We start from the raw sequence: 55,190 nt of genomic DNA on the forward strand, positions 1-55,190 counted from the left end.
ATATTTTGAATGAATGGGAAAGGGAGAACTGGCCAGGGAAACAAAAACTAGAGGGCACTCGGAAAAGTTGAAGGGAGACAGATTCAGAACAAATGCCAGGAAGTTCTTCTTCACTCAGAGGGTGGTGGACTCCTGGAATGCCCTTCCAGAGGAAGAGGTAGAACAAAGGGGGATTGTGGGATTCAAAATGGGACTGGACAGGTTCCTGAAGGAAAAGGGGATTGAGGGGTACAAATAGAGGGGTACTATGCAATACGGAATGCTTTAGAGTAATAGATGACTTACAGGTCATTTGACCTGGGGGGCCGCCGCGGGAGCGGACTGCTGGGCATGATGGACCTGTGGTCTGACTCAGTAGAGGCGATGCTTATGTTCTTATGTGTTTATGGAAGCAACACCATGATGCTATATAATTTTGAATATGTGTGAGTGAGAAGGGAGGGGATGAGAGAATGTAGCAAAGTGTGAGAGTAAAACGTGTCTGTTTGCAGAGGCATCCAAAAGGGATGAGCTACTCATGTCTTGGCCCAACCAACCTAACTTTTCTACCTCTCCTCTGTGCTGGGACAGAAAGCTGACAAGCAGCAGTGAAATCACACTGATACCTCTACACTGCTGCTGATCTGATGAAACATACTGCTGTTTCTGACTAAATTAGGCTCCTCCTTTTTTACATCACAGCTGGTGATAACAAGCCAATCTCCCTCCTTGTTTCTACCTTCTGCTGCCATGACCTCTAGAAACAGTTTTATTCTCGGTTTCTTTTAGTATATGGTTCACAATGAGTCCAAATTTTCCATGGTGCACATTTATCCCCATCCTTGTTCTTACCTTTAACAGCTCTAATAGATCAGTAAGTCATGAACTGCCTTTGCTAAATTCATGCAGTCTCTTCTTCCCCATTAAGCTTTGTTTAGTCTCATATGAGCGGGGTGGGCAACTCCGATCCTCAAGGGCCAGAATCCAGTCAGGTTTTCAGGATTTCCTCAATGAATATGCATTGAAAGCAGTGCATGCAAATAGATCTCATGCATATTCATTGGGGGAAATCCTGAAAACCCGACTGGATTCCGGCCCTCGAGGACCGGAGTTGCTCACCACTGCACTAAAGCCATTTTTAAAAGTACTGTTACACTGGTTACCCTTCAGTCCTTAGTTACAGAGGCAGATTCAAAAGATAGGTTATAGCAGGGGCAGGGAACTCCGGTCCTCGAGAGGCATATTCCAGTCGGGTTTTCAGGATTTCCCCAATGAATATGCATTGAAAGCAGTGCATGCAAATAGATCTCATGCATATTCATTGGGGAAATCCTGAAAACCCGACTGGAATTCGGCTCTCGAGGACCGGGGTTCCCTACCCCTGTGTTAGAGGCATGGTGTGGGCAGGACTAGAGTGGGCTTATGACTTGGCTGTTTTTCTAATGAAATAACTATAATATTAGGGGCCAGCTTCAATGAAATAGTTCACATACAAAACAAAATACAGCTGGCTTACGAACACTAAAATATATATTACAGATTGGGTGGGGTGGGGGGAAATCATTTATCACAATTATAAACATAGCCTCAAAGACTCAACGAGAACAAATCCAACTCAAAGTTGCCACAGCGGTGCTCTTACAGAATGGGCAGACATTAAGGCCAGAATGGGCAGAAGCGACTTGGATCACTCTTGCCTATGACAGCTCAAATCTCAAAATGGCTGCCACAGTAGTCTTACAAGGCGTGGGAGTGTGTGGCACAGAGATTAGAGCTACAGCGTCAGCACCCTGAGGTTGTAGGTTCAAATCCCATGCTTGTGACCCTGGGAAAGTCACTTAATCACCCCATTGCCCCAAGTACATTAGGTAAGAGTGTGAGCTTGCCAGGACAGATAGGGAAATATGCTTGAGTACCTGAATGTAAACCACTTGGGCTATAAGTGGTATATAAATACTAAAATAAGTAAAAAAATTAATGCAAAAGTCATGGCAGCCATTTTGACTGCAGAACCATTATGGGCAGAAGCAACTAAGAATCACTCCTGCCCTGATAAAACTACTAGCCCACATTTGTAAGGTAGGCCTGGGCGGGTGTCAGATTTTGTTGGGGTGTAGGGCTTGCCAGTATTGTTTTCAGCAAAAACCCCACAGCAAATTTCAGCTAAAACAGAAAAAAAAAAAACAGTTTTAGTTACCCTCTACATTCCGAGGTGCTTTAAAATGTGCTAGCTCCTGGTACAGTTTAAATGTAAAAATTAAGAACATAAGAATAGCCATACTCAGACAGACCAATGATACATCCAGCCCACTATCTGCTGCCAACAGTGGCCAATCCAGGTCAAAAGTATCTGGCAGAAACCCAAACATATTGATCCTAGAACAAGCAGAGCCTTCCCCCATATCTATCTCAATAGCAGACTATGGACTTTTTTTTCCAGGAACTTGTCCAAACCTTTTTTAAACCCAGATAAATTACTGTATTTTTTGCGCCATAAGACACACCTGACCATAAGACGCACCTTAGATTCAGAGGAGGAAACAAGAAAAAAAAAACATTCTGAACTAAATTCTCCCTGCCAGGCTCTGTACCCTGCCCCCTCTCTGGTGGTCTAGTGGTAGGTCGGGGCAGGGCACAGAGCAGGCAGGCCTAGTGACAAGCAGGCAGGCCTAGTGACAGGCAGGCAGGTAAGCAGGCAGGCCCCACACACCCCATCTCCCTTAAATCATGCCCCATACCCCCACCTGCTCCCAGTACCTTAAATCATCCCCCCATACAACCACATGCTCCCAGTATCTTAAATCATCCCCCATACCCCCAGGTGCCCCAGTACCTTTAAATTCCATCCCAGCCCACCCCCCCAATCAATCATCACTTTTATATACCCCCCAACACATTTAAATTCCATCCCAGCCCCCCAGCACCTTTAAATTCCGACTCAGCACCCCTAAATCAATTATCATTTTTATATACCCCCCAGCACCGTTAAATTCAATCCCAGCCCCTTCAAATTCCAACACAGCACCCCTCCAATCAATAATCAATTTTACATACCCCCAGCCCATAAATTCCATCCCAGCCCCCCCCCCCCCCCAGTGGTACCTTTAAATGTTGGAGATCGGTGGACTGCTGCCTGCTGCTTGTCAGGGCCCACGGCGCACAAGCACGCTAATGCCTGGTCCCAGACACTTCCCTAATTGGGCTGGTCGCTGGTGCTGCGCAGGGCTGCTGCCTGATTACCGGCACATTGGAACCAGCGGCGCACATGTGCGCCGCTGCGTGGGCGTGTGCCACTTCTGAATAGCTGCCTCAGTAGAACTGAGCAGTCATTCAGAAGTGGTGCCTGCACACGAAGCAATGCGCTGGCCCCGATGTGCCGGTAATCAGCAGGCAGCAGCCCTGCGAAGCACCAGCGACCAGCCTAATTAGGGAAGTGTCCGGGTCCAGGCATTAGCAATAACAATGTGCCGTGGGCCACGACAAGCAGCAGGCAGCCGTCCACCAACCTCCAACATTTAAAGGTACCGCCGGGTTGGGTTTTTAAAAAATATTCGTTTCATAAGACGCACCCTTATTTCTGCCCACTTTTTGGGGGGAAGAAAGTGTATCTTATGGAGCGAAAAATACAGCAACTGCTTTTATCATATCCCATAGCTTAACTATTAATTGAGTGAAAAATATTTCCTCCTAGGCATGCTTTCTAAAGTAATACATTAGCATAGTAGTTTTATTCTCCCTTTTGTGACCATGTCAAATTTAATGTTGCAATTGTTATTGCTAAGCAGCTCCACCACTGTTATGCCTTACACCAGGTCCTACATGCCAGTAAGAGCTAGAACTAAAGTAGTTATACCCTTTGCTGATTCTAGGACAAGTTGCTCCATGAAGCAATCATTTGTTGCATCTAGAAACATTCCCTGATATGCCATGATTAGAGTCAAGCAATCAGTAACAGGATAATTAAATCTATTATTGTGTTTTGTAACCTTTCTAATATCTGTTTAGCATTTTACAGTCTATTTCATCAACAGATGGACATTTATAAACCCCAATTAATATGCTCAGCTTTTTAGAAGATATGGACTAGAATATTAAGTCATTTACATATATTCCACTTTGCTTGGATCAACCTCTTCCACTGTTAAGTCTCCCTCTACACTAATACTTTTTAAATCTGGAGGAAACAACAGTCTTTTTATTTTTTATTTAGAAACACCACCAAAATAATCTAGTTACCATATATATAAAAAAGTTTGGTAGAATTAAAAAAAAGAGCTAGATTGAGAGGGAAGATGGGGATTGGTAAAAATGCCAGTGCTCTCAGAGGGCTAGAAGTCAAGCTAGCACTCTCAATGCAGTAGAACGAGCGTGTCCAAGGTACTTATGGCCAGTATGTATTTGACCTCTGATCCAACACTGAAGGTCAGGAGGAACAAGCCAGACTGGATGAAGGCCCTGCTCCTTTGATTCTTCCTCCCAAGTTCATTCTTTGTTCTTGCTATGATCCATAAGTTTCAGTGCCACCACTTTTCATGGCACCTCTTATAGCCCTACTTCCACTGGCTAGCAGTCCGGCTGTCTCCTTCCCCATCCTGCTGTCACTTCTTCTGTGGAGTGCTCAGTTTCTGCATCCCACGTATTTTGTCTAAAAGGTCTTTCACAAAGGCCTGGAACAAGGAAAAGGATAAGCAAAGTTAATGCTCCTCGGTCCTGTCCAGCTGTGCTCACGGCTATTCCCATAGTGAGACTGCTACAAAACAACCAAAAACAAAACTGGTCCTGCCCCCAAACACTAGCAGCCTCCACTCTCTTATCCTCCCCTCCTCTGAACAGAGGTAGCTGCTGGGCCTACCATGGAGTCCCTGATGGTTTAGTGATGTAGTCCAGTGTTTCTCAACTTCTTCAAGCCAAGTACCCCCTAAGCCTAACAAATACCAACAGAGTACCCCTGCCCAAGCTCCACCCCACCCCTACCCAAGCTTCACCCCTGACCCCATCCCCATAATAATAGTACTAATTGTAACACAATTTCTCCCATCCATTTTTCATATATACACAATATCTTATTAATACATAAAAGTAACGCAAAATTAAAAATTAAAAACAGACTGTATGCAGAGAAATTTTAATTATTTATATTTGGGGAGGTTTTCAAAGCGGTCAAGGCAGATGACTTAAAAATGTGCAATCAGTAACAAGTATAGAAAAATAGACAAATATAAAGCAAAATATAGACAGCACATATAAATTCACAAAACTGACACATTTTGATCACTAAATTGAAAATAAAATCATTTTTCCTACCTTTGTTGGCTGGTGATTTTATGAGTCTCTGGTTGCACTTCCTTCTGACTGTGCATCCAATATTTCTTTCTTTCTGCCTCCTGCACGCTTACTCCCCTCCTCACCTCATTTCCTTCCCCAATCAACATATCTCTCTCTGTCCCTCCATGAGTTCAACATTTCTCCCTCTCTTATCCCTCAGATTATGTGCAGCATTTTTCACCACTGTCCAACAGCTCCTTGCCCATTTCTCCTTCTATCACCCCTCTTCAGCACAATGCCACATTTCTCCCTCCATCACTATGTCCAACATTCCTCCCCCTTGCAATCCCCTTCAATCTATCCATCTGTTCCCTCTCCACCAACATATCCAAGATTTCTCCCTCTCATTATTCTATTCCCCATGCATCTCTACCTCACTCCTCTCTCTGTGCCCAATTTTCCTTTCTTCCTTTCCCCATGTGCACCATCTCTCACTCACACTTATTCCCATCAATTCTCCCTTTCTATTCCCTCCCTTCGATGTTCAATGTTCACGCCCCTTCCCTTTCTTCTGTGTAGAGTTCATGCCCCCCCCTGCCTTCCAGCTTTGTCCCAAAATTAAGTCGCACACTGGGGATCCCTGCCTACCCCATCCACCCTCCCCCCTTGAAGCCAACCCATCCACAGAAGCCACAAGCGATGCGGTTGAAGCTGCTGCCGGGGATCCATCCCTGCCTGTCTGTCTGCTGGCCCGCTGTACTAACACCCACCCCTGAAGCCAACCGTTACTTCGTTGGAGCCGGACTTGCTCCATCCATCCCAGCAGTAACTCCGTGCAGGGATAGTGCATACAGCGATTCACACGCTGCACATGGCTGGCCCACAAGCCTTCCCTCTGACGTCGGAGAGAAGGTTTGGGTCAGCTACGCAGCATGTGAGTTGCTGCCTGTGTTTCTGTACGGAGTGCTGCTGGGGGAGGAGGGAGCCAGTCCAACAAAGTAACAGGGTCAGCTTCGGGAGGGGGGGAGTGCAGCAGGCTGGCAGACAGGCAGGCAAGGAGGGATCCCCGGCAGCAGCTTCAGTAGCGGGTGGGTGGGTAAGGGATGGATCCCTGGCGGTGGCCAGGCCACGTAACCCCACATACCCTTACACATGTTGAGAAATACTGGTGTAGTCCATGCAGGAGCAATCTCCCCTTGGTTACAATTTCAAAATGGCTGCTGTGAGAATGCTACTAGAGGGCGCAGCAACTATTTTGACAACAGAGACAGTAAGCCCATGGGGCATTTGAGAAAGAAACTTGAGTCAAGCCAATTTTGTGTGGGAGGAGTAGGTGGAGCCTGCTCCTGTTCAGGGGGAGGGGCAGTTGTTTGCTCCTTTTCAGGGGGGGGGGGGAGGGGAGCCCTACAGGGACACAAGAACCAGCATTTTCAATTGAAAACTGATTTTGGGCTGGTTTCGGTGCCAAAATTCACTCAGGGCTAGATTCACTAAAATCAGCGATCGTCACTAAACCTGTTTTCACAGGTTTAGAGACAATCATTGCTAACCGACCTGATTTTCTAAAAGGTCTACCGTGTGTTTTTTTCCCCTCGACGCACATTTTCCGATCTGGCCATGCAAATTAGTAAAACCCCATGGAAAATAGCCAAGCGATTGATTCACTTACATTATTTGGCTAGTTACCATCGGGTTTCACTGATCCTGAAACCCGATTGCTGTAGACCAGGTCTACCTGTTTTTTCTTTTTTTTTCAATGGCACAGATATTTTGCATGTATTACACATGCAAAATAACTGCCCCATAAAAAAAATAGGAAGTCCATGATTGGCTCAAACGCCTCAGACCCTTCCCAAGGGAAGAGCCAATCAGGGCCTTAGGCCCCTCCCTATGCATCACATGATGCACGGGTGAGGGGGCCTAAGACCCAGTGCCGTCGCAAAGAGAGGAGCAGGAGGTGTTTTCAGTACCTCCTGCTCACAACTTTAAGGCACGGGACAAGGGGGCCTGGAGGGGGAGGGAGGCCTCCGGTGGCAGGAGGGAGTGGGAATCCCTCCTGCCATCTTTTTGGGGTTCAGGGGTGCTAGCAGGGGGGGACTTTTTTAATGGGACAGACGGTGTGTGTTTAAGTCACGCAGAACATCTGTTCCATAAAAAAGCAGAAACCCTGACAGCAGTGAAAGGAGGCTGCTTCCCCTGTCACTACTGTTAGGGCTTTGTGCATGTGTCAATCGCTCACTGAGTGATTGAGTCGGTGGGTTTGCAAGCAAATGATTTGCACCTCCGTGCAAATCATTTGCATGCAAACTTGACAGTATCAATCACTGTTGGAAAATCGGCCAACATTGACTGAGTCGCTATCTTTAGTGAATCTAGCCCTCAGTTTCTAGAGACTACCCCTCTCTCCTTTACTACACAACTTAATGCACTTCAAGCCTGCTTCACAGACTTCCCTTGCTGTTTCAGTGGAAGGAGCAGCCTAATTAAGGCCCAGATTCACTAACGATAACAATTCAATCGCTGTTGGCTGATTCTCTGGTTGATTTTGAAACGGCGATTGATTCACTATATTTTTTGCATGCAAATTATTTGCACGGAGTTGCAAATCATTTGCATGCAAACTCACTGACTCAATCGCTCAGTGAGCAATTGAGTCAGGGCAGAGCCGTGACAGGAAAAGCAGCCTCCTGTCACTACCATCAGGGCTTCTGCCGGCTTTTTTTCTTTTTAATGGGCCAGATATTTTGCGTGTGTAATACATGCAAAATGTCTGTGCCATTGCAAAAAAATTAAAAAAAAAACAACAAAAAACTCACACCAAAAAAACAGGCAGTTGGGTTTTAGGATAGTATATATTCAAATATATATATGTGCTTGAAAAAGACCAAAACCTGCTTCATAGTACTTACAATTACTCTGTCCCAAAAGCTTGGAAAAATAAAGTAGCCATCATTATTAAATCATTAAGCAAATGATTCCATTCTTCTGGCTCAGCTAAGGAAAAGGCAGAAGCCCTAAGAAGGCATCACTATGTTTAAGGAGCTCATAAAGTTGCCTTGCTCAAGGGGGTTCTTCCCTTGCATAGCTCTAGCACAATGGTCTCAAACTCAAAAAATTTGCAGGGCCACATTTTGGATTTGTAGGTACTTGGAGGGCCTCAGAAAAAAATAGTTAATGTCTTATTAAAGAAATGACAATTTTGCATGAGGTAAAATTCTTTATAGTTTATAAATCTTTCCTTTTGGCTAAGTCTTGACAGACACAGGCTGATGAGGACCAGTCAGCACGGTTTCAGCAAAGGCAGATCGTGTTTGACAAATTTGCTGCACTTCTTTGAGGGAGTAAACAGGCAGATAGATAAGGGCGACCTGGTCGACATTGTATATCTGGATTTTCAGAAGGTGCTTGACAAGGTTCCACATGAACAACTACTTCAGAAAATTGCAAGCCATGAAATCGAAGGTGAAATACTCATGTGGATTAAAAACTGGCTGGAGCATAGGAAACAGAGAGTGGGAGTAAATGGACAATATTTGGACTGGAAGAGCATCACCAGTGGAGTGCCGCAGGGCTCTGTGCTTGAACCCGTGCTCTTCAACATCTTCATAAACGCCCTGGACATTGGTACGACAAGTGAGGTGATTAAATTTGCAGACGATACGAAGTTATTCAGACTAGTGAGGATGCGAGGGGATTGCGAAGATCTGCAATGTGACATAACCAAGCTCGAGAAATAGGCATCGACATGGCAAATGAGGTTCAAGTGATGCATGTTGGTAACAAAAATTTCATGCACAAATACAGGATGTCCAGGGCGGTACTTAGAGACCTTCCAGGAAAGAGACTTGGGAGTTCTGATCGACAAGTCGATGAAGCCATCTGCGCGGTGGCAGTGAATAGGGCGAATAGAATACTAGGAATGATAAAGAAGGGGATCACGAACAGATCGGAGGTTATCATGCCACCGTACCTAGCCATGGTGCGCCCTCACCTGGAGTACTGCATCCAGCACTGGTCGCCGTACTTGAAGAAGGACACGGTACTACTCAAAAGAATCCAGAGAAGAGCGACTGAGATGGTTAAGGGGCTGGAGGAGTTGCCATACATTACATTACATTACATTAGTGATTTCTATTCCGCCATTACCTTGCGGTTCAAGGCGGATTACATTCAAACTAAAAACAAGAATTACATTCAAATTAAAAGGAATAGAATAAGCGATGACATAGAATTTTTTAAGGTAATAAACATTGGATAAAGAGTTACCAAAGGTAAGTGGAGGTCTTTAGGAGATAAGAATAGGGTGAAATTATGGGTTTTAGATAACGTTTGATAGATAAAAGAGTATTAGAGAGATCTAAGGGTAAATAGAGTGTTAGATATTTGGTTGGGATTTGTTTGTGCTGGATAGGTTTTATGTGAGAGATTGGAGAAACTGGGCCTCTTCTTCCTTGAAAAGAGGAGACTGAGAGGGGACATGATCGAAACATTCAAGATACTGAAGGGAATAGACTTAGTAGATAAAAACAGATTGTTCACCCTCTCCAAGGTAGGAAGAACGAGAGGGCACTCTAAAGCTGAAAGGGGATAGATTCCGTACAAACATAAGGAAGTTCTTCTTCACCCAGAGAGTGGTAGACAACTGGAACGCTCTTCCAAAGTCTGTTATAGGAGAAAACACCCTCCAGGGATTCAAGACAAAGTTGGACAAGTTCCTGCTAAACTGGAACGGACGCAGGTGAGGCTGGACTCATTTAGAGCACTGGTTTTTGACCTGAGGGCCACCGCATGAGCGGACTGCTGGGCAGCGGAAATTCTTATGTTCTTAATAATAATATTGTAATTTATAGCTAGAGACATATGATCAAGAAACTGTTTTATTTTACTTTTGTGATTATGATAAACATACTGAGGGCCTCAAAATAGTACCTGGCGGGCCCCTGGGCCGCGAGTTTGAGACCACTGCTCTAGAACATCCTGTCGGACAAGACAGAGACATGAAGGCCAAAGCAAAGAGCAGCCTTACAACCTAAGGGTATCAGCAGTGAACTAGTGAAAGTGTGATAAACAGGATGAGGAGGCAGGTGAGAAAGGATGGGGTGTGTGTACTGAAGAAAAGTGTGAGAACTTGTTTGATCATGTGTGTAATTTTGCTAATTTAAAAGTCTTGTTCAGGCGCCAGCAGTACCTTGTCAAACTCCACACATCTCACCCTAGGTGACAGAGAATTTCTTACCTCTGTGGGTTTGTAACAGTCGACCAACAGCTCCTAGAAAAAAGGAGAGAAACCCAGAGAACATGAGAGGAGGTAAGGGAAGAATATCACTGGAGGCTGTGTACACAGCAGGCCTGCCTCTAGGGATCATATGGCACCTGCTTCTCTGCCCTAGGGATTATTAGAAAGGAGGGAGGGAGAGGCACACATACATAAACGGGAAGAAGAAGAGATTCGCAGGCACTCACAAACATGATACTTATAAGTCATTAGAAAATAAAGTATTTGGTATTAATTCCATGTTGTAAGATATATAAGTTAGGGCTGCATTTTGATTAAAAATTTTAATCATGATTAATTGCATGATTCCAAAGTATTTCATTTATGTATTTCCCACTGCGGCTTCTTGAGACTCTCGGCAAGTCACTTAACCTTCTATTATGCCAGGTACAAAATAAGGATCTGTACATATATAAACCCTTTGATTGTAACCATAGAAAGACGGTATATCAAATCCCATCCCTCTTCCCTAAAGGGCTGATTGATAATCTCCCTCCCTCCCACCTACAGATCCAACATCTCTCCCTTTTACAGCCTTCCTTTTCTACCCCCCCCAAGTCTATTATCCCGTTCTCCCAGGAGAGCTCAGAACGGGTTACAAGTTTACATACATAACAAAGCATGGTAAAATATAACATAACAAACATGGCACTGTGTGACACAGCATGCCGAGGCATGACAAAACATAGGATGGCAGCTTAGCATGATAAACATAAGATGAGAAGCGACATAAAACTTGGTGGTGAACACCAAGCTCTTTTCACGGTTGCTGGAGCTCATAGCCTCAGCAATAGCTTTGACTGGTGGTCTCTCCAATTCTGCTCATAGATCTGAACTTGCTCACTTCCCTCCCCCCACCCAGGGTTTGCCATCTGGTACCCCCTTCCCACCTGCCCGTCTACATTAAATGTGGTCTTTTGTTGATCCCTGGCAGTGGTATGGTTGCACATACACTGCCTGCATCCTGCTTCAAAGCTTTCCCTCTGGTATATCCTGCCACCTCTGACATCACTTCCTGTTTCTGCATGGGCAAGATTGGTCAGAGTTTTAAATCAGGCCTCAGACACTGCTATTTATAATATTGCTATTGCTAGGGATCAACAAAAGACTAACTTTAAGGTAAACCAGTGCCAGGTGTGGGTGGGTGGGAGTTGATAAACCACAGGCAGGAGAAAAAATGCTAGATTTGTGCCAAGGACAGGAGTCAGCATTAGAAGACAGCAGAAGAGATGTTTGGAGGAGACAGAAGACACCACAATGTGATTAATTTTTTTTTTTAGTTGTCCCTTTACCAAGTCTAGAGCCAAAGGTTTGTTTGGGTTTGTTTGTTTTTTTTTTTTTGGGGGGGGGAGCTATGGACTTCTTTAACTTCAGATTAGAGGTCTGCATGGGAACGGGGATCAGGGGAATCCTGCGGGTCCCGCAGGGATTCCCCCCAATCAATGGGATTCCCACAGGGACCCCCTGGCCCATAGGGATAGAAATGGGGTTCTACTTCCAGGGGCCTACCTAAATTCTGGCGATGCAGCTGAGAGATCAGTCCAGCACCGCAGCGGCCATGCTGAGCCTTGCTGATTGGTCCAGCGGCATGGCGCGGCGGGAATAGTAAGCAAGGCTTTCAGCTGTGTGCATGCTGAGCTCACTGCTCAGCATGGCCGCCGCGGTGCCGGACTGGTCTTTCAGCCTTGCTCTAGCCTTGCTTGCTGATTGGTCGGCAAGGCTAGAGCGGGAAGATAGAGGATATATTTAGTGATCTGTCCAGGAAATAGTGTTGCTGCAGACCTGTCTTCAACTGTGAGTAGAGAAGATCATTTGTAGGGAAAAGAGCACAGGGCAGGATGAGGAGGATCGTCTGAAGTCTTAGATAACGTAATGGCGTTTAAGAACAGGTAGTTTAATGAATAACAATTGCTATTACACGAGGAGAAAGTAAAAATAAACCATCTTGGGATTTTCCAAGTAAGGGGCCCCTACCTTTAACCAGTATGCATTTCTTTCACTTTGCTGGGCACATAACCTTTTTATCTTGTCATTCTTTAAATATTTCACATGGCGAATAAATAAAATTTTGCATTTTAAAAGAAATATTTCAAACGCTTTTCGAAAGACTTTGCTCTCGCCAAAAGAAAAGCCTCGGAAGATTTTGAGGAGTTGGAGGAGCTGTGATATTTCAGATTTTGGTGATTATCAGACGTCAGCCTTTGTTGATAACTTGCTAAATTATCTAAAAGTAGAAACTAGCGGCCGGTAAAGCATCCATTGTACAGTGCTTCCCAGATTTGCCTTCATTTTAGCACTTTAAAACTCATACAATGCCAGATCATGGTAAAACTAAAATGAAGATCTTCTCTCTCCACATCCCAAATTTCTCAAGGTGGTAACAATAACAGTAGTAAGCCCAGAACTCATATAGTGACCTTGCATTAGTGTTATGAGCTAAAAGCTCAGTAGTGCATGGTTACCTAAACACAACTTAAACATCTTGCTTCTCAATGTTGTAAACAAATAGTTTGCAAGTTGGCTGAGCACACTGGATGCACAAGAGTGTGTGCTGGTGACAACTGTCTTGTCCACAAAAAAAAAAAATTAGTGCTGGTTTGATTGTATACTGATATATCTGTACATAGGATGGAATTCTGGTCTGTGTAGCTATCGTACATGTGTGGATATATGCATTGGTTCATAGACAGTAACGCGGAAGACAAAGGCGCGCGCCGACAACTGAGCACAAGACGGAGGCGTGCGCCGAAGAAAAAGACTGTTTTTAGGGGCTGCGACGGGGGTTTTTGTTGGGGAGCCCCCCCCCCCACTTTACTTAATACATATCGCAGCGGCGTTGGGGGGGGGTTTGGGGGGTTGTAACCCCCCACATTTTAGTGAAAACATAATTTTTTCCCTAAAAACAGGGAAAAAGTTAAGTTTTCAGTAAAATGTGGGGGGTTACAACCCCCCAAACCCCCCACAACGCGGTGCGATCTGTATTAAGTAAAGTGGGGGGGGTTCCCCCCCATCATAGCCCCTAAAAACAGTCTTTTTCTTCGGCATGCGCCTCCGCGCTGCGCTCAGTTGTCTGCTCGTGCCTTTGTCCCGGTGCACTTTTGACCTGACACCATATGCATTCTGTCCACCCAGTGCCGATACCCATTTGACCAAAACTCCAGCATTTAGGGCTCCTTTTACGAAGCTGCGTTCGGGGCCTTAACGCACAGAATAGCGTGCGCTAGCCGCTACTGCCTCCTTTTAAGCAGGCGGTAGATTTTCAGCTAGCGCTTGCTAATCTTCTGCATGTGCTAAAACCGGTAGTGCACCTTCGTAAAAGGCGCCCTTACTCTTTTGCTTATCTCCCCCTCAGCTTTCTCTTTTTTTTTTTTTAGCCATGCTCTTCTTGGAATTTATAGACAATGGCATGGGACCACCTTTTCAAATAAAAATGTCATCGGGATCATCAACTCCACAGTTTCTTTTTTGTTTGTGCTGTTGTTTTCCTTGTGGAATCTCTTTGGTGGAACCCTTTTTTTGTTTTCTGTTCGGGTAATTAACTTATAAGCCTCCTCTTTTACTAAGGTGTGCTAGCTGATTTAGAGCACGCTAAATGCTAACGTGTCCATAGAATATAATGGACACGTAAGCATTTACCGCACACTAAATCAGCTAGCACACCTTAGTAAAAGAGGGGGTTTATAAGTTAACTAGTCTTATAGCCCGTTACATTAACGGGTGCTAGAATATATTTGTGTGTGTCTGTCTTATTTCTTTCTCTCTCTCTCTCTCTCCTTAGCCGCTTTCTGTATTTCTGTCTTTCTTTTCCTCGGCTGTCCACCCATTCTCCCTTTCTTTTACCTTCCCTGTGTCCACCACCACCCCTTCACTGCTCCCCTTATCCAGCAGCAGCCCTTCTCCCTTTTTTAATCTCCCCCCTGTCCAGCAGCACCTCTTTCCTGTCCCCCTGTCCAGCAGTAGGCCTCCCTTCCTTTTCTCCCCCCCACATCTTTTTCCCTGTCCATCAGCACCTCTTTCCTGCTCCCCCGTCCAGCAGTAGGCCTCCCTTCCTTTTTCTCCCCCACCCCTCGTCTTTTCCCCTGTCCAGCAGCATCCCTTACCTCACGTGTGCCCTCCGCCGACAGCTGCCGACAGCCGCTGCGCCGCCTGAAGCCGACAAAACCCTAAGCTGCGCATGCGCACTCCTACCTGTGGGAACCTACAGTGCACACAGGTAAGAGTGCACATGCGCGGCTTAGGGTTTTATTATATTAGATTACCTGAACAGAAAACAAAACAAGGGTTCCACCAAAAAGATTCCACAAGGAAAACAACAGCGCAAACACAAATGAAACTGTGGAATTGATGATCCTGTCAGAAGTCATTGCTGCTTTTTATGGGGACAGGCAACCTTTATGGGGGTACGGGCAGAGATGCATGGGATTCTGGCAGGGACGGAGGGGATTTCTGTCACCGCACAACTCTCTACTTCAGATAGGCTCAAGGTCCCCACCCCTTTAAATGATGACCTTGACAGGGTCTTTGATGACATTGTTGTCTAGTCCTTATTTCCCAGCTTTGCTGCTGTTTTCCACACAGCTTCGGACATTTCTGAATTTGGGCCATGTCTAGTTGAAACTCCCAATCTAAACAATTAGGCCACTTCCTCATGCCACACCCAACCAATCTGGTTTTCAGGATATCTACAGTAAATATACAAGAGAAATCTGCATATACTATCTTCATTATAAATACCCTGAAAACCTGATTGCCTGGGTGTGGCTCAGGCACTGATTAGAGTAACAGACTGAAAACTAGGGCAGCTAGGGTTCAAACATTTCTACCACTGACACTCACTGTGGCTTTGGGCAAATCACTATCACCCATTACCTTGGGTACCCATCTAGATTGTAAGCTCTTTGGGGAAGAGGCAGATTGAAAACTTAGCACCACTGTACAGTATAATATTACCCTTTTCTTTTCTCACAAGAAGAATGTGGGGGTGCAGGCACCCACATAACTCAAAAGGACAGAGCTACAGAGAAAATCCAGCAGCAGAGCCAACAGGTAGAGGAGCCAGACAACAGTGTGGGAGAGACCCTGATGGAGGAGGAAGAGGGTGTTTTTCAGTGTTTATTGATTAAATAAAAAAAAACAGAAGCTCTACAGAAAGAGGGAGACATTAAGGGGAAAGGCTGACTTTGCACGGTTTCTGTCTGTAATTACAGATATTACACTGACACAGAGTGATTCATTCTGTGGTCTGTAACCTTCCAAGTCTGTCATTATGGTGAAAGCTTCAGGGCTCAATGGCTACTCCCTTCCAGAGGATAAAAGGCAGTCGCTCAGACCTGTATCATCCTCTGTGCCCTTTACCCTCTGCCACGTCCTTCCTGTGCCACTCCCTGAAACACACCTGCTACAGCACATGACCACACTCACCTTGACTCGTGCGCCTCTCTCCTCATCAGTCTCCATGTCCAGTAGCTCATCAACATCGATCTCCAGCTCTGGGATCTCTTCCTCCTGCCAACAGAAAGGGAATGATTAACATGGATGAGGTTTCAGGAGGTACTGAGCCCAGATATTGAACACAAACACACAAAAAAGTGATAGAAATAGACCTCTTTCCCATACTCATTCCTCTGATGTCCTTTCTCTCCTCCTTAACGGAAAATACACACTCATCTGCCTTAGGACAGAATTTCATACCCCACATTGGACTGCCTAGGTGTAATGGATTCTGCTAAATTCTGAGCCCATCACCTATGGATGGTTTCCTATCTAAGAGGACTCATCTGTTTGCAAAATCAAAAAACTTTTGGTGTTGCCAAAATAATAAAGAACTGGGGAAAAAAAAGAATTACAAAATACATAAAAGAAAAATCACACAGTTCCTGGTTTCTGATGCTGGTCAGTGCCATCTCTGTTCATGTTAAGTTTCTAGAGCCTGGCCACAGGATATGACATAATGCTGTAACGAGGCCTGCTGAATCTTAGCTTATCTGAAACTCCTCAATTTGTAATGAGTTTGGAATGACAGTCAGTGTTTGTGGAGTCTCTTTTCTTGCCCTTCTTGCAACAGTCTTTCTGGCTCCCCTAGGAGTAGGCTCTGAGTTGGCTGTTGGCAGGGGAAAGGGGAGGGGGAGGCAGTTCTCATCTCCCCCTCCCTTCTTCCTTCCACAGGAATGCTGCTGGGCCAAAAGCTCTTTCCAGGTCAACACCCCTTATCTTCTTCTGATCCTCACTTCCAGCACTAGATTAACAAAGGAAAAAGGGCACAAACCTCGTGGAATATCAGCACTACTGGACTCTTCCAGTGAAATACATAAAAACTAAGGGCTAGATTCACTAAGCCCACGGATTGGATCTGATATCAGTGAGCAGGGGGCTGATTCACGAAGCATCCTCATGCAAATGAGGACGCTCGGAATCACGCCCCCAACTGACTGCACGGATCGTTGACTAGCAATTCCAATGCATGCGCAGATCATCTGTAGATGGTCTGCGCATGCTTACAGAGCAGCAGCCTTTTTTTAAAACTTTACTTTTTACAGCGAGCCCATAGTTTTAACCCGCTTTAAACCCGCTGGGGAAGGCCAGGAGAGTCGGGGCAGAAGCAGGGCGGTGCTCGGGGCAGAGAGCTGGAAAGTGGGGGCAGAGAGAGCAGGAGAGTCGGAGCAGAAGCAGGGTGGCGATCGGGGCAGAGAGAGCAGGAAAGTCGGGGCTGAAGCAGGGCGGTGATTGGGGCTGAAGCAGGGCGACGATCGGGGCAAAGAAAGCAGGGGAGTCGGGGGCAGAGAAAGCAGGAGAGTCGGGGGGCAGAGAAAGCAGGAGAGTCGGGGGGCAGAGAAAGCAGGAGAGGCGGGGGGCAGAGAAAGCAGGAGAGTCGGGGGGCAGAGAAAGCAGGAGAGTCGGGGGGCAGAGAAAGCAGGAGAGTCAGGGGCAGAGAAAGCAGGAGAGTCGGGGGGCAGAGAAAGCAGGAGAGTCGGGGGGCAGAGAAAGCAGGAGAGTCGGGGGGCAGAGAAAGCAGGAGAGTCGGGGGGCAGAGAAAGCAGGAGAGTCGGGGGGCAGAGAAAGCAGGAGAGTCGGGGCAGAGAAAGCAGGAGAGTCGGGGGGCAGAGAAAGCAGGAGAGTCGGGGGCAGAGAAAGCAGGAGAGTCGGGGGGCAGAGAAAGCAGGAGAGTCGGGGGGCAGAGAAAGCAGGAGAGTCGGGGGGCAGAGAAAGCAGGAGAGTCGGGGGGCAAAGAAAGCAGGAGAGTCGGGGGCAGAGAAAGCAGGAGAGTCGGGGGCAGAGAAAGCAGGGCGGCAATTGGGGCAGACAGCAGGAGATGCAGTCGGAAACGACGTGAGCAACTGGTCCCCAGCAGTCACTTGTTTGTTGATCGGCCAGCCCAGTCGGTGTTCAAGTTTTTTATTAGTGAATTTATTACATGCCGTTTCCCCTCATTTGCATGCGTGGATAGGATCTTACCCCTCTTCTTAAGGTTGTATATAACATATTTTTAATTATTACTCACTTAGTATGTAATAAGCGATTTATCAAATTTAATAAAACTTGAAACTTAAAACTTGAAACTTGATCGGCCAAGAGGTTAGTGAATCGGGTCGGAGGGAAATCGGATCGCTAAGTGGTCACAAAGTGGTCGGGACTTGATCGGTGGCCTTAGTGAATCCCTTAGTCCAGGGGTGCCCAATGTCGGTCCTCGAGGGCCGCAGTCCAGTCGGATTTTCAGGATTTCCCCAATGAATATACAAGAGGTCTATTTGCATGCACTGCTTTCATTGTATGCTAATAGATCTCATGCATATTCATTGGGGAAATCCTGAAAACCCGACTGGATTGCGGCCCTCGAGGACCGACATTGGACACCCCTGCCTTAGTCAGTCTGAATTCTCAGGTGTCTGAAACAAGAGCTGAAAAGTTCAAAAAACAGTGTACATGGATGGTTCAGGAGCTAATATAAAAGTCCAAAAATCCACAAAGGTGTATAAAATCTTTATTCAAAATCCAAATGAAAGTTAGGCAGATATGTATGATGATAAACAAAATACAGCAAAAATGCAAGAACCTAACACGGTCCATGTTTCGGCTATACTAGCCTTCCTCAGGAGTCCATGTATCTTGAGAACAGAACAAATGCAAATAAAGCAAAAATGCTGTGATAGTATACTTTTTCAGCTTTACTGTGGTAGCAGTGCAGTGTATATTTTCCGTATAACTACCGTGAACTACCTTTAAAACAGTGTGCTTGCGACGACATAAGCGCCAACAGTTTTAAAGGCAGTTTACAGGTAATATACTTTTTTCAGTTTTACTGTGGTAGCAGTGCAGTGCATATTTTCCGTATAACCAGAACTATCAGAGCATTTTTGCTTTATTTGCATTTGTGTTCTCAAGATATATGGACTCCTGAGGAAGGTTAATATAGCTAAAACACAGACTGTGTTGGGTTCCTGCAAATTTGCTGTACTGTATATTCTTTATCATCATACATATCTGCCTAACTTTCACTTGGATTTTTAATAAAGATTTCATACACCTTGGTGGATTTTTGGACTTTTATATTAGCTTCTGAAATATCCAGGTACTGTTTTTTCCGTATTTTTTTGTGTGTGTGTGGAATTATTTTCCCCTTTTTTTCTCATTGGAATAAAAGAACAGCCATACCAGTCAATACTGGGGACTTCCCTTTGCTCATGAAATCCAAATCTGGAACTGAACTTCTCTACCACCAATTATATGTGTGACACTGGGATGAGTCACTATCCCGCCTGTGCCTTAGGTTCTAATCTCCAGCTCTGCAGATCCTCATCCTTAGGAAAGGGTTACTGTCTCCCTTTCCCTCAGTTTGCTAATACTGGCTTTGACCTTGGCAACACTGGCTTTGACCTTCAGACTGAAAACTGTTGTATAATTACTATTTGTGAATTCACTTTGGTTAAGAGTGCTATATAAATAAAAGATGATAAATATATAATGCTTTATAAATAATTTGTAGGTTCCTCCTTACTGCAGCAAGGCGTGCCCGCCACACTAACCTACCATTCCACCACAGGACACACACAGTAGGTAAAGACACTAGATCTCTAATGAAGCTTCAGTATGGTCTCTTGACACCCGTAAAGAGGAACGGGCTTTAAATGTTACCTCTTTTATAAACTTTATCCTGGAACGCTTGTCAAAGAAGGCAAAGATGGTTATGGGCTCCAGGAAACACATCTAACATCCCAACCTGATCAAGTCTGAGAAGCAAGAGAATCCTATTCGTTTGAGATTTGAGAGCGATGAGGGTTTTAGGAAAGAGAATACAGTTTCCACACAATGGAATGCTCCCTTCCCCCCACCAAAACCTGTGCCGACAGCAACTCAGCCTCCTCCCTCACTGTTCACACTTCCCCATACAGCAGCTGCGATAATCTGGAAAATGTGAATTACTGAGATAGATGTGAACACACATGAAAGAAGCCTCTGAGTGGCTTGGAAAGCAGAGTAAGAGACAGAAGCAACGCTTGCGATTCCCTCCTCCCATGTCTCTCCCGCTGCTCTTATTCTATGATCCCTTTCCCAATCTGTCCCAAGAGATTTTTTTAAATAAAAGCTAGGTGTCTGCCAGTCTCTCCTCAACTTTTGCCGTCTTCTGCCTGGTCCTCTCCAGTGATGTCACAATCCAGCATCTGTGATATCACAGTCTGAATTTAGCCTTCTTCTCCAACTGGTGTACCATGATGAAGTCTCAGATGGTGCATTGTGACATGGTGTGGATTTTGCATGGCCATCGATTTAGATATGATGCGATACCTTACATGGAACCAAAGGTCTACTGTTGACAACTGGGAAACCTGCTCAGTGAGATAAAACTGGGTAGTTTTGACAGTTTAATTGGTCTTTTTCTCCCATCATTGATGTTTCTCTCTCTCTTTACTTATGACACTGGAGCTCAATGCAACATAACAACACACCTTGCCTTCCCCAGAAATATGGTAGAAAACCAAAGCAAGTTTCTTATTTAAAGGCAGAACTAGATAAATTATAAAAGTGCAGGAGGCTCATAGCTTAGTTCTGTCACCGATTCTGTGCTATCTATACAATTTTTCTTGATAGGATTTACAAATTATAGTACCAAAAACAATTTGTTGTCATTCAGTCCCAGGCCTCAGAAATATGTTACTTGAATCACTACTGGGAGGTGTGACCACATCTGTTTCTGCAGGTCCAGTTTAAAACAATATCAATGCAAAGGGGTAGTGCTGGACCCTGAGGCTGAACATGGCTGATCTTGGTACTGGCTTCAGGAACCAGACCTACAGGAAAGGGTTGGGAAGAGTGGCAGTAAGCTTGTTCTTGTCTGCATGTAGGAAGCTTAGATGAGGAGCAACCAGTCCCTGTCATCAGTCCTAGAGTGAGCTGTACTGGGGTGTGTGTGTGGGGGGGCGGGGAGTGACTAGCCCAGTTTGCATTTAATGAATGAGAAACACGTGGAGAACAGCAGCACTCCAAGCCATGGATTTCTAACCTCCAGCAGGCCCTGTGAGATGGGGGTAGACATGGTGACACCCGCCTGATCTTCCAAAGATAACAAATACCCTCTAAGGCAGGAAATGACTTTCTGGTCAGTCTTCTGATTTCCTTTGGAAAGTCTCCATCTGTATCATGAGGGGGGATGGTAAAGCTGGGGAAGTAGAGAAAGATAATCTGATGTGGTGATGGAGATGTTATAGTTTAATGGTGTGAGGGTAGGGCTGACAGTATGGAGCTGTAGATGGATGCGAGTTCCTGACCTGGTATTACTATTGGCAATAAAAGAACAGAGCTCTTGGTCTTTTCTGATTATCCGATTTTGGAGGCAGTGTGATATATTAAGAGTCAAAATTTACCTTTTTGGGGGGAGAGGAGCAAATCTAGGCTTACATTTTTAGGATCAAAAGCATGGTCAAGAAAATAACAGAGGCATGGGGTAGGTCACCCGAGCACCAGTAGTCAGGTCCAGCATGGAAGAATAATGGGCATTTTTTTTCTAGTACCAGAATAAGAGGGGGGGGGGGGGGGTTCATTTACAGATCAGAAAGAGTTTCTCGGTACTAGAGGGCATTCCTCAGCAGCAGAGTGGGAGGGGGAGTCTTTCCCAGGAACAAAGATGGGGAGGAGAGGGGGGTTTTCAGTATGAAGTAGGTCCGTCCCTGTCAGGGTCCCTGTCAGTGAAGGACGATGGGGAATATACGGGTGTGTAGGGGACAGAGGGCATTTGCTCCCCAGGATTTCGTTGTCACTCACTGCTGCCACTCTACTCCACTCGAGCATTACTTTGCCCCCATCTTAAAGAAATCCCTCCCTATGTTACTGTGTGTGTAGGGAGGGGGGGGGGGGGTGTCGTATATCTCTGACCTGACAGTCGTAGAGTAGCACCAACTGGCCCAGGATCCACTCCTCCAGGTTGAGTCTCTTGCGCAGCTCCTTGCGATCGTACTTGACGGTCACTTTGCCCTGGCGCCGCACGGGGCCCTCGTCCGGCTCCTCCCCGGGGCCCCCCGGGCTCTCAAAGTACACCCGGGGCGAGTGCGCCCCACTTTCCGGGCTGCCGATTGCTGCCATCTACCGGAGCCCCCTGTCTCTTTCCAGCCCTCGGATTCTCCCTCCCGGGCTGCCTCTCTGTCCTTCAACGAAGCCCTTCTTATGTCTTTGTCTTGCCGCTGCTCTCTCTCCGGGGTTGTCTCTTCGTCCTGCGCCTGGCTCCTCTCCTGCGCTGTCTTTGTTCTGCAGCCGATCGCTTTATCCACAACTGTCGAACCCGGCTTCACATGCACCTCCCTCCGTCCCGGCCGCCCTTTCCCTTCTTTCTCCCTTTGTCCCGGCGTCTCGTGTTCCCTAGGCCCCGCCCCTTTCTGGCTCTCCGCCTCTTAAAGGGGACGGCGCCCACCTCTGTCTCCGCCCTCTCGGGACTGACCACAGCAGTCAAGTTGCAAAGTAGGTAAGGGTAAGGTAGGTTCTGTTTCATAATCTCGTCTACCACTGCTCCATCTTTCCGTTCTGCTCTCAACTGCCCCTGATCCATCCCCTCCCAGCATTCCTACCCCCTACTGCCCTGTCCTCGCCCGGCGATCCCGTCTCCCAGCGCTCTCACCTGCCACTGTCCCCCCTCCCGTCGTTACACTATGACTTGCTCCACCCAACTCATTTCCTTCCAGCATTCCCACCTGCCACTGCCTCTCTGCCACCCTCCCACCTACTATTGCCCCATCCTCTTGCAAAACTCTCACCTACTCCTGCGCATCCCCTTTCAGCGCTGCCACCTACCACTGCCCCATCTCAGCACTCTCACCTGTACCTGCTCCTCCCCAATGTTCCCGCCAGCCAAGGCCTCACCCCCCCCCCCCCCAGCACACACTCGGACTACAGAGGTTTAGGATGCTCACTTCGGGCCAGATTCTCAAAACTTTAATGCCGTTGCTAAACTGTTTTCCAACGGTTTAGCCTGCGTGCATTTTAGCGGCGGATTATCAAAATGGCATATGGCAGTCTAGCGAGCTTTCTGGCAGTCTCCCACACTGCTATGTCTTCCCCCTCCCCCCTCCAAGGACTACCAACATCACTAAAATCCACTGACAGTAATAAAAGAAAGAATAACATTCATGGAGCAACCCATCTGGTGTGCTCCAAGGTTCTCCGCTATCGCTTACCTTATTCAACATCTAAATTTCCCCTTTAGGACATTTATTACAGAGTTGAAGGGGTCCTTTTATCAAGGCGCGGTAGGGGTTTAACGTGTGGAATACCACGCGTTACACCGCCTGCCGCGCTTGTCGCTAACGCCTCCATTGACCAGGCGTTAGTTTTTTTGCTTGCCGCAGGGGTTAGCGCGTGATGAAATGTCCGACGCACTAACCCCGCTAGCGTGGCTTGATAAAAGGACCCCTAAATGTAAAATTTTATATATATGCAGATGACATTTCTATTTTAATCCCTCTAAATAATTTTATCACTGAAATTTTAAACCAGATATCTTCTATTATGACTCAGATAGAACAGTGGACAATTAATTTCAAACTGAAACTCTGGGCTCCTTTTATCAAGCCGCGCTAGCGCGCGACTTTTAATCACGCGCTAACCCCCATGCTGGCCAATAAACTACCGCCTGCTCAAGGCAGGCATTAGCGGCTAGCGCGACCGGCGGTTTAACCTGCGCTATTACACACGTTAAATCGCTAGTGCAGCTTGATAAAAGGAGCCCTCAATACGGAAAAGACCAAACTTTTCTTGGCTAGTCCCAACGACAAAATAACACTCATTGCTTCATCTTAATGGTCATGAATCTGTCAAAATTCTAGGAGTCACACTAGACCGACATTTAACACAAGCAGACCACACAAATTTAGTGGCACAAAAATGCTTTTTTACATTGTGGAAATTAAGAACCATAAAAAAATATTTTGATCCTTTATCGTTCAGACTATTGGTGCAGGCATTAGTTTTATTTATTTTAGACTATTGTAACATTATCTATTTAGGAGCACCCAAAAAAATTCTAAGGAAATTAAGGATAATTCAGAATACAGCTGTTCGATTGATTTTTGGTTTAAAAAAGAACGACCATATTAGTCCATATTATTGTTTACTTCATTGGCTGCCTTTGGAGGCAAGAGTATTATTCAAATTTTCCTGTATCTGCTTTAAGCTGATTTCGGGATTGTCTCCAGTTTACCTTTTTCCTCATAGATGAATCAGAAACTGGTTGGCGGGTAGGAAACAGAGGGTAGGAGTGAAGTTCCACTACTCGGACTGGAGGAGGGTCACGAGTGGGGTCCCGCAGGGCTCGGTGCTCGGGCCGCTGCTATTTAATATATTCATAAATGATCTAGAAACAGGGATGAAGTGCGAAATAATAAAATTTGTAGACGACACCAAACTATTTAGTGGAGCTCGGACTAAAGAGGACTGTGAAGAATTGCAAAGTGACTTGAACAAACTAGGGGAATGGGCGATGAGATGGCAGATGAAGTTCAACGTTGAGAAATGTAAAGTATTACATGTGGGAAACAGAAACCCGAGGTACAACTATACAATGGGAAGGATGTTATTAAATGAGAGTACCCAAGAAAGGGACTTGGGGGTAATGGTGGACATGACAATGAAGCAGTGTGCAGCGGCCGCTAAGAAGGCAAACAGAATGCTAGGCATAATCAAGAAGGGTATTACAACCAGAACGAAAGAAGTTATCCTGCCATTGTATCGGGCGATGGTGCGTCCGCATCTGGAGTACTGCGTCCAATATTGGTCGCCGTACCTTAAGAAGGACATGGCGTTACTCGAGAGGGTTCAGAGGAGAGCGACGCGTCTGATAAAGGGGATGGAAAACCTTTCATACACTGAGAGATTGGAGAAACTGGGTCTCTTTTCCCTGGAGAAGAGGAGACTTAGAGGGGATATGATAGAGACTTACAAGATCATGAAGGGCATAGAGAGAGTAAAGAGGGACAGATTCTTCAAACTTTCGAATAATAAAAGAACAAGAAGGCATTCAGAAAAGTTGAAAGGGGACAGATTCAAAACGAATGCTAGGAAGTTCTTTACCCAACGTGTGGTGGACACATGGAATGCGCTTCCAGAGAGCGTAATAGGGCAGAGTATGGTACTGGGATTCAAGAAAGGATTGGACAATTTCCTGCTGGAAAAGGGGATAGAGGGGTATAGATAGAGGATTATTGCACAGGTCCTGGACCTTTTGGGCCGCTGCGTGAGCGGACTGCTGGGCACGATGGACCTCAGGTCTGACCCAGCAGAGGCATTGCTTATGTTCTTATGTTCTTATTTTGAGTTGCATAGACCATCAAGAGAAACTAGAAACTTCTACTTATTTGCTTATCCAAAAATTAATGGGTGTAGATATAAGACCTTCTTAAATAGGACCATAACTTTCAAGCTGGTAGGCAACAATCTTGGTTAGGTAAATGTATTCAGCAAGCTATGTTATCCTATTGCTGTTTTCGGAAAATAATTAAGCCCACTTTGTTCGATAAGTTTATTACTTAATGAGAGTTTTATTACTGAAATTCTATTTTAGAAATATTTGTATTTTTACTGTATTATTGTATTTCGCTGATTGTCCAGCTCTTTTTAGTGTAAACCGCCTAGAACTTTTGGTTATGGCGGTATAAAAGAATAAAGTTATTATTATAATAAAATTATTTTTTTGGTTAATAAAAATTTCAGGAGTAACATGTCTTTAGTGATGTGCACTCTGGCTCTGAAGTTGCAGAGTCAGGGCTTATGCCTTAGTACACGAAAGGGGTGAATCTCAGCTGTGCTATGTACAAAATGGCAGCAGTAAAAGGTGTATCTATAAACAAGTCAAACTGCCAGATAAAATATTTTCCTGAGGTGGTAGCCCTGCAGGATACCCTGCCAATGATGATTTTGTAACTTTTTTTACACCCTTTTTCAAAGTCTAGTTTTTGGAAGAAGAGCAGAGAGTTACCCAGAGCTGTGCCGAAGGCTAGAGGAGCAAAAACATCAGTGTCTGACATTATCGGAGACACCCTTGAAAAGAGGAGGCTGAGAGGGGACATGATCGAAACATTCAAAATACTGAAGGGAATAGACTTAGTAGATAAAGACAGATTGTTCACCCTCTCCAAGGTAGGGAGAACGAGAGGGCACTCTCTAAAGTTGAAAGAGGATAGATTCCGTACAAACGTAAGGAAGTTCTTCTTCACTCAGAGAGTGGTAGAAAACTGGAATGCTCTTCCAGAGTCTGTTATAGGGAAAAACACCCTCCAGGGATTGAAGACAAAGTTGGACAAGTTCCTGCTAAAATGTAACGTACACAGGTGAGGCTGGACTCATTTAGAGCACTGGTCTTTGACCTGGGGGGCTGCCGCGTGAACGGACTACTAGACACGATGGACCACTGGTCTGACCCAGCAGCGGCAATTCTTATGTTCTTATGTTCAAAGCTGAGCCCTACTGCAAATACAGCCCATGGGCATGCATCCGAAGGAGCATGGTCAAAGGGGCATGGTCAAAGGGGCATGCCCCTTTGGAACCAACTGAGGGAGCCAGTTAAGGAGATTATTGACGATATCTACCAGACATAGCTTTTAGGTACTGTGCTTATCCTTGCTTTATCACTACATCAGGGGTGTCCAACCTTTTGGCTTCCCTGGGCCGTATTGGCCAAAAAAAGTTTCTGAAGCCGCACAAACGCACAAACACTGCAGCAGGACAGAGGAGGGAGCTGGCAAGATGGTAAATACCCGGGGACAGCAGAGGAAAACACTGCATCGCCCTCGACCGGGGCCACACAAAATACTTCACGGGGCCACATGCGACCCTCGGGCCTCAGGTTGGACACCCCTGCACTTCATCATGGGCAAGAGGAAAGGGGTAATGAAGAATGTTTCTCAAGTTAAAGAAAAAAAAAAGAAAATTCAGGGCCCTATGGATTAATTTGCCATGACATCAGGTTCAATGGAGCTCTCTGATAAAAACTTAAACTCAGCTTTTGAAGTAATAAGCCCTGAGGCTCCCTCTCTATGTCCAGACTATCGGTTATTACTTAAATCACCCAATACTATCTCAAATCCACCCTCAACTATCTCTAGTAGGCGTGGCTGGGAGAGAGATTATCCAACATATTGAATCCAATTTATCCCTCAATAGGAGTTCGTTTGAATGCTGTTCTTCCAGACTCTTCTGCTGGAAGTTCTTATGTTGTTGAAAGTTCCCCCCAAACTTCTTCAACACCTGTTTCTTTTGGGGGATGTATAAGGGCTGTTGGAGTCTCAACAGTTCCCCCCTAGAGAGGTTTCAAATGTTGAAATCTAGTGACTGTTTTCCAAGATGGAAGGAACTTTGTCTACATGTTTATCCCAGTTTTGTACCTTCACTGGAGAGGCAGCCACCAAAGTGTCTACATTAGAGACTGAGATCAACAAGCATAGTGGTCATCTGAATGAGCACTCTGAGAAAATAAAATCTTTGGAGGAAGTTAATGCTTCATTAGCTATAGGGAATGATTTATTAGAAGTTAGATTAGAGAAGATGGAAAACCAAATGAGGGCTAATAATTTACGTTGTTTGAATTTTCCATACAATAATATGATTTCCCCTAGTCAAATGTTGAACATGGTGCAGATTCTATCTTTTGATTCCTCATCCCTTCCAATTATTTCTAAAGCCTTTTATATTCTTTTTGGAATTTTGCCAGGTACTAGTGACTTGGATTGGCCACCGTGAGCACTGGCTACCGGGCTAGATGAACCATTGGTCTGACCCAGTGAAGCTATTCTTATGTTCTTAAGAATATTTCTGATGGAGGGATAGAAGAGGTTTTAGAAGTAGATTTGACCACAATGCTGGAAATATCAATTCATGAAACCACACTGAGGGCAACCTTATTGGTTACCTTTGGGGATACTGATGATAGCAATTAACCCCCTCTTTTACAAAGGCGCGCTAATTGATTTAACGCACGCTAACTGATTTAACACGTGGTAAACGCTAACGCACCCATTATAGTCTATGGACGCATTAGCGTTTAGCGCGCACTAAATCGGCTACCACACCTTAGTAAAAGGGCCTATAAGTGTTGATAAATTTCTTTAGGAAGAGATTAGCTCATGTTCACAGTTCTTCAATTAATGTTTTTTCCAGATGTCTCCCTTGGGACACAAGTGATCTGTCGGGATTTTCTTAAATTGAGACCAAGAGCTTTACCTCTTAGTATGACCTTCTTCCTGAAGTTTCCCAGATTATGTCAGGTAAACTTTCAAGGGAAGCAGTATTCTTTTCTTGATCCTTTACATTTAATGAAGCTTATACAGATCAGAAAGTTAAGAGAGTTAATTTAACTTAAGTTGAGAACTGAAATTGGATGGAATAAATAGGCAATTAGTTCTTGTGAGCAGGATGTATGTTCGACAGTAGTCCAAGATTTTCTCCGTTTTATATCTATCTTTTTAGATAATACTTAATTCTGTTCTCTTCTTCCATTTTCTTATTACCAAGATTTGGAGGAAATAATTATTTCACCTTCACCCCCCCCCTTTACAAAACTGTGCAAGAGGTTTTTAGCACTGGCCGGTGCGTTGAATGCTCTGCATTGCTCCAACGCTCATAGAAACTCTATGACCATCGGAGCAGCGCAGAGAATTCAGCACGCTGGCCAGCGCTAAAAACCTCTTACATGGTTTTGTAAATAGGAGGGTATATTTGGATCTGCCTTTTTTTTGTTTGTTTGTTTCAAGTTATCATTCTCTCAGGATTTGATTTACTTTTGTAATATAATTTTCAATTTTAAAAAAAGTCTAGTTTGTTAGGAGGACTGGTTATATGCCGTAACTGGTAGATAGTTCCTTGCTTGGATTTTTTTCCTTTGTGGATTTATTTAATGGTGTATATGTCTCAGAATCAAAAGAAAACAGCTAAAACTGTAGTCAGCTGTAGAGGTGAGATAGATACATCTCAGCTTTGGCAGCAGATGTCTTCCTGGATTCTGTCTTCAGAACTAGATTTGTGTCCTGAAAAGTTATTAAATGAATGGACTAAAAATGTGATAGAAGTTCTAAATGAAATTGCCCCTCTGACACTGACGAGAAAGCCAAGGGAGAAATTTGCTCTTTGGTATTCTGAACAATCTAGAAAGCTATAAAGAAAATGGTGAAGAACTTTTAGGTCCGGATTTTCTAACTGGTGCCGATTTGTTTTAGGTGCCAGTAAATGCCCAAGCTCAGTAAAAAAAACACCATTTAATGCTGTTTTTTTACTGAATTTCAAGGTGCCTACTGGTGCCTAAAAATTGGCATCACAGTTGCACCTCTGTAGGCATTTAAGGTCGCCTAATTCCACTGTGGGTATGGCTTTGTGGGTGTGGCTAATACCAGATGTGGCATTAGGTGGCCTAAAGTGTACGTAAGCACGATTCACATCAAAGGTAGGCACCGGAAATGTATGCCTGGAAAAGCCTGGCCTACATTTCCAGCACCTACCTTTGCCAGGGGCATAATTCTGTGCCTGTCACTGTCACGTGATCAGCGGTTGCTTTTAAGGCGGCCACAAACAACAGCACTGGTTACAGAATCTGGCCCTTAGTGATGAGGATAAGTTTTCATGGAGGCAGTCTATTAGATTACACAGGCCAACAAAATTTTTTTTTTCTTGGTGCCTTGTTTTTTTTATCTGTTCCTGGGGTTATTTGGGGTGCTGATTCAGAAAATTGCATTGGATAGACCGCATCAGCTCTAGTTTCTTAGATATGGTTGAATTTATTAATTTTTTTTTACTGCTATTTAAAAGAACCAAACATGAACATTGGGCAAAAAAAGATTGGCCTCCGAAGTAATATATGGTGGTTGGAGAACAAAATATAATCAATAAACCTTTGGTAGCACGAGATTGAATCATATTGCCACCACTACACATAAAGCTAGGCCTGATGAAACAATTTGTAAAGGCTTTGAATAAAGATGGTTCATACATTGAAAACATAGAGGGGCAAAATAAAAAAATACATCTAAGTCCGTTTTGGGCCTAAGGCGCTAGTTGTCCAAAGTCGGCAGTATCTAAAGTCCATTCTCAAAAAATATGTCCCAAATATTTTTTTTTTCCGAGAATCATCTACTTCTACGTCCAGCTGTTTGATAGTCCAGACTGCTAAGTCGTCTATCTTTATACCGTATTCTTGTCCAAAAAATTGTTCAAGTCCAGAACACCTAGAAAAAGATCTTTTGGACATGGGAGGGGTCAGCAAAGTGATGGACTGGCCACCCAGACATGGTAACAGAGTAGTGGGGCACCTTAAAGAGCACTGCTGTGAACATCACAAAAAGGATGCCACATAAGCAGTAGTAGCATCAAAGAGATTCACACTCTTTATCCTCAACTACAATCAACCCATTTCCCTGCTTTATCATCCACGCACATCACTATCCCACAAGAAAACAAAATAAATAACATCAGTGTTATCTCTAACAAAAGAACACACCAACGAACCCCCAAAAAAAGAACCATCACCTACACCATTACCTACACCAATCCTATCACATCCTCAACTATCCCCTGTGCTTATCTTAACACTAGATCAGTCAGGAACAAGGCCTTTCTAATCAAAGATTGGATCATCAACAAGCAAATAGCCTGCCTCTTTCTAACCGAAACATGGCTATTGTCTGAAGATGACCCAATAATTACCGAGCTCCTTCCTGACAATTTCAAAATCCTTACACCAAACCGCGAGGGAAAAAAAGGAGGAGGATTAGCAATTGTTCTCAAGGAAGGATTCGAGTTCGAACTATTGGACTCCAAAACATCCAGCCAACTAGAAATCTTAGCCTGTAAAATCAGTAACATCCACTTAGAAGATTCCCTTTCTTGCATACTATTCTACGTCCCACCAAAAAATTGGTCAAAAGCCAAAGAGGACTTCTGTGAATTTGTCCTACATAACTCTATTAGTCCCTCCTACAACATTATCGCAGGCGACATAAACATACACCTAGATGAAGAGGACAACACAGATACGAAAGAGTTCAAAAACTTCCTATCCCTACTTAACAACAACCTCCCTACTCTGCACAAACTCACGAAAAAGGCCATCATCTAGATGTAGTAGCCATGTCCACAAAGGAAGTCCCAGATCCCGTCATCTCCTTACAAGAAGGCACCTGGTGCCATGATATCTGGTCGGACCACTTCACCTTTTACTTTAAGTTAATCTGGTCCCAACGAAAACAAAAAACACGTCCGATAATAAAAAAAGAACATCTCACGAGAGGCCACATCAACCCAGAAAACTACTGGGCTCAATATAAACTCCAAGCTGAGATTAAGGAAGAAGTTGATTTCTGGGATCACTGGACCACTACCAGCATCTGCATTTTAGATAACATTGCACCTAAACATAACAGCAAAAGTAATGCAAATAAATATAACAAATGGTTCAACATCGAACTCCTAAAAATGAAACAGCTAGCCAGACAACTAGAAAGAATATGGAAAAAACAGGAGAATTATCAGACTGTAACAATTGGAGAGCCAATATAAAAACTTACAAACAACTGATAAAAGATAAACGCAAAGCATTCTACTCAAACAAAATCAATTCATCCTGTAACAGCCCACAAGGAGTCAATACAAAAGAGCTGTTCAACCTGATTACGAACTTATTCGACACCACCCGCTACACTCTACCTACACACAACACCAAATTACCCTCTGCGAACGACCTAGCCCTATACTTTAACTCAAAAATTAAAAACCTAAGAAACAATTGCTCGACAAAGGAACCTAATGATCACCACATAGCTAACACACTAGGAAATGAAACACCTGCAGACATGATCTGGAATTCCTTTCAAGACATAAATTGGAATATCTATACCAAATTATATAACAAATGCTCCAAACCACATTGCAGCCTAGACTCATGTCCCCCAGAAATCATGAAAGCGGCACCACTTGAATTTAAACTATCACTACTGCACTACTTAGCCCATAACCTAAAAAATGGAAAATTCCTCACCAAGAACGGCCACATAATAATAACCCCTATCCTAAAAAATAGCAAAGAATCCTCAGCCCTAGTAACCAACTATAGACCAATTGCTTCCATTTCACTCTTCGTAAAGATCATGGAGGGATTGGTACACTTCCAATTGATGGAATATCTTGACCAGTTCTCTCTACTAGATGAGACTCAATCCGGCTTTAGACCTCTCTTCAGCACGGAAACTGTAATCGCGGCTATCCTAGATTACTTGCATCTATTGTTAAGCAAAGGCCTCAATGCCCTGATCATGCAATTCGACATGAGCTCCGCCTTTGATCTAGTAGACCATGCGAAAATGCTACAATGCCTAGACGCTATTGGCATCAGGGGTGAAGTGCTAAACTAGTTCCACGGCTTCCTACTGTCCCGCACCTATCAGGTTTGTTTCAATAATGATCTCTCCAACACCTGGAGCAACCCATCCAGTGTACCGCAAGGGTCCCCACTATCCCCACTGCTTTTCAATATATACATGACCACACTGAGCGTACAATTAACTAAGCTGGGGATAAAACTATTCAGTTACGCTGATGACTTTACAATCATCATCCCATTTGCCAACTCCATCTCGGAAACCATTCCCAAAGCATCAGAAGCCATAAACTTGATGGAGCACTGAATGACAGACTTCAAGCTCAATACAGAGAAGACAAAATTCTTTGTCGCTTCACCATGCCCGCACGACACCAAAACACCACTAGGCATTAACAAACTTAACTACCCCATACAGCCCATCATTAAAATACTGGGTGTAACTCTGGACTAATGCCTAACCATGAAACACCAGGTGGACTCCCTAATCAAAAAGGGTTTTTTCACCCTCTGGAAGCTCAAATCCATTAAAGCATACTTTGATAACTCTGCATTCAGAATCCTGGTACAATCCCTCGTACTAAGTCAACTTGACTATTGTAATATCGCCTACTTAGCAATCCCCCAAAAGCATATACGACGCTTACAATTAATGCAAAACACTGCGGTCAGACTTATCTTCGGTCTAAAGAAATTCGATCACGTGACGCCATACTACAAACAGCTACACTGGTTGCCGTTGGAAGCTCGTGTAAAATTTTAAGTTCGCCTGCTTCTGCTTTAAAGTTCTTTACGGTCTTGTCCCTAAATACATAACTGATCTCTTCTCCTTCTCAGCCTGCAGACACAAAAGAAGCTCCCACTTGCACTTCGTTTCTCCCCCGGTCAGAGGTTGCAAACTAAAAAAATACTATGGACACCTTCTCTCACATCAAGCAGCTTTATGGGGTAAAGAACTAGAACAACTCCTCTTGCCCACCACTTACGAGGTGTTCAAGAAACGCCTCAAAACTCACCTGTTCCTGAAGTACCTAGATAGTTGACCCGTTCCTCCCTTTCCCCTCCTTAACGGTTCTCTGGTCATTTCCCCCACTTATTCTCCCTTCCCTTAAGTTCTCTCGACTTGTACTTCACTAATAGAACTTAACGGTACTGCGGTATATAAACTGTTATTTATTATTATTATTATTATTATAAGCATCTCACCACAACTCCCTTATAGGTCATGGTGAGCTCCCCAAAATACCCCCATAACCTACTATACCCACCTGTCTACCACCCTAATAGCCCTTATGGCTGCAGGTGGTGCCTATATGGCAATACAGTATGGTTTTGAGGGGGATTGGTGGGTGTACATGTTCCACCATAAATGCAGTGGTTAGAGTGGCTTATAGGCCTGGGTCCTCCTCTCTATGGATCACTAGCCCACCCCCAGAATACTCAAGCCACCTCGTGCAGCTCTACTAGGCTTTCCTATGCCAGGTGCTGATGTTAGAGCAGGGGTAGGGAACTCTTGTCCTCGAGAGCCATATTCCAGTCGGGTTTTCAGGATTTCCCCAATGAATATGCATTGAAAGCAATGCATGCAAATAGATCTCATGAATATTCATTGGGGAAATCCTGAAAACCCGACTGGAATATGGCTCTCGAGGACCGGAGTTCCCTACCCCTGTGTTAGAGGCATGGTGTGGGCAGGACTAGAGTGGGCTTATGACTTGGGTGTTTTTCTAATTAAATAACTATAATATTAGGGACCAGCTTCAATGAAATAGTTCACACACAAAACAAAATACAGCTGGTTTACAAACACTAAAATATGTATTAACGATTGGGTGGGGTGGGGGGAAATCATTTAACACAATTATAAACATAGCCTCAAAGACTCAACGAGAACCAATCCAACTCAAAGTTGCCACAGCGGTGCTCTTACAGAATATAACAGCACTATCATTGGCTAGGTTAGACTGGAAAAAAACAGCAAAAAACAAAATCCTGAAACAGAAAAAAAACCCAGTCAAACCAATAAAATTAACCTCTCCCCCCCAAAAAAAGCAGTAATATGTGAGAACGATTTTTTCTGGTCTCATATAGTCTAAATCAGTGGTTCCCAACCCTGTCCTGGAGGACCACCAGGCCAATCGGGTTTTCAGGCTAGCCCTAATGAATATGTATGGAGCAGATTTGCATGTCTGTCACCTCCATTATATGCAAATCTCTCTCATACATATTCATTAGGCTAGCCTGAAAACCCGATTGGCCTAGTGGTCCTCCAGGACAGGGTTGAGAAATAGTCCAAAATAAATCAAACACACTGCTGGAAAAATAGGCACTTATAGTGTATGGCGAACCCTCCAAAACCCACCCGAAACCTACTGGACTCAACTTTATACCACACCAATAGCCCTTATACCTACAGTTGTCACCTATACGTAGGTGCAGTGGGATTCGAAGGGTTTTGGAAGGCTCACATATTCCACCATAAGTGTATTAGCTAGTGTGGGATATTGGACCTGAGTCCCCATCTCTAGTTCATTACATTGCTGACTAGGCTATTCCAGGAAACTGCTTGTTGGTCTACTACAACATCTGTAGCTATCATATAGGCAGGTATGTATTATTTCATTCACATCTTTGGGGAGTAGGAAAGGGGCAGTGTGGGTTGGGGGTCATCTGGTCAGTTTGCCCACCTTTATTCAAACAGATCTAGCCCCAGACATTTAAATTGTGCCCTGGATGTGTTCTTAAATGTTTGATTGTGACAGGAGAGGGCAATTCCTTTATAACGCATGACAAGGAATTTCAGATCAGGAGTGATCTACTGTATTAGGTGCCCATGCAATTTACATTACATTGGCTAAACATTTCAGATATTTAAAACAAGAATGATTGAACATCGTTCCTACATTTCTACTCAGGAAACTGAAGCCCTGATAGTGTTGCACTGCATGGAATGGAGACATAGGTTTGAAGAGCTCTGCTGCATAGTAATTGCACAATCTCAGTTGAAGAGAGGTGGCAATTTAAAATCACTTTTGTGGAGGAAAGAACAACAATGGATTTTTAGAGATAAGACAGTGGAACCTTTAGGGCTGAATGACCCTATTGAATGGCAGACATTTTTCTAATTAACTACTTCAATTTGTGTGTTGACAGTTTGAAAGCCCTTCTAGTTAGTGAGATCTGTAAGCTAAGAGCATTCTGTGCTTTTAAAAGATTAGCTTGTCTCTGTGTTTTTATGAAGTGTATATACCTTTAAAATTGAGCTTAGTTTTGATTGGTTCTGCTTGGCAGCATTCTGCTTTTGAGTTCATGCCATTTTTTGTAACTTTTCTCCAGTCTGATTCCTGTTCTCCTGATGCAGCAGGCTGGTGGTCCTGCAAAACAAGGCCGCCCTTGTTGAGTTGCTTGGATGGTGTGGCCTGGGGGGGGGAGAGAATTTTGTAGGAGTGGTTTTGGACTTTGTTTCTTGGAGTGCTGCTGCATTAGAAGAAATTGTGTTCCATTGCCTCACAGACCTACTGGTAGCTCAGAGATCCCTGACGGGAGAGTGACAGCGAATAGGGGTTATGGTGAGATGTGTACCTGGGCTTTTTTATTACATTACATTACATTACATTAGTGATTTCTATTCCGCCTGTGCCTTGCGGTTCTAAGCGGATTACAAATTAGAAGATATCTGGACATTTCCGAGAGAATTACATAACAAAGATTCAAGTATGTTATAGGATACGGTAGAGAATAACGATACATTCGGTTCTAAGCGGATTACAAATTAGAAGAAATCTGGACTTTTCCAAGAGAATTACATAATAAAGATTCAAGTAATTACAGAATACCGTGGGGAGTAACAATACATTCGGGTAACAGAAGATATCTGAATATATATTGGAGGTTTATATATTCAGATTATTGGGAACCACAAGCACCAGGGGGCACTCAGAGAAGCTGAAAGGGGACAATTTTAGAACCAATGCTAGGAAGTTCTTCTTTACACAGAGGGTGGTGGACACCTGGAATACGCTTCCGGAGGTTGTGATAGGACAGAGTACACTACGGGGGTTCAAGGAAGGTTTGGATAAATTCCTGAACGATAGGGGGATTGAAGGATACAAATAGGGGTAAAGATAGGTTTTAGACAGAGTATAGATAGAAGGATAAAAGGGATCAGAGAAGGATCACATTACAGGTCATGGGCCTGATGGGCCGCCGCGGGTGCGGACTGCTGGGCACGATGGACCTCGTGTCTGACCCAGCGGAGGCAACTTCTTATGTTCTTATGTTCTTAGGTATGGTTTGAGGAATTGACTAATGTGGTATTCACGAGGGAGTATGCATGTGCGACTAGGGTGGAGGTTAGTATGTAGGGAAGTGTTTTTTGAATAGAAATGTTTTGATTTCTCTTCGAAACACTTTAATGTCTGTTGTTTTGATCATCAGTTTGGTGATGGTAGGGTCAGTTTTCGCTGCCTGTGTCACTAGAAGGTTGTTGTATAGTTTCTTACGTCGGGTACCATTGTGAGGGGGGAAGGTGAATAGGTTCTGAGTTCTTCTTGTTCTTGGTGAGAGGTAGCGGTATAGGCGGTTGTTTAAGTAACTGGGGGCAATACCATGGGCTACTTTAAATAGTAGACAGTAGAATTTGAATTGAGTTCTTGCTTTTATCGGTAGCCAGTGAGAGTCTACATAGGCGGCGGTGATGTGGTCAAATTTGCTAAGCGAGTAGATGAGTCTGAGGGCTGTGTTCTGAACGGTCTGTAGTTGTTTTATCATGTTGTTTGGGCATGGTAGGTAGAGGCTGTTGCAGTAGTCTAAGATACTAAGTATAAGGGATTGGACAATGATCCTGTAGTGATTTTTGTTAAAGAATTTTCTTATTTTTCTTAGGTTTTGCATGGTGAAGAATGCTTTTTGTATGATTTTGTGGATTTGTGTCTACATTGTGCAGCATCTGTCTAATTGTATTCCCAGAATTTTGAGGGTGCTCTGTATTGGATACTTGATTGCGTTTACTTCCAGTTCTGTTAAGGATGTTTTTTTTTCCTTCTCTAGTAGTAGGAATTTGGTTTTATCCGAGTTCAGTTTCAGCTTATGGTTCATCATCCATTTTTCTACTGTTTCCAGTATTGTTTTCAGGCGTCCATTAGAGATGGGGTCTTGGATGTCGAAGGGGAGGAGGGTGGTTATGTCGTCCGCATAGCTGAATGATGTAATATTTAGAGCATCTAGGGTTGTGCCCAGGGAAGTTATGAAAAGGTTGAATAGTATGGGTGATAGTGGTGATCCTTGTGGCACTCTGCAGGGGTTTGACCATGAGTCGGATATAAGATCTTTTGACTTAACTCTGTATGATCTTGTTTTAAGGAAACCTTGGAACCAGTTGTGAACTCTACCTGATATTCCTATGGCATCTAGTATCTGGAGTAGTATGGGATGGTCTACTAAGTCGAATGCTGCTGAAAGATCGAGTTGGATGATTAGTAACTTGTTTCCTTTGCTGAGGTGCTGTCGGGCTATATCTAGTAAAGATACCAATAGTGTTTCTGTGCTGTGATTAGCTCTGAATCCAGATTGAGTTGGATGCAGAATGTGGTGGTCTTCTAGGTAATTGGAGAGATATTGTGCTACTAGACCTTCTATGAGTTTGACGTATAGTGGGATAGAAGCGATTGGTCTATAATTTGTTGGGTTGTCTATTGGGCCTTTGAGGTCTTTCAGTATGAGAGTGATTATGATTTCGCCAAGTTCTGGAGGGAACTGACCTTCCCTGAGGGTGGTTTGCAACCATAGCGTGAGACTAGCTTTGAATTTAGTGGACGCTGTTGTTAGTAGATAAGGAGGACAGTTTTCAAATCACATGAAGATTTGCTGTATTTTTTGTATAGCCAGTCTAGGTTTGACCATTGTGTCGTTGGGAAGTCGGTCCAGATCCTATCTGCTGATGTGGCTTCATCTATTGTGGGTTTTATTAGTATCTCTTCTATGTAGTTTCGAGAGTTGTTGAATGTGGATCTGATTGTGATGATGTTATGTTTGAAGTGGTCCGCTAGTTGAGAAGCTTTTGGAGTCTGGTTTCCTTGGGTGGTGAGGAGGGGTTTGGTATCTGTGAGATTTCTTACGAAGGTGAAAAGTTTTTTAGTGTCCTATTTTTCGGTGCCAATGAATTTGGAGTAGTGGTCTTTTCGTTTTTCCTTCAGTTTGATTTTGTATTGTTTGATTTGGAATCTCCATTCTGTTTTGTTGTGGTCTTGTTTCTGTTTTTTCCATGTCCTTTCTAGTTGTCTGCATTGCCTTTTTAGGTGAAGGAATTCGGCGTCAAACCATTTGTCTGATAGTCTGCATATTTTGGTTTTTGTTTTTAGTGGTGCTAGTTTGTTCAAAGTAGATTCACTGGTGGAACGCCAGGTGTTTATGAATTCTTTAGGGTTGTTTAAATCTATATGAAATTCACTGCAGTACTCCCTAATGTAGGGTAACGAGATGTCCAGATTTCCCCGGACATGTCCTCATTGGTCGTGGCACTGGTCACTGGTCGTGACATTGGAAGGAATGCTTCCGATGCAGCTGCGGACCGTGCGAGGAGCCAACGCCCACAGCTTTGAGCGGAAAAATGACTGCAGCAAGGGAGTCAGCTAGAAGCTAAATATCTGCCCGAGGGAGGCACAGAAGGCAGGAAGGGAGAAGGTCGTGTTGGGACTCGAGAGGGAGCACAAGCTGGGCTGCGGGTTGGACACCCCTGATTTAAAGTTTACTGCCGCTGCTGCTGCTGGTTAAGGAAAGCAGCAGCAGCAGAATAGGGGGGGATGGTTCCGGACCCGGTGAGCTGGCATTGTAAAGCACCGCACCAGCGGGTCCCCCTGACCATTTCAAGCCCTAGGCCTGTGCCTACTGGGCCTACCCTTTAATCCAGCTCTGGGCATGGCTCCTGCCATTAAGAGGAACTAGGTCTTGGGAGGTGGGGGAGGGGAAGGTGCTACTAGACAACAGGGATATGAGGATTTTTTTAAATACTGGGCAGGTAGGAGGGAGGGAGGGATGCTGTTTGTCTGTTTTGATTTATTAAATTGTACATCGCTTAATAAGCGATCCATTAAATACCAATAAAAACTTGAAACTTGAATTTGGACCAAATCAGAAAAATGCCATGGCATGCTTGCCATTATTTATTTATTTTTTACTGTCACCCTTCCTGACAATGCCTGAACCAATCACCGCTCAGGCACTGACAGGAAAGGTAATGCCACAATTTTAGCGCAGCAGTAATTTACATGTTCATTGATTATAGCATGCTGTGGTATTTTTCTGATGGTATTTTTCAACAGTGTTGCAGCTCTACTGCAAGGCTTACTGCACTTCCCTCTAAGTCTCTGTGGGCCAATACCTGGTCACCACCAAACATTCGCCTACCATCCTGCTTCATATTGTATGTGAGGCAAAATAAAACTATTGTCAATAAAAATTAGAAAGCATCTACCATTGCAAAAAAGAAAAAAAAAATATATCTTCTAATAATTTTTAACCACTCTTAAGTGAAACGCTTGTTGAAACAGTTGAGATTTACTATTCACTGGAATCTTAGGTATCTGAAAAGAATTTCTTGGGAGCTGTGCTACCAAAGGCACTTCACAGTTTCCATTAATCTCACCTCTCCTAGCTGTGACAGATAAAGGGGGCCTTCTGCAAAGATGTTCTCAGGCCCCAATGCACAAAGCACCAATGCCACATAAAAAAATTTTTCTGTCGGTTGATGCTACTACTACTACTATTTATTATTTCTATAGCGCTGAAAGGTGTACTCAATTAACATTCAATAGATGGTCCCTTCTCAGAAGAGCTTAAGAACATAAGAATTGCCACTGCTGGGTCAGACCAGTGGTCCATCGTGCCCAGCAGTCCGCTCATGTGGCGGCCCTTAGGTCAAAGACCAGTACCCTATTAGAGTCTAGCTTTACTTGCGTATGTTCTGTTCCAGTAGGAACTTATCCAACCTTGTCTTGAATCCCTGAAGGGTGTTTTCCCCTATAACAGCCTCCGGAAGAGCATTCCAGGTTTCTACTACTCTCTGGATGAAGAAAAACTTCCTTACATTTGTACGGAATCTTTTCCCTTCTAACTTCAGTGAGTGCCCTCTCGTTCTCTTCACTTTGGAGAGGTTGAACAGTCTCTCTTTCTCTAGTAAGTCAATTCCCTTCAATATCTTGAATGTTTCGATCATGTCCCTTTTAATTTGGAGAGACAGACAGGAGGACATCACAGAGTTGGGATGTTTCTAGCAGAAGGAGTGATAAGATGGGTATAGGCATCTGACAGTGAGTGGGAGTTAAGAGTTGAGAGCAGCTTCAAAAAAGTGGGCTCTTAGCTTGGAATTGAATACTGCTACAGATGGAGCATGACAGGGTTTCAAGATATCCACAATGAAAATATTTGCATATAACGGAGGCAATGTATTCAAATCAATTCATGCAATTCATTGTGGATATCCTGAAAAACAGACTGACAAGCAAGTACTCCAGGTCTGACTTGGGAAAAACTGGTCTAAGCCAGTGGTTCTCAACCCATTCCTTGGGACACACCTAGCCAGTCAGGTTATCAGAACTGACACAAAATTGTAACTTTAAGAACCTGATCTTGTAAGCCACATAAATTCCTTGTAGAGAACTGCAGGATACAAGAGACTGTATTGTATTGGGATAGGTTCAATTACACCTTTTGGTAGGAATCTTTATGTCATATTTTTAAAATGGAACACATGTTGGCTATACAGCAGGCAAATGCAAAAAAACCAAAGAAGGAACAACCAAAAAGTACATTAAATACCTTTTTAGACTTAAGTGGCGCTCAGAATCCAAGATGGAATGAAAAAACTCGATGTGGGGTACAACGCTGACTGAACATTTAAGTTAAGTCTTTTTGAACTCACATTTATTGAATTCACGTATAAACTGGACATTATTTTCACTATATGGACATTAAACTATTTATGAGCGTTTTTCAACAAGCACATTTAATTACCTTTTACTCCAAAATGGTGCAATGATAGATTCTGTAAGAAGCTCTTTAGGGGTTTGTACCCCACATCGAGTTTTTTCATTCCATCTTGGATTCTGAGCGCCACTTAAGTCTAAAAAGGTATTTAATGTACTTTTTGGTTGTTCCTTCTTTGGTTTTTTTGCATTTGATGCAATTTTGGGAACACATTCTTTTGTGAATATTACCCAGTTGTTTGTATTGGCTATACAGCAGGGACATTATAGGAAATTTTTAAATATTTGGAAGCCATTGATAAAATTCTGTAAGGAGTGTTAACCGACCTGATCTTATGTTTGGCCTTTTCATCATATACATCCAGAGTGGGCGGGTGGGGGGGGGGATTTTCATTGCTATTTTAAATTGGGTAAAATTATTAAAAGGTTTTATATAATTATTTTTCTTGATTATTGATTAGGTGGGTGGGAGGGTTAAAATGATTGTTTATGTATATTTATAAGTTCAATGTGCTTTTCTTGTACTATTATATGTATATATATAATATATGTATATATATAATATATGTATATAGTATATATGTATGTATATATATAATTGTTTCGCACGGTGGCTGTTTGAAAATTAATAAGATTAAAAAAAATAAAATTGAATATGCATGAGATAGATACAATACAATAAATCAATTTCTAGACCGCATAACTAAATAATTCTATGCGGTTCACAAAAGAGTTATAAGGATACAGAAATAATCCAAATGAAGAGATCTAATTGTTTAAGAATTTGTGAAAGAGATGGGTCTTCCATTGCCTTCTAAACTGAAGGTAAGAGTGAGACAAGGAGCAGAAATGCCTGAAATCACTATCGTGCATAGCAGCTTGAAAAGAGAGTTGTCGATTGTGAAAAAATATATATATATTTATCCCAGGACAAGCAGGCATGATATTCTCACACATGGGTGATGTCATCTACGGAGCCCCAGCGCGGACAGCTTTTTCAGCAAACTTGCTAGAAGTTTCAAGTTTGCACACTGCACCACGCATGTGCTAGCCTTCTCGCCACTAGAGGGCGCATCCCCACCTCGTGGTCCTCAGTTCATTTTCATCCGCGGAGCCAGAAGCCCTGTGGATAAAATTGTGCTACTTTTGCCTTCTGTCGCCGCGGCTGTGTTCGGATTTTCGACGCGGTCGCTGCGCTACGTTTATTTTCTTTCTTTGTTTTCTTTAATTCTCAAAAAAAAAAAAAAAAAAATTTCATTTTTGATTTCGCTCCGGGGGCTCCCGGTAGCCGTGGCCGAGGAACCTCGTTTGTTCCCGGCCTTGTTTTGGGCCCATGTCCCGGCCCGTAACGGGTTTTAAGAAGTGTGGTAAGTGTGATAGACTTTTGTCCATCACTGACCCTCACAGGTGCTGTATTTGGTGTTTGGGGCCCCATCACCCGACAGCATCGTGCCCTAAGTGTGCCACCTTCCAGAAACGGGCCCTTACTCGTCGCAAGGCCCGCATGGCTGATCTCTTTGCCGTCGATACCCCGACGGGGAAGGCCTCGAGCTCGGCCTCGGCTTCGGCCCCGGCCTCGACCTCGGCCTCGACATCGGACCCCTCGGCTCCCGCGAAGTCGGTTGCCTCGCAGAAGCAAGCCCCGGGTAAGTCTCCACTTCCTTCCTCAGTTTCATCTAACAGGAAGCCATCCTCGGGCTCGTCGTCGGCGGGACCGTCGACCTCGACCCAGCCCAAGGTGTCGAAGGGGTTAGCCCCGAGGGAATACTCGAAACCGAGGTCGCCCTCTGCGGAGCGCCCCCAGGTGCTGCCTCCGGGTCTCACTATCCCGGCGTTCCAGGAGTTGCTTCGCGCTTTGATCTCCTCGGAGCTTTCCGGGGCCATTGAGACCTTGCAGCAGGCTTCGGCCTCGCCTTCGGTCTCGGGGGCCCCGCAGTTGGTGACCTCGGCCTCGGGCACCGGCCTCTCTGCGGCCGAAGCTCCCTCGGCCTCGACCTCGACGCTTCCCTCGGATCCGACCCCGGTGAGACAGCCCGAGGTCAGTGTGCGATCCCGAGACAAGCAGCGCCGGGTACGCCGGATCTCCTCCTCCTCGTCCCCGAGGTCGTCACGGGGCTCCTCGCCCTCGAGTAAGCCTCGGGCGAAGCACCGCCTTAAAAAGGCTAAGCGGTCTCGAGCCTCGCCTCTGAGGAGTCGTCGTTCGACCCCGCCCGAGACCGGAGCCTTGCGGGTCGAGGAACTCCGCCTCGACAACCCAGATCTTTTACGGTCCCCGTTCAGGGAGAGTTCCCGTGCCTCCTCACCGAGGCGGAAGGGACGGGCCTCCATACCCCGTACCCCGGGGGGTTCCCCGCGGGGGTCTCTTCACCGGACGGTGTCCCCGACTCCTTCGAGGTCACGAGAGCGTGCCTCTTGGGGTTCGGAGTCCGGGGGACAGTTCGGGTATTCTCGCCAGGCCTCTCCTTTCGGCTCCGTTGAGAAGTCTCGGTCACCCTCCCCGCCTGCACGGACATCTTCTTTTTCAAAGTTTGTCCATGACATGGCGAAGGCTTTGGGGGTGGACCTGTCGGCAGGGTCACACTATACCACAGAATTTTTGGAGGAACAGGATTCTCCTGCCCCTCAGCGGGAATCCCCCCGCCTCCCGCTTCACAAGGTCCTCCTTCAAACCTTGCTGCGGAACCTTGAGACCCCTCTTACAGTGGCGGTAGTGCCCACCAAGATGGAATCCAAATACCGGACCCTTCCCCCTAAAGGTTTTGACAAGGGGCAACTCTCCCATCAGTCGCTCTTGGTGGAGTCGGCTCTTAAGCGCACGCAGCCTTCTAGAGTCTCGGCCGCTGTCCCCCCGGGCAGAGAGGGTCGGACCCTAGATAAATTCGGCCGTCGTCTGTACGCGAATTCCCAGATGGCCACAAGGGTCCTCAACTATGCTTTCGCCTACTCTTCCTACCTCAGGTCCATGGTCAAGGATCTGCCGGATTTTCAGGGGGTGATTCCGGAGTCGCACAAGGATAAATTTGCCACCTTTGCGTCGAACCTGTCCCAGCTCAGATTCTATCTGTTTCATGCGGTATATGACGCCTTTGAGCTTGCCTCGAGGGTCTCGGCTTGTGCGGTAGCCATGCGCCGGCTGGCGTGGCTACGGACCCTCAAGATGGACCCCAACCTGCAGGAGCGCTTGGCCAATCTACCCTGCGTCGGGTCGGAGTTATTCGACGACTCCCTGGATGCGGCCACCAAGCGGCTTTCTGAGCAAGAGCGCTCTCTGGCGTCTCTGGTTCGTCCAAAGCCTAAGCCGCCGGCTCAGAGACCTTTTAAACAGCCGCCTAGGCGGTACCCTCAAAAATCCACACCGGCCTTTTCGAGGCCTCCACCCCGTCGTCCTACCCAACAGGGTAGAGGGGGACCCGCCAAACCCGCCGCGCAAGGGGCGTCCAAGCCGGCACCGTCTTTTTGACGGGATGAGCGGCCGGGGGCTGGCCCCCGCCGCGAGGTCGCTCAACCCCCTCCCCATCGGGGGTCGGCTCACGGCTTTTGCCAAGGCTTGGTCTGGGATTACGTCAGACGCATGGGTGCTCCGGACCGTCTCAGAGGGCTATTCGTTAAACTTCTCCAGACAGCCTACAGACATGCCCCCCGGGGCGTGCCCGTCCAATCGAAGCCAGTTGACCCTTCTCCGAGAGGAAGCCGGGGCCTTGTTGAGCCTTCGGGCGGTCGAAAGGGTGCCTCTCGATCAGCGAGGCCGGGGATTTTATTCCCGTTACTTTTTGGTCCCGAAGAAGACCGGGGACTTGCGCCCCATTTTGGACCTCCGGAAGCTCAACAAGTTCCTGGTCCGGGAGAAGTTCCGTATGTTATCGCTTCCGATTCTATATCCCCTGTTGGACGAGGGGGACTGGATGTGCTCCCTCGATTTGAAGGAAGCGTACACCCATGTTCCGGTGCATCCCGACTTTCGGAAGTTTTTAAGATTTCAGGTCGGGGATTTGCACCTACAATACCGTGTACTACCCTTCGGTCTGGCTTCGTCCCCTCGGGTATTCACGAAATGCATGGTGGTGGTCGCGGCTGCTCTGCGTTCCCGGGGGTTGCAGGTCTTTCCCTATCTGGACGATTGGCTGATCAAGGCCCCGACAAGGGAGGGAGTTATTTCAGCGACCCAACAGACTATCACGCTTCTTCAGGGTCTAGGGTTCGAGGTGAACTTTCCCAAGTCTCACTTGCAGCCGACTCAATCCCTCCAGTTTATAGGGGCCGTGCTGGACACGGTTCTCCTCCGTGCCTTCCTTCCTTCCCCACGACTGGAGGCCCTGCTTCGCCTGGGCCGGCAGGTTTCGCAACTGCAGGTAGTGTCGGCTCAACGCATGATGGTGCTTTTGGGGCACATGGCGTCGACGGTCCAAGTGACCCCATTTGCTCGGTTGCACCTGAGGATTCCTCAGTGGACCTTGGCCTTGCAATGGCGTCAGGACCGCGACCCACTGTCTCGACGTTTGACTGTGACTCCGTCTTTCAGACGCTCGCTCCGTTGGTGGACCAGCTCTACCAATCTGTCCGGGGGTTTGCTCTTTCGCGTCCCTCCGCATTGCAAGGTCCTGACCACGGACTCTTCGGAGTATGCGTGGGGGGCTCATCTGGACGGTTTACGAACGCAAGGCCTATGGTCGGCCACGGATCGTCGGTGTCACATCAACGTGTTGGAACTTCGTGCCATTTATCTGGCCGCTCGGGCCTTCAGCCACCTCCTACACGATCGAGTGGTTCTCGTTCGGACAGACAACCAGGTGGCAATGTATTACGTCAACAAGCAAGGAGGGACGGGCTCTTGGCCTCTGTGCCAGGAAGCCCTGCGGCTTTGGACATGGGCCGTCTCTCAGAACATTTTCTTGCGGGCGGTTTACATTCAGGGGGAGCTGAATTGTCTGGCAGACAAGCTCAGTCGTCTCCTCCAGCCGCACGAGTGGTCGCTGAACTCCCGAGTTCTACGCGAGGTCTTCGACCGATGGGGGACTCCTCAGGTGGATCTGTTTGCTTCGCCCGAGACTTGCAAACTACCCCTCTACTGTTCTCGGATGTACTCCCAGGACCGTCTCGAGGCCGATGCTTTTCTTCTCGACTGGGAGGGGAGGTTCCTTTATGCGTTCCCTCCTTTTCCTCTGATTTTGAGAACGCTGGTTCATCTAAAATCGACCAATGCCACTATGATTCTCATTGCGCCTCGTTGGCCAAGACAACACTGGTTCTCCCTGCTTCTTCAACTCAGTGTCAGGGAGCCTCTGCTTCTGCCTGTCTTTCCCTCTCTGCTGTCTCAGAGTCGGGGTTCGCTGTTACATCCCAATCTTCAGTCGTTACATCTGACCGCTTGGTTCCTTTCCCCTTGACTTCGATTCCGGTTTCTCACTCAGTGCGGGAAATCCTAGAGGCCTCTCGCAAAGTCTCGACTAGGCTTTGTTATTCCCAGAAGTGGACCAGATTTTCTTCTTGGTGCTCCACCAATCACCTGGACCCGGGTTCAGTTCCGGTGTCTTCGGTCCTGGAATATCTGTTGCATCTGTCGAATTCTGGTCTGAAGACGACTTCCATTCGAGTACATCTTAGTGCAATTGCTGCATTTCATCAACATCTCGAGGGTCGTCCCCTCTCTTTGCATCCTCTGGTTTCTCGTTTCATGAGGGGTCTTGTGAATGTGCATCCTCCTCTCAAGCCTCCCCCTGTGGTATGGGATCTTAATGTGGTTTTGGCTCAACTGATGAAACCTCCTTTTGAGCCTATCGATAAAGCTCTTCTTAAATTTCTCACTTGGAAAGTAGTCTTTTTGATTGCGCTCACTTCCGCTCGTCGGATTAGCGAGCTACAAGCTTTGGTGGCGGACCCTCCTTTCACGGTGTTTCATCATGACAAGGTGGTTCTTCGCACCCATCCCAAATTTTTGCCTAAGGTTGTGTCTGATTTCCACCTCAATCAGTCCATTGTTCTTCCGGTATTTTTTCCGAAGCCCCATTCTCATCCTGGTGAAACGGCGCTTCACACGCTTGACTGTAAGAGGGCGTTGGCTTTTTATCTCCAACGTACTAAGTCTCATCGGAAGGTTCCTCAATTATTTTTGTCCTTTGATCCTAATCGGATAGGACACCCGGTTTCCAAGCGTACCTTGTCCAACTGGTTAGCTGCTTGTATCTCTTTTTGCTACGCTCGGGCTGGTCTCCCGCTCTCGGGTCGAGTCACGGGTCATAAGGTCCGGGCGATGGCAGCTTCGGTTGCTTTCCTCCGTTCTACTCCTATGGAGGACATATGTAAAGCTGCCACCTGGTCTTCGGTTCATACATTCACCTCCCACTACTGTTTGGACTCCTTGTCCAGGAGTGACGGCCGGTTTGGCCAGTCGGTGTTACGTAACCTGTTTTCCTAAATTGCCATCCTCCCACCTACCCTCTTTCTGGTTGGCTTGGAGGTCACCCATGTGTGAGAATATCATGCCTGCTTGTCCTGGGATAAAGCACAGTTACTTACCGTAACAGGTGTTATCCAGGGACAGCAGGCATATATTCTCACAACCCGCCCACCTCCCCGGGGATGGCTTTTCTTTGCTGGATATGGAACTGAGGACCACGAGGTGGGGATGCGCCCTCTAGTGGCGAGAAGGCTAGCACATGCGTGGTGCAGTGTGCAAACTTGAAACTTCTAGCAAGTTTGCTGAAAAAGCTGTCCGCGCTGGGGCTCCGTAGATGACGTCACCCATGTGTGAGAATATATGCCTGCTGTCCCTGGATAACACCTGTTACGGTAAGTAACTGTGCTTTTTGTATTCTTTATTCATTTTTAAACTTTCAACAAGCAAGTTATAATACAGTCATATACACTTTTTAATCATACATATATTAAATCATAATATAATTTATCCTTCCCTCCCATATATCATTATAGTTTCAGATAATTTGAAATTAAACCCTTCCTCCCCCCACCCTATACTTCAATTAATAAAAGGGGAAGCTATAAATTATTAACTATAATCAGTCTTTACAAATAGTTTGTTAATGGCTCCCAAACTTCAATAAATTTTTTATAATGCCCCTGTTGAATAGCTAATATTTTCTCCATTTTAAAAGTATGGCACAATGAATTCCACCAAAAATTATAACTTAATCTATCATAATTTTTCCAGTTTTTAGTAATTTGTTGAATGGCAACTCCTGTCATTATAAGTAATAATTTATTGTTTTTAGAGGAGATTTGACTCTTTTTCCTCATTGATGTACCAAATAATATCGTGTCATATGAAAGCGCTACTGGATTTTCAAGTAAATTAATTTGACTCCAAATAGATTTCCAAAAATTATGTATTAGAGGAGAAAAAAAAATAAATGATCTAATGTACTAGCTTCAAGATGACAGTGCCAACATCTATTAGACTTAGAGCAATCTAATTTTTGTAAACGCACCGGGGTCCAAAATGCTCTATGTAACAGAAAATACCAAGTTTGTCTCATAGATGCTGACACTGTACACCTCATCCTCCAAGACCAAATTCGTGGCCATTGAGACGCAGTAATTTGATGCTTAATCTCAATGCTCCAAATGTCCCGAAGACCATTCTTTGGTCTTTTATTCATAAATTCAGATATTAATTTATACCACTGGGCAGCCTGGTGATTGTGAAATTTTTTTATATTTACAACTGGTGGAAAGGCAAACAATGCATGAGTTTTTCTCAAGTGTTTCTGAGATGAAAAAACCAAAATGAATCTGTCAGGTATTATAGGGCCTGACCAGTGACGACTTTATAGTACAAACAACCTAGTTTGAAAACAATGTGCGCTTCCACAGGTAGCCAATGTAACTTGTGGTACAATGAAGTCACATGATCATATTTTCTTTGGTTGTATATAAGTTTAATTGCAGTATTCTGAATAATACACAATCTTAGGATGTTCTTTTTGAATCCTGCAAGGTAGACTATATTACAGTAGTCAAGCTGGCTCAGTACCAGTTCTAAATGCAGGGGCGTCAAAGGATCTAAGTGAACGCAGTTTCCATAGAATATAAAAACACTTGCGGACCACATTGTCTGCATACAATGGAGGCAATGCATGCAAACTTATCTCATGCATATTCATTAGGGTTACCATATTTGCTAAGTCAAAAAAGAGGATACCTGACTCCGCCCCAGCCCCGCCCATGCCCCACCCACAGTGCCCTGCCCTGCCTCTGCCTCCCTCTAGTGTTGCCCCTAAACCGTCCCCCCAGCACAGCTTCTCTGTTTCTCTAGCCCACCACCACCCAGGCTACTCTGGAGTTGGGTATGGCTTTTGTGAGTTTCCCCTGTCCCAGTACCTCCTCTGGCACTGCAATTTCAAAACTTCAGGCAGCCGGCAGCCTTAGCAACATGATCTTTCTGCCATCGGCCTGCCCCAGAAGCCTTCACTCTGCAGCACTTCCTGTTCCTGCGTAGGTGGGACACTGAAGAGCCAAGGCTTCTTGGGCAGGCCAACAGCAGAGAGATCACATCGCTAACGCTACCGGCTGTCGGCTGTCCAAAGTTTTTAAATTGCAGCACCGAAGAAGGTACTGGAGACAGGGGAGAATCACTAAAGCCATACCTGACTCTGGGGTGGAGGCTAGACTGAAGAGAGTGAGTCCAAAACCGGAACAAACTCTCTCCAGTCTAGGAAACCGTCTGGACACCTTGACAGTCCTCTAAAATGAGGGCATGTCCAGGTAAATCCGGATATCTGGTAACCTTAATATTCACTGTAAATATATTGAAAATCAGATTGGCAAGGAGGTACTCCAGAACCGACTTCCTGGTCTAAGATGAAAAAAGGTAGATCTTCATACTACCATTTACTTATTCATTTTAGGCTGAGTGTAGCATGAAACATGATTCCTAAAATGCCTGATATGGGTCACTACAAGTATGAGGAAGGGTATACGTGGTGACGGGTTAGTGGACAGCTGGAGTTCAGAAACCTAAGCAACAGCTGAAACCAGTAAAACAACACTGGCCCTTTAATAAAATGGGCTCCTCCCCCCAGACTGAGCAGGCTTTATCCATGTCTTTAAGAAGTGGGGAGAGGGAATGAGGCAGGGTGAAGGTATAACAGAGATCCAATTCAGCATAAGAGTCAGAGGAACAGCTGTGGGAAGAAGCAGGCAGCTTGTGTATGTGTGACTGCATCTGTCTCTCTATGTGTCTGTTTATCTGTCAATTTCTTTGCGAGGAGGAGAGGGTGAAGGGATGGCAGGGCAAGGCATAAGATTGAAGAAAAGAAGCTTAGGGCATTTTTCTGAACATTTTATTATTCTGGTGCTGAGTGCAATGACGCCCCCTGCAGGTTTTCTACAAAAATGGAGCATTGTGTGTTATTGATGGGCAGCCAGATTCTCTGCAGTGTCTTTTCAGTAATAGGATAATTTAAGGCACACAGTGTATATGGCCTTTCCTCATTGCCCTAAGGAACAGAAAGGACTAGCTGGCATGGCTCCAAATTGTGGAATCAATTGAGGGCTCATGGAAAATATCAATGAGCAGAGATTGTGATGTCACAGGAGTTGATTATGACATCACTACAAAGTTCAGCTAAAATAAAGGACTGTGAAATTCACAGAGAAATTAACCAAAATAAATTAAGATATTAAAGGATTATACTTTTAGAGATGATAGGTTATTACAGTGTTAGCGGGAGTAGTCAAAAGTGTCATGGATACTTGAAAAAGAAACCCCCCTATGATGTCACAGATCCTGGATAGTGAAGTCCCTAGAGGATGTTAAAGGGTTGGGTTTCTTTTCTTTGAATAAGAAATTCATGTTACGCGATAGGAACAATAGCTGACAGGTTAAGAGAAATTTGGTAAAACAGTGTATTCAAAGGCTTGTCAGAGTGTGACCAGTGAGAGGAAGTAAATTGGCTAAATACAGAATAGAAAGTGAGCGTGTTCCTAACAAAAGCAAAAGCCAGTTTGAGAAAATGAATTTCCTGTGTACACAAGCACGATGAAGAAGAGGACTCTGGAGACTTTTCAGACACTTCACAACCAGTGTTCCCTCTAAGCGGGCGGGTGTTGTGAGCAAACTTTTTTCACTGTGAGCTAAAAATATCGGGCGCCAGCAAGTTATGAGCCAAATAAATATGTTGCTTTCTACCACAGAACTTCCTTACGTTTGTATGGAATCTATCCCCTTTCAACTTTAGAGAGTGCCCTCTCGTTCTCCCTGCCTTAGCTACTAAGTCTATTCCCTTCAGTACCTTGAATGTTTCTATCATGTCCCCTCTCAATCTCCTCTGCTCAAGGGAGAAGAGGCCCAGTTTCTCTAATCTTTCGCTGTACGGCAACTCCTCCAGCCCCTTAACCATTTTAGTTGCTCTTCTCTGGATCCTTTCGAGTAGTACCGTGTCCTTCTTAAAGTACCAGTGCTGGACGCAGTACTCCAGGTGAGGGCGTACCATGGCCCGGTACAGCAGCATGATAACCTTCTCTGTCTCTTCAGTCCAGCATCTGCCCCTTCCATTCACTGTCTGTCTTTCCCTGCCATCTCTCCTCCTGCCCCCCCCCCCACCCTCCAATTTGGTCTAGCATCCATCATCTTCCTTCTGTTCCCCTCATGGTCTGGCATCTCTATCCTTCCCTCCCCCCTGTGGTTTTTAGCATATCTCTCTTCTCATTTCCTCCACTCAGATCTGATCATTCTCTGCTCTCTTCCCTTTTCTTCTCTGGTCTTCCTTCTCTATTTTCTGCCTCCATCTAAATTAAATTCTTTCTTACTATTTAGTCCCGTTTCCCTCTTTTCACTGTGTCTACACACAGCTTGTCACCCCTTTCCCTCACCCCTCCATTATCTTACTATTTTCTTCCCCCTTTATTTATCTCCTCCTTCCATCCAGTATGTGTTCTTTCCCCACTTCCATTCAGCATCTGCTCTCCCCTCTCAACTGACATCCATCTGCCTTCTGCTCTCTCTCCCTTCTTCTCACTTCCATCATCTGTCCCCTTCTCTCTCTCTCTCATCTCCTCCATTCCATCATCTGCCCCTTCTCTCTCTCCCCCCCCCAACTTCCATCATCTGCCCCCCTTCCCCTCACCTTTGTGGGTCACTTTCTTTCCCCTGAGGGTGGCTCATGTCACAGGGGAAGCTTTGGCCGAGCAGAACCGCTTGATTGACAGTGGAACTTACTTGATTGATGTCGATGCTGGGGCCCGTTGCCGTTTGAAGGAAAAAAAAAAAGGTGGAAAAAAGGAACCTGTAAGGCGAGAGGAAGGGAAACCTCCAGGATAGCTGCTTTTTGCCCTCCTTCAGCGGCCCAAGAGTTCAGACCAGCAGCGGCAGCTCTGTATGCTTTTAACTTCGGCACAGAGCTGCCCCTAATCAATAGTTTAGCGCGGTTTCATGAGGCAGCCTCGGGGCCTTTGATAGCCGGCCCGCTTCGATGATGCGATGTGGGCCGGCCTAGCAAAGGCCCCGAGGCTGCCTTATGAAACCGCGCTAAACTATTGATTAGGGGCAGCTCTGTGCCGAAGTTAAAAACATACAGAGCTGCCGCTGCTGGTCTGGAGGTGCGGAGACAAGGCAGGAGGCAAACGCGGTGGAAGGCAGGAGTCCCGGCGAAGGCAGGAGTCCCGGCACAGCGACTGCAACAGGAAGTTGCAAGTCAGCTGACGCCGGCCTTTCGTTGCGGCGGGGACCGAATCCTTCGCGGACCGGCAAGATTTTGTTTGCGGACCGGCGGTTGAAGAACTGTGCTCTACAATGTGTGCGCTGTGACGAGAAACTTGTGCGCTGCCAGGTAATATTTTGTGCGCAAGCGCACACCAGCGCACCTTAGCGGGAACACTGTGATCACAACTAATGTTTTTGATTATTCCACTTATAGTTTCTAAGTCTTCCTTTCATCTGAACCTGTAAGAAGTCATCTTTGATTTCTTTTAATATTTTAAGAGAGAGCACCAGGAGCTGAGCTGTATGCAATGACATGAAAAAATGGGTTTGGATGCCAGAATCTCCAAGACAATGATGTTTTGTTGCTACCAAAATCCCAAAATGACTTAGGGTCACTGTCAGGCTTTTGCCTAATGTGCACTGCTAAGAGTATATCTAGGGTTACCAGATGTCCGGATAAACCCAGACATGTCCTCTTCTTAGGGTTACCATTTTTTAAGCTGCAAAAATCCAGACACATGGCCCCCCCCACCCTGTTCTATCTCCAGCCCTGCCCCATCCATTCTGGCCCCACCCCTTCTACCTTTGGCTCCACCCTGTTCTACCCCAGCCCCTCCCAGCTCCCACAAACTTTCTCTCTTCTTCCCCAACAAGCTCTGGCCGCGTCTGGAGGGCCTGGAGCATGTGCAGATGTGTGCCACATCATCTGCACATTGCTTAGATGCCCTCCAGATGTGGCCGGAGCTCATTGGGGCTTTCCAAAACCTGGACAATTGCCGGGTTTTGGAAAGTTAGGGTTACCAGATGTCTGGGAAAACTCAGATATGTCTTCTTTTTAGAGGGCTGCCTGGACTCCTGGATGGACTTTCCCAAACCCATGATTTGTTGCATCTGGAGGGCCTCTGAGCATGCATGGATGATGTCACGCACATCCGTGCATTCTCTAGGTCCTCCAGACATGACTGGAGCTCATGCGGAAGAAGAGAAGAGGCTTTGTGGAGGGCAGGGCTTGGGGCAGAATAGGATTGGGGCTGGAATCAGAACGGGGCAGGGCTGGAGGCAGAATGGGGCAGGGTGGTGATGGAGGCAAGATGGGGTCGGTCATATGTCCGGGGATTCCCAGAGAAAAATATGGTAACTTTACATCCATGTTATATTCAAAATACTTGTTTTGGAATATTTATTTATTTCTAAAATTTCTAGACCACCTATAACTAAGCGATTAACAGTGAAAACATTCAAAATAGTTTGAGCACAATACAGTTACAAAATGCATTCAGTTACATCATAATCATATAATAATTTAATTCACTTAAGTTATATCACAAATTTACGTGTTATCCATCCCCACTTAATAAGGTGCACTTAGTACAATTCAAATATGCTTACTAGCAAAGTTTCAAAGGAAAGCCTCCACATACAGTTGTGCCTTCAACATCTTTCTAAACTGTAAATGGTCAGAACAGGTCCTCGGAATGCCAGGGAGGGAATTCCATAATTTCACCCCCACCACGGACAACATTGTCGTTCTAGAGTTAGCTTACCGAACAGTTTTCTCTTTCATGGAAGTCAATCTCATAGTACCCTCAGTCCTCAAATTCCTCCTCGGCTGGTACACCTCCCACAGAAATTGAAAGTTCAATGGAACACATCTTTTTCTTCAATTCAACTTCCTATTATACTGCTAGTCTTTGCTCTTCTGAGTAGGGATGCGCACTCATTTGAAATGACATAGGACATGTGAATAACAAACAAAAAACCTCAGTGCTCCACTCGAATTAGCAAAAGCCAAAACACAAAAACAGAAAGTGGAGCTCATGTTCAGGATCACCAAAGTTTATTCCATCAAGTGGACCAGTTGATAGAAACTATCCATCTGGTGAGCTATGTGGTAATGGTCTCCATTAATGTTAGAGTAGACAGTAGCAAAGAGTTATGCCAACACTAAGATAGTCCAGCTGGCAAACATGGAGGCACAAGTCTGTATCAGTATCATAGAAAATAGCAATGAACAGTAGCAAATGACCCTACATGGTCCAAGTTTCAGCTAACATAATAGCCTTCATAAGGGATCCAAAGCTTTTCAGTCAATTGACAATAACCGATCACAGATTCAAGACGGTCCAACCAAGTGAAAATGATCGATCGCTATGTGTGCAAGCAAATATGTCTCCTAATGTGCCAAAGCAAAGCGGGCCCTCA

The 55,190-nt window shown here is 45.2% G+C and overlaps 1 protein-coding gene across 1 annotated transcript; it reads right to left on the minus strand.

Annotated features, from left to right (window-relative positions):
• Window positions 1-4,168: 4,168 nt before the first annotated feature.
• PPP1R14B (protein phosphatase 1 regulatory inhibitor subunit 14B) lies at window positions 4,169-22,381 on the minus strand. Its single transcript, XM_033953916.1, has 4 exons — window positions 21,884-22,381; window positions 15,941-16,024; window positions 10,481-10,513; window positions 4,169-4,646 (listed from the first exon to the last, which is right to left on the minus strand). The coding sequence occupies exons 1-4, from the start codon at window positions 22,088-22,090 to the stop codon at window positions 4,578-4,580; spliced, it is 393 nt and encodes a 130-aa protein (XP_033809807.1). The 5' UTR covers window positions 22,091-22,381; the 3' UTR covers window positions 4,169-4,577.
• Between the last annotated feature and the right edge of the window lie 32,809 nt (window positions 22,382-55,190).

Source organism: Geotrypetes seraphini, chromosome 8 (assembly GCF_902459505.1).
Source record: "Geotrypetes seraphini chromosome 8, aGeoSer1.1, whole genome shotgun sequence".
NCBI classification, from domain to species: Eukaryota; Metazoa; Chordata; class Amphibia; order Gymnophiona; family Dermophiidae; genus Geotrypetes; species Geotrypetes seraphini.

Coding starts and splice junctions, on each gene's coding strand:
- PPP1R14B (XM_033953916.1), bottom strand. CDS start 22,090: ATGGCAGCAATCGGCAGCCCGGAAAGTGGGGCGCACTCGCCCCGGGTG. Junction 10,514..15,940: donor AGAGAGGCGCACGAGTCAAG/GTGAGTGTGGTC, acceptor CCTTTTTTCTAG/GAGCTGTTGGTCGACTGTTA. Junction 4,647..10,480: donor ACTGTTACAAACCCACAGAG/GTAAGAAATTCT, acceptor TCCTTGTTCCAG/GCCTTTGTGAAAGACCTTTT.